This window comes from Aquila chrysaetos, chromosome 16 (genome assembly GCF_900496995.4).
Source record: "Aquila chrysaetos chrysaetos chromosome 16, bAquChr1.4, whole genome shotgun sequence".
Classification (NCBI taxonomy): Eukaryota; Metazoa; Chordata; class Aves; order Accipitriformes; family Accipitridae; genus Aquila; species Aquila chrysaetos.
Window position 1 is genome coordinate 8,568,097 of NC_044019.1, and position 72,089 is coordinate 8,640,185.

At 40.8% G+C, this 72,089-nt stretch overlaps 1 protein-coding gene and 1 long non-coding RNA gene across 4 annotated transcripts; one reads left to right on the forward strand and one right to left on the reverse strand.

The window, feature by feature from the left end:
- Window positions 1-1,002: 1,002 nt before the first annotated feature.
- RLF (RLF zinc finger) lies at window positions 1,003-53,983 on the reverse strand. Of its 3 annotated transcripts, XM_030040063.2 has the most exons (8): window positions 53,756-53,983; window positions 48,218-48,372; window positions 41,292-41,373; window positions 28,098-28,230; window positions 21,347-21,549; window positions 15,191-15,327; window positions 8,659-8,800; window positions 1,003-6,162 (listed from the first exon to the last, which is right to left on the reverse strand). In XM_030040063.2, exons 1-8 carry the CDS (start codon window positions 53,966-53,968, stop codon window positions 1,417-1,419), a joined length of 5,811 nt encoding a protein of 1,936 aa, XP_029895923.1. In that variant the 5' UTR covers window positions 53,969-53,983; the 3' UTR covers window positions 1,003-1,416. The 3 variants fall into 3 exon arrangements, with proteins under 3 accessions (XP_029895923.1, XP_040984933.1, XP_029895925.1); XM_041128999.1 differs by lacking the exons at window positions 41,292-41,373; window positions 53,756-53,983 and having other exon boundaries at window positions 48,218-48,286; XM_030040065.2 differs by lacking the exons at window positions 21,347-21,549; window positions 28,098-28,230; window positions 41,292-41,373; window positions 48,218-48,372; window positions 53,756-53,983 and adding an exon at window positions 15,481-16,231.
- Window positions 53,984-62,186: 8,203 nt separating this feature from the next.
- LOC115352233 lies at window positions 62,187-63,151 on the forward strand. The gene is made up of 3 exons (XR_003927034.2): window positions 62,187-62,385; window positions 62,647-62,652; window positions 63,115-63,151. It is a non-coding gene; the product is annotated as an uncharacterized LOC115352233 (long non-coding RNA).
- Window positions 63,152-72,089: the final 8,938 nt, after the last annotated feature.

The window sequence follows — 72,089 nt, forward strand, 5'->3', positions numbered from 1 at the left end:
TTTGACCCTAACTAACTTCCATTTTTAAAAGCTAGTGAGAAGATTCATGCACCATATTCCTTTCATTACAAGAAGCTTATAGTTTAGAGAAAGGAAATGACAGGAATAGATATGCAATAAACTACACTTCTCCTGCTTGGTGTACAACTTGTAATCTAACTTTTATTTTAAGGATGCCCAAATAACTTTTGTAAACATAGTATGAAGATGCCATTTCTGCCTAGTTTTAGTCATAACACAGTTCTCCAGATAGTTTTTTAGATAGCCTTCTTCATTCCTGCAGCCAGCCAATATTCATGGTCTTTTTTAAACAACATTTCCCAAAGTTTTCTCCATTTCCTTTCCACTGCTACTTTTCAGATCACAGTATAAACCCCAAACCACCCCAACAAAACCCAAGCTCTCAATCAATAAGCAGCTGTGAATGCTGCTTGCTCATTAGCATCCTCACAGAGATTGGGAAGTGCCACTCACAGGGGAAACAGATTCTGGGCCTCATGATGTGTCCAGAAGCATGGCAAGAAATGACACAGAGGAACAAGAAACAGATCTTAAAATACTAGATTATTCTTCTGGTAAATCTTCCAGCTAGGTTTTATTCATTATCCAAAAAGCTAACCAGGGAACCCAAAATGTGCACTGATACTTTCACATAACACAACTCTCTTGGAAGTCTGGCAACACTCTACAAACATTTATGTTGTACCATACCCTCTCAGAAGCATCTTGTTCCTTTAAAGGGAAAGATTACTAGGACTTTCTCATCTCTTAAGTGGCAAGTGCTTTCTGCCTCTACTAATTATAATTCTTTCAAGTCTGAAAAAAGCACAGAGAATATTATAAAGTGTAATACTTTACTTTTCTGTATCTGTACTGTTTCACCAGTCTGATAAATTACCTACAAATGCATAAAACTTAAGCAACATTGTCCAATGCACTCAGAATGGTCCCAAATTCAATTACAAGTAAACCACATTAAAGACTTACTGTACAGTAAACAAATGGGTGAAAAACTGTAATTTATTGAAACTCATAACTCAAAAAATATAAGATGCTGTAGTGTACAATATGTTACACAAAGCACCCTAGGGTGCACATTCAAGTCAAGTAATAACTCCATCGCCCCCCAAACCCTGGTACCCTAGTACTTGTTCCATATACAATCATGCACATTTACTTTTCAAGAGGAAGCCCCCAGTATTCTGATGTATTAAATAGCACCAAAATCAGCATAGTCCATTGAAAAAAAATGGGGAGCTAAATTAACTTGGCCAATACTTTTGACAGATATTATACATTCATGGAATTAAACAGTCTAAACTAACCTAAACAGTGTGTACTGTAACAATTACTGTTCTAATTTGAAGTTCTCCCCATATAGCAGTAGTGGAGGCAATATGCTCTAAGCAAACCTACTTACGTACTTCCTACACAAAGCTCATCTCCCTTTTTTGTTGGAAATAAGTCTATGAGGGGTGTGGAAAACTTGGATCTTTCAAGAACAACTACTGGTCTTAAATAATGAAGCTGTTTTAAGGCAAGGTCTCCACAGTCCGTTAGTGCCTTGTCCAAGATCGCCCTCAAATTTTCTAAAGAAGGGGCAGATGACGATTCTGACAACAAGGGCTGGATTTCTGTTAGCTGCCCATGATTATTTTGGGTTATGATTACATTTTTGTCATTTACAAAGTTGTTTACTGGTGTATCCCCTTGACCATCTCCCTCTTTTTGCAAGGTTTTATCTACTGACAACTGCTCAGGCGACTCCCATTCTACTACCTCATCAAAATCATCATCGTCGTCGTCATCTTTTCCCTCACTTTCCTGAATAAATTTTAAAAATGAAGACTCAAATCCCATTGGTTTATATGTCTTTAAATCAAATGGTTTGGACACTGGAAGCTTCTGAAATTTGTCTTTTGTAGCACAAAGTACATTTCTTTTTGCATTTTGATTAACTGCACTATGTTGACATCCTTCTGGGTCTTTCTCTCTTGGCAACTCTAGTTGTAAACTGGAGAAATAAGAGCTATTCTCTCTTTCACTATTTTCAGAAAAATCTTCAGTTTTACATGTAACTGTCTCCCTGATGTTATGCTCTTCAAAACAGGTGTTCTTTGAACTGTGGTTATATTTTAAAGTGCCTGAATACATAAAGGCACTGGCATCAAAACTCGCACTACTTGTTGGATATCTTTTTTGGTCTTCATTGCTTACATCTTGAGGATCACAGTCAGTATTTGGAACAAGAGGTTTTTCACTTTCTTGCACATAGTCAGGATTAGCTGATTTATCCTCTTTAACTTTTACACCTTTTTTATCCAAGTCTAAAGCTGTTTCAGAGCAGGACTGTTTTTCAATCATTATGCCACATTTAACACAAACAACAAGTTTCTGAATCCGTTGCTCTATATACATATTGGTCATCTGATGTGTGCGCTTATAGTGCCTCACTATACTGCTTTCCAATTTGACAACAGACAAACATCCCTGAACCATGCAAGGGTACTGGGTCTGGTTAGACTTCTCTTTGCACATTTGTAGGGCTTCCTCTTTTGTTTTGAAATTCATCAAATGCTTTTCTCTACTTCTGCTAATTCTTTTAGATTTTTCTTTTAACTGCTTCCCATTCTGCTTGCTCATGTCAAAACTGTCTTTCAAGTAACTTTGTTCATTTTTATCTTTACCTTGATTATCTTCCTCCTCTTTCTGATTTCCAAAAAGACTATCATAATATTCACTATGTCGGAAATACACATGTTGAGAGTAGTGACTGTAATTTGTGAAAATTCGATCACAGCCATTAAGGTCACAATGGATTTCAAAATCTTTGTTTAATTTTTCTTCATTGGCATGTTCTTCTATTAGGTGCTGTTTAAGCTTATTAAAGGTATAAAATACAGCAGGGCACTGGGCTTGGTTACAAGCAAATCTTGCAGATTCAGCTTCAGAAAGCAGTTTTTGATCCTCTAAGTGTTCATTGTGGAAGTCACTACAATGCTTAGCAAGAGCTTTGGAACATAAAAAACGCTTACCACACTCTTTGTATTTGCATGCAAATATTTTTTTACATTTGACAATTTCCCTTTTTGTTCTTGCTTTGTCTTTTTCTAAGCAGAGCTGTTCCTTATTATACTGGTGAACAGTTCTATAATGGCGAATCAAACCTTTCTGGTTGGTAAATGCAGAGTTGCAGCTTTTATGTATACAGTGAAATGGTTTGTGGTACTTATGCAATATATAACATAAGTTTCCTTTAGCAACTGTTCTTTTGCTTCCTCTTCCCTGTCTTGCTTCCAGTTCTTCTCTATGACTGTCCAGAGAAGCCATGTTAGATGTTTTTCTTGTTACATTATTGTCTGTCTCTTCACTGGACTCCAAATCTGTCTCAGAACTACAGTCTTCCTTTTTAGGATGACACAGCTGTTCAGAGTGGTCTGAATGTTCAATGAATTCAATGTTGGTTGCACAGACAGGTGTTGGAACAGTGCTATTTTTATGCATGTCATCTGTACGTAAACCTACATGATCAATTTTTTCATTAGAACATACCTTGTGAGATACCCTCTCACAGCCAATTTGATGTTTGTTTCTATAGTGAATTCTAAGGTGTGTTTTTCTTGTAAATGATCTTTGGCAAATATGGCACTTAAATGGTGAGTACCGATGCTGGAACATATTTAACTGAAGAACCATTTCCTTTGAATAGTTATGCTTTTTAACATAATGCATTAAGAGAGCTTCTCTGGTCACAAACTCACACGTACATCCTTGACATTCACAGAAAAATGGTTTCGCTGCCAGCTGAGTAAGATACTGGCTAGGTAAATTATCTTGTTGCTCTTGAAGCTGAAATTTTGAGGTAGTTTCATCTACTAACTCAGGGCACTTGGCATCCCTAGATGAATAGGATTGTAAAGAGCCCAAAAGAGGCTTGTGTCTTGAAGAATTCTGAATGTTAGAATTTTTTAAGCTTAGATGTTTCAAGCCTAACATTAGTTCCAGCATGTTATCTTCAATATTTGATTCTTTAGAACTGTCATAAAAAGATGTTTCTGGGGAAGAAGGACAAGTTTCTTCCTTCAGGCCATTGCTTCCTTTAGCATCTATAGTACAAGACGAGCTTTCTGGAGAGTCAGCATTTGTATCTGAATTATGACCTAACTCTGTACTAATGTCTGTAGGGGATTTACTGTCCTGAGTGTCACTCAACAGATCGAGAAAGTCTTTAGTTTTCATCTCCGTATTTTTTTTACCTTTGAAGTTATATGGATGGGCCCTGCGAAGGTTTTTTTGCATACTTCTGGAATTTTTGTGTGTGGAACAGCAGCCTTCAAAACCACAGGAAAGTTTTTTTTCATCAAAGCAAACTGCCACATTGGAACACTGTTGTTTTACATCTGCTGGATGGAAGACTCCTTCCTGGGACATGAGAAAACCTGGAACTGATTGATTGTGAGCCATTGTTTCAATCAGTAGAGGAGACGCCTGGCCTTGGTTTACTGCAGCATCTGTGCTGTGGTCCCCACAATGAAGGCTGCAATTACTTTCACTGTCTAGATCTTCACTGTCAGAGAGTGCTTCTTCCTTAATCTGTGGAATTTCCTGAGAGCCTGAAGGATCCAAGTTATCATTCAGACTGGAATTTTCAGATTGTTCAAGCAGCTGAGACTCTGGAAGATAACTACATTTGTCTTTTGAAACCGACTCTTCAAGTTTTAGTGTTTGCTTCACTTCCCTATTTGACACTTCAATATTATGCACTGCAAGGTGATTCTGAAATTCAGTTTTTGAATAATAAAACTTTTTGCAACCAAAGAAGTTGCAGGTATATGATGCATCTCTGAAGTGCTGTGCCTCGTGATGGTAAAGTTGCCCTAAGTCACTGAAAACAATATTACAGCCATTTAGCTCACATTTATAACGAAGATCATCATGTGTTTGTTTGTGATTGAGAAGCTCATTAACTGACCCAAATCTAGCATAACAATCCATTGACACACACATATACGGTTGAGGTCCACAGTGCACACGTTCATGCTCCCGCAAATGAAAGGATGTCATGAAATGTCGGCGGCAGAAAGCACACTTCTCTCTCCTGTTTTTCATATCCAAGTAGTGTTTTGCATTCTCATCATTGTTTTGATGTTCAGCTTTCAGATGTACACTTAAGTATTTAAACTGTTTAAATACTCTAGAACAATCTGTTCCGGGACATGGATAGATGTCTCTGTCTTGTAGCTGGCAATTTTCCAGTTGGCTAAATGTGACATATTCATGTGTGTCATTTTCAAAGTTTTCGGGCAGCTGTGGCTGATGTGACTTTTCCTGAAACACTGGGGGCGGGCTGCTGGAAGCTGTTGTCTTTTGTGGTGATCTTTCTTTTTTCAGTATTATCTTCTTTTTGGGTCTGTGTGTTCTACTAGGTGGCATTTTAACATGTTCCATTACATGTGGTACAAAAAATTCCTTTCTCTTGAACTTTTTTGTACACACTGGACACGTATAAACACCATCTTCCATATGCATCTTAGAATGATGCAGTATTCTAGCCTCTATACACTCCCTTTTGCAGAGCACACAAAAAAATTTGTACTGAAGCCATCTCTGGTATCTTTCTGAAGAACCAATTGGTTTTTTTACTCTTGCTTTTTCTTTAGGGTGGTTCATTGTGTCTTTTCCATCATAATATTTATGTTCTTTTGTCTCATCATAGTCACTAAAGAAAGTTTCTAACATGTCAGTTTCATTGATTGACATATTACAACTTGCATCGTCCTCGGAATCAGAAGCTACTTTCCCTAACAGTTTAAGGCAATGTCGCTTTAAAGTCTTCCAGTCCCAAAATTCAGGATCAAATGGCCAATATGCTTTTAAAGCTAACAGCAGCTCGCAACGGAGTGAATTTGGAACCAGTGCATTTTCTTCATCAAATTTTTGATCTGGTTGCATATAGAGCTCTTCCAACACATTAAATCCACTCAGAGTTGGCTCAAGTAAAAATTCTGTGAGCTGACAAGCTCTTCTAACTTCAAGGTCTTCTGGTAAAAGGCATGCAATTGTTTTACATACTGATGTCTTCATTTCATCGCTTCCGTTTGATCTGATCTGAAGGGCTCTCACACATAACAAAACAGACACAGCAAGTCCTGCTTCTTCTGCCTGTTTAAAACAAACAAACAAAAACCAAACAAAAAACAGCCACAAAACAAATGTTACTTTTCTTTGATAAGCACATTCTCTCTAGAACTGTTCTAGGAAAAAAACCATGCAATGAGAGCATCTGATAGACTACAGCCCATTCAGAATGTATTCAGGCTTCTGAGTGTTAAGTGCCCGAGTCATTGAGCATACTCTAAAAAGTTGTAGTTTATTTTATGCGAGGAACCTCTTCTACTTTTCAAGTGAGGGCAGCCACTTCACATTTAGTGCACTCTGCGGAGGAGTCACACAAACTAGTTTAGGCATTAGATATTGCAAAACATCTTTCTAACTCCTCTCTCTCTTCATTGAGTGACTCTCAATCATAAATAAGTCAGACATCTAAAACAGAATGGTGTAAATCTTCCATATACACTCCTCCGGCAGCATCCACACAGGATATTAATTCAGAACATGTGGTACTGTGTAATAAGGAAATTAATGTAAATTCACACCCTGAAACAAAATAACCTTCAACAGCATAAGCAGTACAGTAGCAGAAATGATTCCTGATGAAGATAACTGTCATTTCACTTTCAAACATTTTCTGAGGAGTCTATGCAACTTTGAGGTGCTGCTCAATAGTGTCAGGAAGATACCTACAAATATTACTCACATGCTGATTTTAAAAAGTAATATATTCCAAATTCTACATGGACAAAATTGAAAGTTACCTTGTTCCAAAAGCATACTTTCCAGCATAAAGAATCTGAATGCATGAAGTAACTATTTAGTCATTATTAGTAAAGATAAGTAACAGTTAAGATATTTATGAATAGTGCAGAGAGATGACACGTGGCTAACGCAACCAAATCCACACCAGCTCAGATGGTAAAAATCCAAAAGAACTAAAAACAAGTTAAAAGAATTAGCGAGCTCTTACACTCACTGTGCACTGCCTATTGGAAGTCATGCAATTTGCTAGAGAGCAACAAAAAAGCTATTTCCCCAGGAGAAGAAATTTTAATATGTTTTAGCAGGAAACACAGAAAGAACTGGTACACAGCTAACAATGTATTATGCTTTATATATAAAGTGCACATTTGCACATGTTTTAAAAGTAGAAATAGGCCAACTTTAGAGAAACTAGGAGCAAACATTACTCTGTGCAATCACTACCGGAATTCATCTTTGCCAAATCAGAGTTCCGGACTCTCCTCTATGATCTGTCAAAAGGACAATCATGTAACCTTTCTGATCTCTACTTTGACTCTAAAACAGGGCTCTGATACTTGCTCTTCTCTTATCAAATCACACTTGATAACTCACTTGGTTCACAGGATTAACTCTGGTCAGTGAAAGAGAGTCCCAGACAAACAAACCTGAAGCTGTAGAGAAATGTAATTGAAAAAAGGAACCTTGTCTGTTTTATCCATAATCCATTTGATGCCTTAACTCTGAATTAACTCATATCCATATAAGAATGCAAAAAGATGGGCAAATTTGGGAGGGTACTGTTAATTGAAACATTCATAAAACTGAAGTTCATGTGGCAAATTCTATTCTACATGTGCAAAACTATGCTGTTCTTCAGGAAGAGATGTCTGAACTCTTTTGGAAGTAGTGACATTCCTAAGGGAAAATCCCATATCTAATTTAAGGTCCATGATCCATGTAATACTGTTACTGAAACAGTTAAAATCCTGTTATTATCAGCTAGCTTACTTTTCCTCCATTGAAGCGTGCCTGATTCACTTTCATTCATAACTGCCCTCCACAAATCTACTCTCATGTAGTGACAAGACACAGGAAATTTCAGTCTAACCAATTCCAAGAGTCAGAGTAGCCATCAAAGGAAGACAAAAACATCCTATTGAGCAACTACCCAGATTAAACATAGCTATCCCTTCTGCTCTGCTTAAGAACAGCATGCTATATTTGCCTGCTGGGTAGATGGATCAGTTAAAGTCTTTCCATTACGCCTCAAACAGAGATTATGAGTTTATAAAAATTGCTGTTAGGCATCTCTTGAACCTTTCTGTAACTTTCTAAAGATAGGCATCAGAATAGAAGGTAGAATTCCACATGTGACTGTATCACACATTTTGAAGAAAACCCATTTTCTCAGAATACAAAAATACGAGACATTTCAGCCAAGTCACCATCTCTTAGAGATGCTGCAGAAGATTTTTGCTGTGCCTCACTTCTAAACAGGCATCAGATTAAAACACAGCTATGCTTTGTTTGCAAAATACTGTCATAGTGTATTTTCAGAGTAACAAACAAACCATTCCACACTGATTGAAGGTAACTTCAATGTGTCAAGCTGACACAAAACTACAATGGCAGGCATTTTTCAGAGATTTTTATTAGTAAGTTATTAGGCACTTAATCAGAAAGTATGAATAATGAAATAAGCTATATTTCATATCAGTTCAGTAGAATTATTAAGTAAATAATAAATTCATGTAAACAGTTCTGGCTGCATCCAAGGACTCTGGACTGCAGCTTACTTACTTCAGATTGTATGACTCTTATCAAGAAAAATAAATGCTGTAGTGTCTTGGCAATGATGCCAAACTGACGACATCTCTCCAAAAAGGAATCTAAAGAAGGATCTATTCTTCTCTGCAGTTTACTCCAGAAAAGTGTCAGTTCCCTGCAAACAGTTGAAAGCAAAATGTAAGAACATTACAGATATGCAGAATTTGTCCAGTCTACACACTTCAGTTCAGAGTTGATGCCACAACAATTTGTTATTAAAAACCAGCACACACTTCAATCAGGTCTCCGTCTCTGAGAGATGCTGAAGAGAACTTTTACTTTGCCTTACTCCTAAACAAGCATCACATCAAAACACAGTATATCTCCTGTTATCTAATGGGGAAAAACACTGGCAATGGGATTCATCTCACTTAATGCAGGCATCTATAGCTGCACAGACTTCCTTTCTAGACAAGAACCACCCCCCTGCCACGCTTGCAGAGCCTTAACTTTTCACATAGAAATTTAAAATAGGTAAGATGAATCATAATGTAAAGTAGCTGCTTCCCTCCCACTAGGCAAGTAGCTTAGATGTTGACACCTGCATTCAAATGATGTAACTGTCACTCAGTGCTTTAAAAGATACCTCTAACAGAACAAGCTTTGTAAAGTGTTACATAAGGGATACGTAAGCTGAGGGCTTTGTATACTGTCTTTGAACAGTTATATGCTTTACTGTTTGTAGCATTTGAGCACAGAGCTGTTCTGTTAAGCAATTTATTATAACCAAGGCAACACAGCCATTGAATGATGCAATCTGTCACTTCGTGTTGCTTTGCCATCTCAGTGAGTGCCACAGAAATGGAAAAACACCAGAGTGATAGGATCTGTGTCTTTTATATCACTTGAAAAGTTTTTCTTACGTTCCTTTAGCAGAGCAAATGTCACCTTTGCTAATTTAACCACTCTGTGCATCAAATTATACATAAGTTTCTAGAAGCAAGGCCAGTTGTAGCCTCTAGAACCAAAAAACCAAGAACATACCTAGGCAAACTTTACACTGAATATTGGCAAGGTTCTTCCTTTGAATTATTGCAATCCTGCTCTTGAACCCTAAGCCAAGTGAAAGGGAGTGAGGCCTTGTTAAGGATTTGACATGGGATACATTTATTGAACAAAAATGGACAATATTTACTGGTAACAGTTTTGGGGTTTTTTTTTGTTTGTTTGGGGTTTTGTTTTGTTTTCTTTGTTTGTTTTCTTTAAAAGCCTAGAAATGCAGTTAACAGCCTTTCATAGTCAGGAAGAGACCGCTGAGAAGCTAGATAGGTCTACAAGAAACTAACATACAAGCAGTACAATTCAAGTTGTTTTAATTTTAAATCCTAAAACAGAACTAGAGAGGAAAAAAAAGGTATACACCCAGAATATTAGCAACTTTTTCTACTGCCCTTTTAGCCCCAAGAAGCTGACAAAATTAAAATTTAATTGAACATTAGGATGACTAACATGGAAGAATTGTATGAAGGGAAGCTTACGCAAGGAAGGCATAAAATATATACATATATATAGAAGTGTTACAAAAAAATTTAACTCAGGATTACCACAACAGAAACAAAACAAACTTGAAAAATAGCTTATCAAGACATCAGTCATTTTGTATATCTATTCAGTACATTTACACAGTTGGGAGTTGGAAGAATAGTGAGAGAAGGGCTTCACTCTGGATAATTCCTTATTCCTAAGAGTTTTTGGGAGACCAAAAAGTTTTCAGTGTTTGCCCTGTTCTCTTTCTCATTCCATCCCTTCTTTCTGCAAAGCTGAAGTATGCTGTTGGAAGGGGTCCTCAAGGATGGTGATGTGTAAGTGTTCCTCAAATAATCTTCATACATATAAAAAGGCAAGAAAGGACAACTCTCAGTATTTGGGCAATTTTCCATTTCAAAAGTGATGTGAGGCAGTGCAGAGAACAGAAAGAACTCCAGACAGACATATCTACTAATACTTAGGAAAAAAAAACCTCTTACTACCATATCAGACCAGAGAGAAGTTTTTTTAAGTTGTTCTTAGCTACAGTTCATACTTAATGCCACTTGTGTAATGCTAAGGATTACATTATTTTATGGATTGATGAACTGCCTGACTCCTTGGAGACCAAGGCAATCAGCTAGCTCAGAACTACTGCCCACAGCAGCACTACTTCTTAGATAAAGTTCCAAACACAGCAGATACCTCCACTCTTAAAAGTAGCGTTACACATTATTTTATGACTATCAGCAACAATCATTGCAAAATCTTCCAATTTTGGTGAAGAATAACATATACAAACCTAAGTTTGCTTTCACCTTCAGCTGTGAAATGAAGCTTCACACCAACAGCGCTAATTCACATACATCTATGGTTTACTAATCTTCTCTTGGAGGTACAGACTTGAGGCTACAGGATGAGCTGAGCTAGGCTAATCAAATAGCTTAACCTCTCTAATATGCAAGAATAATAATTGGAGGTTTGTGCTGGGTTAGAGAGTTAGCACTGTGCCATCAGGCAGATGCTAGAGCAGTGAAGACAGGAGGGAAGGGAAGTTAAGTTTTCCCTTTCTAGACTGAGAATAATGTTACAGCTTAACAGATTTAACAGCTTACAACTTCCAGAAGCACCAGTGTTGCACTTCTTTGCTGGAACTTGCCTGACCACATGGTAAAACTAATCAAGCATTAACCTGTAGAAAGCTATACACAGTTTTGGCTGGGTTAGATTAATGTGCTCGCTACAGCTCGCTACAGATGGGCCCAGAGCCAGAACAACAGACGAGACAGACTTGTGCAGCTAGCACAATATGACAAGAATTTATCTTCCACTTTGTGGTAGCAGCAAACTGTTAGGACTAGCTCAAGTATTATGGCACCAAAGCTCCATCTTCATCCACTATGTAAGACATTCATCCACACTAATAAGAATCTCAAAAGCATCCTCACTTTCACATGCTGTTCACAGCTGTCAACTGGTCTTTTCCTCTGTCTAAACCAGAACACTTTCAATCTGGATCACTTATGCTGGTTCACTCTGACACTGCATAAAGCAAGATACAGAGCAGAATAATGGGAATGGGTGACTGGCAGCAAGCAGGATAGCACTGGACAGCATTGCTTGCTCACAGCGTCTGTTAAAGGGCAGTCAGGGGCTAGCAGAAAATGTTTCATCAATGTACTGCTACTCTAAAAATCAAGAAGGACGTGATCCAGAAAATCCTGCAGGAAACAGTTTTATTTAAGGATCCTACAGGTGAGTGGAACATTTCCAAGTACATATGCTAGGGCTTGTCTGTTGCACCAAATCCGTAACAGCACAAAGAGAAGCTGACCTGCAAACGACACTGTACCAGGGGGTCTCTGTTCTTCTTACTCCCTGCTCTCCTCTCAAAGATTTTCAGCAAATGTTTTAGTCACCACTCAGTTCTGGTCTATCAAATTACGTAATGCATCAGAAGTACACTATGAAAACTGATTAAAGCTTAAATCATTTATTGACTTGAAACACCATTATGCAGGCTTATGATTAAATACAGACAACAAAAAGCTACATTTTATTATTAACAATCAAAATGCAAAAGGTGTCAATGACATTGCTAGAAAAATTGTAAGAGTCCAAATCATCAGTAGATCAAGCATCACAGAGTAAAATAACCTCTCAACTACAATCCTGTCTTTTTGAACCAGACAGGACCTTCTTTGAAGTGAATTAAGCAATTGCTGCCCCTTAAAACCAGCAGCTGGTCACAGAAAGGAGTATGTCTCCGTTTATGTATCCAATTTAACTAAGTATTTTAAGTATATATTTATGCTGTACTTAAGCCTATATAATGGCTAGCAAGCAACCTCTAGCATGTGATTCCTCCACATGAATTTTAGCTGTAGGATAAGGTTAAATATGCATATTACACCATCTTAACATTTCCTGTCCTTCCAGTCAGCTCTGACATTTGTCACGCTTTTGACTGACCTCAATTTACTAATGCAGAGAAAGCAACATTACCTTATGCCTTTTCTAGGGTACTGATTCAAATCAGCTCTGCAATGATTTCAGTGATCACCACAGTTTGTATGGGGCAGAAGCCTCCTCATTTTTGTAAGTCATAATATCCACTACATCTGTAATGTGTAATCTCATGCCTCATCAGTTAAGCTGGCTGATCTGACAAAAGTAATCCTCCAAATTAAAAGTTTTATGTCATATCAACCACTTGAATTCATCTACCTTGTGGCTAAACAATCACTAGATCTGTGTCTGCCACAAGGAAAGTCAGTGGAGGTCAATAAAAAAGGCCACTCCATCAAACAGCAGTTCACCATTAGACCAGCAAGGCATCCTTATCTTCAAGCAACAGTACTTTTTAAACAGACTTAGAGGTACAGTCTCAAAGTGAGAAAGTAATCTGATGGTCAAGAAGTATTACACCAGTTTCACAAGACAGGAATCCATCAGAAGGTCAACTTCTTCAATCTGGGCTCCAGCATCCTGGAAGCTTTGCTTTTCAGTGGGTCCAGACCGCATCAGTTGTGTGGAATTCTGTTGTACAAGGAGTGCTATGTACGGTACTAGAATTTGAATTTATGCACCTATACAATTTCAGGGTTAGACAGAAGACTTAATTCTCTTGTCTTGTCCCTGGGGGAAGGCAGCTGGAAATTGAGGAGTTTGTCCAGACAGCAGCAGAGGGGGCAACTGTGGCATGCATGGACATAGCAGCACAGTTTGAGCCAGCACCTTTCATTTGAATGACCACTAACAACAGTGTGGACATAATGACATGACTTCAGCATGAGTGACACAAGCCTGCTAACACCTTCTCTAAGCAGGAACATACTTGTGTTCTAGACTGTGCTAACATTTGTATCTTCAAGCCTTCACTGCTTGTCACCTAGGCTAGCCAATTTTAAAGCTGACGTGGAAGTACCTACTCATGTTACAGTTGCACCATGTTTTGTGTAGACTTAGCCTTAGGCAGGCCCCATCATGGGCCAGACTAGGATGGAGATGAGAAATCTACAGCTCTAATTGGTATCTCCAGACTCAGTCAGGAGAAAATGTAGATTGGAGTTACAGGACCTGAAAGTTTCATTCAAATTCTAATTCATTGCAGTTCAGACTTCATACTGCAAGTGAAAAATCTACCCACAGTTGTTGTCAGAAAAAAGAGATGTTATTCTGTAACAATAAATGCTACATCAGTGAAGTCTGTTCTCCAGTCCCAATAGTTTCAAAGTCTCAGCTACACATAAAGTCCAACTCTCTTCATTTTCACCCTAGGGATACAGCTTTTAGAACTGCTTAACAAGTCTCCTTGGACAACAGCAAATTATTTAGTTCACCCTGAAAGAATGTTAGCTGTTGGGTTTTGTTTGGTTGGTTAGTTGGTTTTGTTTTTTTCTTTAAAAAGAGACCAAGGGATGGACTTCAGCCTTGTATCTCTTTGGACATGGCTCTAATGACACATTTTGGTAGTGAAAAACAGTCAGCCTCTAGAACTTCCAAGCATGGTGGACTCTCCCCTTTGACTCTTCCACAAGTTCATTTCTCTCTACAAGGTATGCTTTTGCTCAAAAAGACATTTCTGGCCTGAAACAGAAGCAATATGTAAATACTTCTGGCCTTTTTTGTACAGATGATTGGACCAGGCTAATCATCCTGCTGACACTTAAGTGCTATGAAAACTTTTCTTAATGGCATTAAAATGTGGAGTGAGTAAATGAACAACGCCACAGCTGACAGAATCCAAATTCCCAAGATATACTTGAGATGTCTGGTAATGTAAAACTTTATCCAGACCAGTGTTTAAACAGGAGAAAACTACACATTTAGCCATGTCTTGAAAGCCAAAATTACAAACCCATTTTGTAAGGGGCAGAAAACAGCTTCCCTACTTTGGCTCTAACAGTTTGCCACTGCTGAAACAGAGATGCAAAAAGTTTTGTATCTCCAGCCAGTTAAGACGACAGACAAGTTTTATAGTCACAATTTGGCCAAGATCTAGTACTGCAATTCTCAGAGTTATAGAAAATACAAAAATATAAAAAGGCTTTCAGGGGGTGGTGGTGAAGTTAAAGGGTGCTGCCTCTGCACATTCCTACTACTTACATCTCTGTGGAAGAAGTGAAAAAAGGCAAACTCTCAGGGGTCTAAGAATTCTAGAGGGAAGAACTGAATTACAACACACTTTGTGGAACCACAAAGCTTAGGGGTTTAATATAAACCCAGACAGCACTGATCCAGCACTACTTACAGAGCTACCATATTGCTGAAGCATTACTGTTAATGCCAACAATGTAAGTGCTGTTTCATTTTTAAATGATTTAAACATTACTTTTGTCTAACTGCTCTATTACTGTAGCAAGATGAGGCCTTTTTTATTTTGTCACAAGTTATCTAGAAGGTACTTCAGTCTGATGTACTTCTCAAGTTAAAGATATATCCACATTCTCTACATATTTTTGTACAATATTAGCTCAGTTCTCTTGCACTGAAGCCAGTGAGGAAGTTAGGAGTAGCAGTAATACTTATTACTTACCAAGAGCAATACACATTTGCCGTTTGAAGCTGATGAGTAAGGTATGTTGTACAAAGAATAAATGCAGTGTTTTCTTGTCCCTCAGATTCCAGATTACATATGATGTCCAGTACTTCTTTGCAATCCACCTTTGCAATCTTAAAGAAAAAAAAAGAAAATTAAAAGAAAAGGCACTTTATTCTCAGCATGTTTACAAAAGAAATGCATGTTTACTGTATCAAAGGAAATGGTCTCAAAACACATGAACAAAACACTATGTCTGCTTTTAATACCCAGAGTTCATACCACACCTTTCAGCTACAGAATGGCATGAGAAGTTCACATATGTTAGTTCTGATCCTTTCTTGGTATTAGTTTTCTTTGGGACCACCTTCCATTTTGGGCAGCTTAGCAAAATACTTATATACAGGCAACAGTCTCTCTAAAACTTCCCATTCCATCTCTGCAGTTGCAGGCATCCCTGTTCTCCTCTTGAAAATTGAAACCCATGTCCAAAAAAGTCAAGAGATGTGAAAAAGCCAGTTTCTTGTCCTCTTTGTCCTAAGTGCTGATTCTGAACAATCACGCTCCAAAGCATGATGTTAAAAATAGAAGTGTTTAGAGTAGAGACAAATCCCATGGAAGTTCTGGAAAGCATACTTAAAGGTAGTACCATGTATCAAAACAGGGCATTAGCTTGGTTATAAGCCAATTATTTTAGACCACAAACAGTAAATATGAAGTGCTTTTACTATTAAGACACTATTTTTAATACATTTTTTCCACCAGATCTATTCCATTTCACAGAATAGGCTGTATTCAAGCAACATCTACTTTAATCAGCTGTTGCTACTATAAACAATTCAAACCTCTTGTTAATCATGAAAAATAATGATAAATTTTAACTTCCCATTGTTCTTTCTATACCAAACTAATTTTCACAGACATCTCATTCAGCAGGAAGAGCAGAAGCTGGATATTACCCCGGTTTTCCATACACACTTGACAATGGAGTTCATTGAGCAATGTCAGCATTTTCTAGGGTCCACTGACTTTTGATGTTCAACTTGAGACCCATGACTGACCTTTTCCAGCAGACATTTTTAGAGCAATTCAAAGCTGAAAGTTCTTGCAGATGTGTCAGTTCTGCATTTGAAGAAGACTAAAATGTAGCAGATCATTTTGGTCAGGGGTTTTGTTACTGACTCACCTCTGGCAAGACAGAAACCTCAAGAACTGATTTAAGTGACAATGCTTTGCTAACTAAGGGGACAGACATCATTCCTCCTTGCATGCCAGAGATCATAAGCACTTACAATGTCTGCAAATCAAGTGCCACCTCCATCAGGTTGCGGAAGATGGAAAAGCAAGCCCATACCAATGGCCACATGAAAGAATTTTGAAGGTGTTCATCACTGCACAGGAGAGAACAGTGCTGTTCTAGCTTACAGATAAAAAAAAAAAAAACCAACAAAAAAGGATACTGCTGCATATCACCTCCCTCCAACACCCTTTGCCAGCAGTACCTTTCTTATGTTCTCATCTACCTTCAGTACTTACAGGCACACAGGCTTTCAGCTTATGTGGGAAGTCTAGCTGAATACATGTCTGATAGCTCCAGTCTTTTCACAGTATTCTACCACCTCTCTCCACTCATTTATTCCTATTCTTTATAGATTACAATTTCCATCAGCACATTTTATAAAGCAAATTAGGAAAACAAAGCTAAGTGACCCAAACATTTGTCTTTGATAATTTCCACAATTACACACTACCATCTCCTCAATACTGCAGCAAATATTCTTAAGTAACACAAGAGGCTGCCTGCAATGGTTTGATACAAGCCTGATCTTCCAGGTCTTGGTTTTTAGAAAACCAAAAATTGTCAGTGCATGTAAATATGGGATGTGTTTCCTCCACAGATCTAAAGACAACACGGCAGCCTGTGATCTACTTGGCCAGGCATCACCTGACAGAGACCATGCTCAGCTTCCCAGTTCCATTAAAGGAACAATCACTGAACAACACTATCACTGTTTCAAAAACTACAAACTTAAAACCTACTTACCAGGGTTTCTTAGGCTACAGAATGAAAAAAACCCACATTTTTAATAGCCATCAGTTACTCCTCACTCAGACTTACACTGTAACAAGACCTTGAACTTCTGCTGTGCTGGACCAGCAGGAACAGCACAAACATCAGCTCCAGCAACAGGCATGTCTGTGGTGCTGTGTGACAACAGGCTGCTCGAAGCACATTGGATTCACTCTCCTTCTCACATAGAAATCTGATTCTTTTTGGCCGAACTCACTCATATTCAGGACATTAACTACTGTGTAAGCAACAAGGCAATTTGTTTTCAAGTCCTGTTTATTTCAAACTTTGTCAATGAATCCATCTCATTTCAGACCTTGGGTTTTTTTTTTTGTCATTTGGTTTCTTGTTGTTGTTTTTTTTGTTTGTTTTAAATAATATTTAGGACAAAAAGTCCAAATGCACAGCTTGAAATCACCCAACAATATCCAGTCAGTCACTTAAGTGACAAACCTGACACTTAGTAAATTAAAGTGTCTTTACTAAACCTGGAATGCTGACCAGTGCTTCTGTTATTGTTAGAAACCCAACAAGACCAACAGCTGAATGAAATTTCAGAGACTACAAAATGAACAGTACTAAGATATTTTAAATCAGAATTATTGAGAAATGCTGCCATCCTCCCCACATTCTGTTAACAAGAAGGATGCCAGTTTACTCCTCAAAATTATTTCATGGAACATATAAGCATGTAAGATTTATCTTGTCTTTGTCTTCCATGTCATTGTAGTTTGAAGAAAACCATGTCATTGTAGTTTGAAGAAAAAGTTTTAACATTACAAAGATATTTAATTTCTTGTGTCGTCATAAAAATTGCCTACCACTAACCTAAGCCTTCTACCAGTTTTTTAGTAGGACATCATGTTAATACTCCTTAAAGAAGGGGCACCCAACCTGTTTATCTACGGAGACTTACCCTCCTTTCAGGAGCTAGATATACCATGAACCAACTAAAGGCAATTTACTTTCAGCTCAGAGACTGTAAATTCTCCCTAGCTGAGTTGGGACAACATACTCTTGAGTCTGTAAATGCAGGCTACTCTTCTGCAGCATATTACCCTATTTACATTAAATAATGCTGCTACAGCTGCAAGAATTTGGGAGCTGCTGCCTCAAAATTTAATAAAAGAACATGTTTTATATCAAAAGTATTTCACGAAGCATAGACAGTTTGCAGGGCAAGGAAGACTTAGGTTAAGTTCTTGTAATCTTCCAATCAAATTAGAAATTACAGAGGGAAGAGAACACTTGGTTTAACTTAACAATGGAAACAACACAGTAACTAAGAATATTTTTGCAAGCAAACTCATGACAAGCAACTATCCTTTCCCAGTGTTTTAACAAGCTTCATTGTCTTTTCCTCTTGCTCTTTTAAGCATACAACCCAGGAACAATTCCTTATTCTGCAGACAGTGTCTAGAGAGGGCCTCCAAAAGATGACTATTCTTAAGCTTCCCAGTTGAATTTTTTATGAATGGGATAATGAATGGCATTTGCTTAAATTCATACCTCCTCAAGTGCTCTAGTCTCAGATTTTTGAATGGCCTTTCACAAAGAAAGTCCAGACTCAAAAACCCCTACTTTGATGACAAGAGATGGCTATATGGAGCTCAAATGCAACCTAGAAAACAATCACACTGACACTGTACAGAGGTGACCAGTTACGATTAAACCAATCAATCTGGCTTTGATTTTAACTGGTTGGTTCATTTTAAAACCCTGTTTTATTGCTACATGTGGCTAGCACTTGCCTTGCAGAGAAAGCCATCTTAGATTATGGAACATTTGGGGCTTCATGCTTTTTGCAATAGTAAAGAGTGTTATTAACTACTTGTTAACTACTGTGTAGGAGAACCTCCTTCCTTAGCATTTTAATTGATTCAATAAAATTGACAAATTCAAGCCAATCATTGGAATCAGTAAGCCAGACAGCAATTCTTAGTTCTGTTACTTTCTATGTTTCTCACTGAGCAGCATGAGATTCGTGTGAACAAATAATTACATAATCACATTATTTGTTATATGTGTGCTTTAGGATCAATTCAAGGTACCAGAAGGTACCAGAAATGCAAGGGACAACTTTATATATATAGTGTATACACACACACAGAGTTACAACCATATATACACACATGCATATATGTAGGTACATACATATATATACACATGTATATATGTGTGTTATTGCCTATAATAGAGATAGAAGTAGTTCAGCAGCTTTAACTTTTAGGAGCTCAGCAATTTAACTTCCAAGCCTGACCTAGCCATTCCAATCACTTCCAGTTCCTGGAAAGGGATAACCATATATTGTCTAATCTTCCAAAACAAATTCTTCCTCTTCAATCCCCCGCAAGCTACCTTCACTCATATTCACCCTTTTTGTAACATTTATTTTCTTAGCTAAGCCCTGTTCCTCCATCTACCCCATCCTACTCTGAACTTCAACTTTCACTTAAACCTTGTGTCTTTTATTACAGTTAATACCCTCTTCCCCCTGCTGAGTTTTCGGTCATTGCCATCTCTTGTTCTCAAACAGTGCCATTCTTTGAGCTCTTCATCTTTCTTTTTTTTTTTTCCCCACCTCTTTTCCCCCCTTGACATAGACCTCATAACCTTCTCCCTGAGGAAGACGATAGGTAATATGATGATATAACACAATTCTTGCCTTCTGAAAACAAAGCTGGAAACAAACATGTTTTAGAAGTCTCAGATTTCAGCAATTCTGTAAAGAGTGCCAACTACACAATACCTGTGACCAATCATGCAAAGAAACATTACATGGAAATCCTTGTATTGATAATTATTTACGTCAACTTTCTGGGACTGTAACACCACTGACTTCACACTTTTCACAGTGTGGGCTACAGGTTCAGTTAAGTCAATAAACCATGCTGTCTTAAGATACTGCTTTGATGCTTAGTAGCTTCATTTTCCCATAAAAGGTTTAATTAAGTGATTACCATAATTTGATTCAATTCATCAATCTGTGTTGTAGCTTGCATACTTGACTGGCAAGTAAAGTTCTCTGAGTATCTAGGTAAAACAGACACCACAACTCTTAAATGAAACTAAGAAGTGAACACAATTTAATGTGGTTTCTATGCCATTCATCATTAGTAGCCAAACCAATCAAAGAACATGTTGCAAGTTACCCATATAACCCCAACGCCTCCAGTAAGCAGATTGTGTCTGCAGTGAGCTGTTAAATGCATTCATTGCTCCTAGAGTACAGCAAACTGAGGGGAATCTGGCTCAAACTGAAAGAGACTGTCTGAGGGTACACTTATCCAAATACATATTTTTCAAAATAAGTATTTTTAAAGGAGTGCTTTTTAAATAGTTTACATGTATCACAAGAACACTCCAAACAAGTCTGCTACTCACTCAGGAAGTCCAGACATCAGAGATGCATTTTTCTTTTTGTATGTGAAGCTTCCCCCAGTTTCACAGAGGCTTACTGAAAATGTGCCAAGTCTCACATTTAAGACTACACCAAAACCATATAACTCTAACAAGAACAGCAAGATTCATAAAATAACAGATGTGTGAGATCAAGATGCAACAGGAGCAAGAGTTGTATGATCGCTGTTATGATTGCAATGTGTTAACACATATCATTACTATGACTGATACTGTAAGAGGAAGACTAACTGCTAAAAATTAATTTAGAGTTCTGGAGCAACAACCCTAAAGGGGTTTTTGTTTGGTTGGTTATGTTTTTGTTTTGTTTTTTTAAACCCTTCTTTCCTAGGTCAGAATGACTAGAAGAGAAGTAACTGCACTAGTACTAGTATTTGAATCAGAAAAGACAGCTTTCCAATTATATTTTGCTTACAAGGGGAACTGAAGTTACAAGTTTTATTTTAAACTTTCAAACACATCTAACTTCAAATGCAAGCATATAATACATACTTATCTACATCAGCAGTTAATACTTTCCTACTGCAGTCTGCAATAGGTCATTTATCTTTTGGAACTCCACTGCAATAGTTTCACTCTTCAGCTTCAGTTCTTAGTATTGCAGAAATAAATTCTAAAATGCTTGATAAATATACATTAAAAAGGGACTATAGATTACTAACCTCCTTAATGGAGTCTTCATTAGGCAGCATAGAACACACACATGTGATGTAGGCTTGGCGAAAAGATGAAACATTTGCAATTTCTGGAGAATCTGCACACAATTTTGACAAGAAAGTAGCTTGTGGGATGCAGTTGGACTTCATCAAATGTTTTATTCGCATCTGCAGAAAGGAAGGCCCTTCTCGTGTAATCAATTTATTAGCTAGGAAAAGAAAAAAGCCTTTGAGAATACACGAATTTACAGCTGACACTTAACTCAAATTGTCTCACTGCATTCACACTTTATTTTATTACAAACTTATGTAAGTATGGTCAGCTTTCTTAGAAACTCTAGGTGTGATAAAAAGTGACAGCAATAAATGGAATATTTTATCCCAAACAAATTCAGACCAACTGTGTAGGGAGAGAATGCTGGGCTATAGAAAACAGATACCCCTCCACAACCAAAAGATAGCACCCACTGACATAATAGGGAAGTATGCCACAGCAGTGGCTAAAGGACACTGATTAGACCATATAGTTTTTTGAACAAGATACCAGTAGTTTAGCTGAGATTTGAAATCTTCAGCTTTTAATTGTAGCTTCATATTTCAAAGAAACCAAAATATTTCAAACAAAGCATTATGTACTTTTCAACCAGAGATTTTTCCACCCAAGTTGTTAAAGACCCACATAATGCCAAAATATACAAAATGAAGTTGAGGGTGAAAATGCTATCTTTGTGGCACTTTGGAAGAATTGTGTTTAAGACATGCTAGGCTTATGCTCTAGATCAACCAAATGCAACTAATCATTATGAGACTTGATGAACTAATTCCATAGTAAAAATGTAACTTCAAATTATTTTTTGCAATAGTCAGCAAAATTTACTTAATCTGATTAAAAACCTCACAGATTTAGTTTGATTCTCTTCCCAAGTACTTATCACAGAACCACAGAATATCTCAAGTTGGAAGGGACCCATAAGGATCATCGAATCCAACTCCCTGCTCCTTGCAGGACTACCTAAAACTAAACCATATGACTAAAACCATCGTCCAGATGCTCCTTGAACTCTCACAGGCTTGGTGATGTGACCACTTCCCTGGGGAGCCTGTTCCAGGGACCGACCACCCTCTCAATGAAGAATCTTTTCTTAATGTCCAATTCTGAACTTCCCCTGATGCAGCTTCATTCCATTTCCTTGGGTCCTATCACTGGTCATCAGAGATCAGCACCTCGCCCTTCACTGCCCTCCTTGAGAAAGTTGTAGACTGTGATGAGGCCACCCCTCAGTCTTCTCTTCTCCAAGCTGAATAAACCAGTGACCTCAGCTACTCCTTGTAAGTCTTGCCCTTGACGCCTTTCATGATATTTGTTGCCCTCCTCTGGACACACTCTAGCAGTTTGATGCCCTCCTTATATTGAAGTGCCCAAAACTGCACACAGTACTCGAGGCAGGGCCGCACCAGGGCAGTGTAGACTGGGACCATCAGCTCCCTCGACCGACTAGTTATGCTGTGCTTGATGCACCCCAGGGCATGGTTGGCCCCTTTGGCTGCCAGCACACACTGTTTACTCATATTCAACTTGCCATCAACCCAAACCCCTAGATCTCTTTCTGCAGGACTGCTCTCCAGCCTCTTGTCCCCCAATTTGTACATATAACCAGGATTACCCCATTCCAGGTGGAGAATCCAGCACTTGCTCTTGTTAAATTTCATACGGTTGGTGACTACCCAGCAGCGCTTGCTCTTGTTAAATTTCATACGGTTGGTGACTACCCAGCTCTCTAGTCTATCCAGATCTCTCTATATGGCCTCTCTACCCTTGAGGGAGTCCACAGCTCCTCCTAATGCAGTATCATCAGCAAACTTACTTAATTTACATTCCACTCCTGCACCCAGATCATTTATAAAAACAGTAAAGAGCACTGGCCCTAGAATTGAGCCCTGGGAACTCCACTGGTGACTGGCTACCAGCCTGATGTAAGCTCCTTTACTGTAACACTTTGAGCCCAACCCATCATTTAGTTGCTCACCCAACGTATTATGGGCTTGTCTAGCTGTATGCTGGATATTTTATCCAGAGGGATACTGTGAAAGACAGCATCAAAAACTTTGCTAAAGTACATGTACTTTGCCTTAGCTGACAAAATAGTATGCTTCAAGATAGTTATGGTGCTACTTCTAGCTTAACATAAACATCTACAGAAAGGGTTGGTGCTAGTCTCCAGATTTGTTCATATTTCAAACAACCCTTGAGAATTAAGAGGAATCAATACGTTCTTATACTGCATGTAATAATACATATCAACCAAGGAACAAACTGTCTGATGATTTGTAGAAGAAATTATGGTAACGCCTGAAATGTTCTGATAAAACACATATTAGAACTGGTGTTCTGCAGCAGCTGTAGTCAACCAGCTACCAGTAAAGCCTGCAAGAGACTCTGGATTAGTCAGAAAAGTTTGCTTTAGAGAAACAAGTTTGTGGAAGAGCCATTGCATAAAAATATTCTTGCTATGTTAGTATCTTATTATTACTATGTGAGATGGGTACCTAAGAAACCAATAGTATATAAATTTCTGAAAGAGAGGATTGTACGTAATACAAAACAAGAAAATTATCTCATGCTTTCTGCACTTTAAATTATTGTCCAGACAGAAAAAGAACATGTTCTAACAGACACTACACTAGTTGGCAGAGGGCTTACAATGTGCACCTAAACAGAAAACTCATTTCAGAGGCCAAGTACATACTATGTGCTTGTAGTGAGACTTACTAGTATCCTGCAGAAGTTTGCTTAGAGGCCCATTAGAGGTCATTTTAAGATTCAAGTCTATGGTACTGGTTTCCATTTTTCACAGCAAAAACCTCTGAGCAATAAACTCTTGACACAGCTATGAGTGCTATGAAACTTTTGCTGGAACAAATCTGCTCAGCCATATTTACAGTTGATGTCAGTTCCTTTTTAGGGCCAGTGCATTTAAAAAAAAAAAAAAAAAAAAAATTAACAACTCTAATCAAGAGAGACAAGAACATGTCACATTTTCAGGATCTTTGATTCAAGTAAGCACTGATGATCATTAACATGAACTACCAGTTCACAAAACAAAGCTCTGGCTGGGCACATTGAGCTACTCTCACATCTGTCTTACCAGTGGTCCCCAACAGCAAAAACTAGGAATGCTTTTCAGACATGCACCTCAAAAAGCCAAAAAGCACAAAATACAAGCTATTCAAAGAAATTAAGTTTTAGATGACTGAAATAGCATCCATTTACAATAACACCTCAGAAGATATTCTGTGAAACTGTTGTTGTACTAAAGGATAAAATGGCAGCTTGACTAAAACAACTGAAAAACCATTGTGCTAGAGCTCTTTCTGCAGCCCTTAGTCAACATGCCTAACAGCAGAACTGTCATCCCTGCTGTGACCTGTAGAAAGCGCATTCTGATTCCTGCTATTTCTATCAAATGGAGGCTGGTAGTCAGAAGAGAACATCACACAAATCAAAGAATTGGCACAAGTAAAAGAAGGAAGACAAACCTGATAACTAATCAGTGACTTATGATCTCCTATTACAGCTACAAGCATTTACTTGATGATTCTGAAGGTAAAAAAGGATTAAGTTAATCCAGTAGACATCTAGAGATGGTTGCTTAATTCCGGCTCCAACCACATCCTACACAAGGCCAAAAGAGTAATTCCAGCTACCCAGTGCAAGCCAAACTATATTAGAGCAGCATCTGTCTTCCCAGCACAGAGAAAAGAAGGGATGGAATAAAGAAATGGAAGTAAAACACAACCAGCAAGATTTTACTAATCATAACACCTGCTATAACATGGCTTCATGGATCAGTTGGTATTTCAGCAATAACTTCTGCAGTCACTGAATTACACTTGTCTGATGACGTCAAGAAGATAAACCAGTTACATTAGCAGCACAATTTAGGAGTCAAAAGATTTTCCATGCCATAATTTGTTGGCATAGAGAGCAGGATTTCTTTAAGTTTTCACTTTGCCTTTCACCAGAGTGTAGGGTATACAAATCTGGCACATTCATCTTGCCTTCTGAGAAAAGAATAAACTTTATGTATGCCCTCAATCTACTTCTCTCTTCCTGTAACATTTTAGAGTTTTATGACTCACGACATGCATTATTTTGATTTCTTTGAAATGTTATTGAATAGCCGGCAACAATTACAGGAGACTGAATCCTATACCCTGCATTGTCTTTCCCAGCCTTATGTTCTCTCCTACAACACTCTGCAAATCTTCAATACCTCTTCAACATGCTCTTAGTCTCCCAAGAGGCTAACAAGAACAAACCCAACCAAATAAAACCCCTTCTATCCTCTGTAATGTAAGGGCACAGGATTATTTAACTACTAAAGCATTACTTCATAGTATTTGTAGCTATTAAATATCCCCATTACCCATCTCACTATTTTCCCATTTCCATTACTAATAACACTACTACTATGATCTCCCACTTTCACAGTATTTGCTGCAAACCAGAACAGCACTCTCACGTGGTACTCTCACTGTCTTTCTACATGTTGACAGATTCCACAAGAGCTCTACTACTACTTAATGTTCCTGCATTGTCAGTTGAAAGCACTCAACCAATATCTAAAACATCTTGCTTGGGTGCTAAGACAACACATTCAGATAGCTTGGAAAGCTCGTAGAAAGATCTTTTAGATATGTCTAAGCAGCTATGTTGCATGTCAACAGGCCACAAGAATGACACTTTTCTCTGTTTATCTGCTCTTCGATGCCCTGAAAGCAAGCAAAAAACCAAACCAAACCAAGGTTTCCAAGATTGCCACAAAAGCAAGACACTCGGTAAGAAGTGACATTTTAGGCAGATATTTGGCTTCTTAGAACTGCCCTTTATTTAAAATGTCTAACTCTTTACCTTATGATTTACTTGAGAAACCTTCCTTTGACAAACTGGTCTAACAAGGGATTCCAAACTACTCTAGACTATACGAGAATGCACTTGTGCTGTTACAAAATTCCCAGAAGAGTTCCAACGAGTGTCCTGTTGCCTCTGCTTGCATCGCACGAAAGAAACACCAGTGAGGACAACTCTTCTGGGCGTATATTCAGATCTAGCTCAACAGACAAATATGTACTAAATAAAGAACACTAAGAAATCAATAGTTTCAAGGTTGTCAAGTGACCTCAGAAACAGGAACCTACACTAAGCCCAATTCAACATGGTCAGAGGTATGTCAATCAGTTTGTCAGCAGAAACTTCAACCCAAATTAAAAGCCAAAGGACTGAACAAACTAGTTCTATCCTATTACTGCGAAGTCAAGAGGTAGTCTGAACCATGTCAAGGTCCTCCTGCACAGGAACGAAGAAGTGTAGTAGCATTTAGTAATATAGCCATTGATAAAACCAGTCACGTGTGTAAGACACAAATTCATCTATAATGGAGTCCACACAGATACATATGAGGAAATCACTCCTACTGGAATTCACATCAGTCCTCCAGAACAGCTCTTGGCTTGCCACAGATAAAGGGAGTTGGCAAAGCTAGCTAACCATTAGCTCTCACTGGTATACCACTCACAGCTCAAGGTTTTCAGTAATACGGACCAATTCTGAAATGCAAGTCCTTTTGAGTAGAAATACACTAAGAGCAGCAACCATGCAACTGGATACCTAACAATACTATAAATGAAAGACTCCAAGACAGGATGTTAGTAGGGAATGTAATTCTTTTCAAGACATGTTGGAGATGGGACTAAATGCTGTTTGCAGTTCAAATGTTTCTGAAGTGAATGCTAGCAAAGACTGTAGTCCACCCTTGGCTGCCTTTTGTTTTTTTTAAGGATTTCTAGCACAGGGAAGCAACATATCCTCTCAATAACCTTAACGTGTTTGTCATTTATTTATTAAAAAATACTAACTTACACAACTCAAAGAGAGGCTACCCAAAGCCAGAAAGAAGGATTCTGCTATGGAAGTAACCTTGACTTAAAATACCTTTTTGTGCTCCTTTAATTTTTTAAAAAATATTTTAAGCTTTTTTCCTCCTCTATATTATTTTTAACTTTAGATCACCACTGAGGTTAACTGCGGTCTCGTGTACTGTTAACAGAACAGTCAAAAGGAATACCTGCAAGTACGTAATGGTATGACTAATAGATATGAAAAAAATTCAGTGAGTAAAAGAAGAGACTTTAAGAGAAGACATTCAAAAATTATATAAAGTGATGATAAAAGCTCCTTCTCCCTCACCTCCCAACATTTTCTGATTCAAGATCTTATTTCCGTAGTCTAAACACAATGACATTCCCAGCCCAGAGCTTAATAAAGGGAAACCTCCACACTCATGTCACCACTCCACATGCATCTTTTATGCCTCTGAAAGGTGTGGACACACACAATTCCTCCCTGTGAAGCACTCAAGAAAACATTTAAAAGCACAGAATTATGAAGAACAAACCTCCTCAGGAAGCAATTTCCATATTTTTATGATGGAAAAATAAATAATTCTTTTTAAAAATGGAGTTTCAAAATATGCAAACTGATGGGATAGTATAGTCCAAGCAGAGATGCATTAGCAAGGACACATTATTCAGAGTGCCAGTGAGACAGTTTCATCATAAATACCATTTAGCAACATACAAATACTACTGCACAATGCAATTTAAAATACAACTCTCTTCTGGCTTCAAATCACTGGTTCCCCACCAAAACTGCACCAAGTAATTTAATAACCACATATCTCTAAAATCACATTCTTACCTTCCTCAGTTTCTACTGGTTGCTGGGATAGAATTTTAAGAAGAACTGGATTTTTCCATACTCCTTCCCTTGTGATATCCACCAATATTTGGAGGTTGTTATTCCCAAATTCCAGTAAAGCATCATGTGAATCCTACAAAATGAAAAAAAAAAAAAAAAAAAAAAAAGTCATTAAAAGTCTTTCCTAAAAATTAAACCAATGTAATTTTACGTTATCTGTCCTAATATTTGACTGTATTCTAATAGTTTCACACCATTCTTCTAAGTTATTACTGTTTTGACACATTTGCATTGGGATTTTAACAGTACAACGTCCTTTCACTTCTCTAATCCTACAGCAAAACTTCCCAATTTCTGAGTACTGAAAGTTAACTGAAATGGCTTAACTCAAAAAGCCCATTCTGCAGTTGTAACTCTTCTGCAACTTTTGTTTCACTGTGTACACACATACATATAAATAAAATCACAAAATTATTTTATAAAAGACAAAGGATGATTTTGTATCAAAGCATTTAGTGTCATTTAAGAAACCAGAATGAAGACTAAATAGATTTCAAAATGAGTAACAAAATGCCAAGAGTGTAAAATTTTACATTTAGTGTTAACACCAGTGAGATGAGCCAGTCAATTCACTTCTCACTGAGAATTATCAAAGCCATCGCTCACTAGTCTGAGGAAAGTTGTGTATGGGAACACCCTTAAGCTACATAGAAAGCAGTACAATGGGAGAGGCTCAGAAAGGACTCTCAACTACCAAAAGGGTGAGGTTGGGGTCATATGAAGATGCAGGTTTCCTGGTGCTTAGAGATGCAACAAGTGTCAGGAAACTTAAGAAAGAAAAAGCAGAGCACAACATACACAGCAGAGACTGCTGTACAACACTCACAATCCACACCAAACTGGATAATGAATAATTTCCTTTAATAAGATTAAAGCATCCTTCTACTGGATACAGATACACCATTTCCTTAGAAACTAATCCATGTCCAGTGCATTTACACTAAGATCCAGGGATTTCCAATCCTGACAGTTTTGATGTTGTGAAGGCTGACCCAGAGACCCTCCACACTGAACAGGTCTCCAGCAGAAGTTCATCGACCAAACCTGTATACATAGCACAACACTCAGAGTGATCAAGGCCCTACCACTTTTAATTCTGGAAATCTGGGGAGTGAAGGAGAAAAGAAAAAAAAAGAGGTGTTACACACGGAAAGAAGGTGAGAGTCTAACGCAGAAGAAAAAGCAACTGGAATCAGATTCCAGCACTTGATGTCCCCAGCAGGAAAATCAATCTAGGGTGACTTGCACTGAAAAAAATTAAAGTATCACCACGCAGGATTCCCTAACGCTGACAAATTGAAGCCAACTAACTGTAGGCAATTTGTGGCTACATGTTCAGTAAAAATGATTCTCATATCAGTCACAACACATTTTAAGTTTAAGAATTAGTTTGCTATGTTACAACATCCCCTAGTTCTAATGAGCTGTGTTTTAAGTTGGCAGTACTTCTAACATGATTATTAACCCCAGGTTTGCTTTCGATAGCCTCTGTTGTATCCTCTATATATATCGTTATCAATTCCATGTTCTGAATTACCAGAATTAAATGGGGCTAATGCTATGACCACTGGGAATACCAGAGTAACCAAAGAGCCTTGTATCATGGGCTGTCAAAAGACAGCAGTAAACTGCATTCCACATTGCAACACATGTGTTTTTCGAGTTCCTGAGTTACCTTCTATAACCAAGTGAATCTACTATGAAAATACCCAAGACTTTCCCATTAACCATTCATAGTAAAAGGCATCTTTGCATTTAATGATTAGATGCCCTTTAATAAATTAGATATCGATGTTCAGCATCAGGTATCAGATACTAATTTCAGACCAACTTCAGTGTTCTGATGTAACTATCTATGTCCTTTCTAATACTGCAGCAAACTGCACTTCATAAATCTCTGCACAAGAGAACCTGGATTTAACTCTTGGGCGAAGCATCTACCCACTAAGGAGTGAAGCTTTATTCCCAGCAAAAGATTCACAAGGGTAAAATTATATTCTTGCAGTGAAGGTTTCATTTACATTGATCCATAGCTGTCATAAGTAATAGTATCAGAAGTTTCTTGAAGGACTCCTCTTGAATAACTATGAAACTATACTATCAGACATGCTACTTAGTAAATCCCAAATTAAAGTGAGGTATAGCTAACACAGGGTTCCTCCCTCCTCACTCCCTGATTACGCGTATCAGCTCCAAGTATACCATAGCATACTTGTGTACTATACAGAATAAACTTGAGTATTACTTCACCACTGAAGTCTGTCTAGTGGCAAGTTTATATGGATCCATTCATCCCCTGGATAGTCTTGTCAGTCTCTAGCATATGAAATTAAGCGTTAAGGGGCTCTTCTAGGAGTTCATGCATCTGGGTGACTTTGGGGCATTCTTTCACTAAACTGAGAACACAGGCAAGTTTAGAAGAAAATAATTCCCAACAAGTACCAAGTAAAAATTTCAGCAATCAAAAGGGGACCACAGAAAGATGCATATACTCCTACAAAGCTCATTATAGCAACCACCTTCCTGCTTGCTCATCTAGCACACAATGAATTGTGAAATTTTAAAGGATGAGCAAGAACACCAAGTGGTGTTCTGCAACACAGGTGTTAAGTATCTGTAGGAGGTCTTGTTGTCACAAGAAGCACAGGGAAGTCAAGGAAAAGTAAAGCATATTTTGTATGTTTCTGTGTAAGCTGGTAAGACAGCACAAAATGTATTCCTGATTCCAGAAACTGGTATTACTGTGCTCCATAGCTAGGCTAATCTTCTTCCTACACTACTCATGACATTGAAGTAACATGATGTCCTGACTAACCTTTAAATAACAGACTTTAATGTAATAGGCAAGATGGGAAAGGTGGAAGGAAACAAAGCAGTTGTCATTGTTAAAATCCTATGTAACCATTTGCCACTTTCAGCTGCTAATCAGACTTCATGTCTCACAAGGTTTGGTGCTTGACAGGGACTTGGATCTGGGATATTGTTAGAATCTGCCAAGGCTTGTCCTCAGACCATCACCACTTGCTGCTCACATGCCTGGACACCAATCACACTGCACATCCAGAATAAATATAAGGCTCTAGGGGCCAAGCTGAAGGACAGGACCACTCATCTGCTCTTCTTTACTTTGCTGAGGAAAATATAACACTGAAAGCAAAAGGAAGGCCAAGGAAAGTGTGAGAACAGCCCACTAGTACAGGACATCAAGTAACACAGGACACTGAAGAAGCTAAGGTACATTGAGAACTTTGTGTCAAGTTTTACTGTTAAGGTCTGCACTCTGGCCTTGATGGTCCCTATGACTAGTGGCAGAGTTGGGGGCAGTGAAGGGGCATGAAGCAGCACAACAGATGAAATGTTAAGACAATCATGTTAGCATCCATGGTACCAAACAGAAACCGAGGGCGTCAATGGAGACCATGGATGTCACTGCAAGACCTATACTAGCTCTGAAAGGTCATGGCCACTGGGGGAAGGATCCTGGTGACTGGAAGAAACCACCACGCCCATTTTCAAGACCAAGGGGAGGAGACCTAGGGGAACTACAGGCCAGTCAGCATAACCTGTCCCCAGAAAGACTACAGGGCAAATTCTCCTGGAAACCACATCCAGGCACCTGAAGAACAAAAATGTGACTGTAGACAGCCAGGATTTGCCAAGCACAAGTCACATTTTATCAACCTGACTACCTTCTGTGATAACAGGCTACAGATGATATTAGAGTAGTCAGACTTAGCAAGGCTTCTGACGGTCTCCCATAGTATCTTTAAAACCAAATTGTTAAAAATATGGAAAAGTGGACCATAATGCAGGTGGAAAAATCAGCTCAACTGCCAGGCTCAGAAGGCTTGTAACCAATTGTACAAAAACCAACTGGCAGCTGTCTCCTAGTAGCACTTCTCAGGGGTCAACACTGAGCTGATACTTTTAACATCTTTATTAATTGTCTGAATAATGGGACAAAGCATGCCCTCTGCTAGTCCACAGCTCATACAGAACTTGGAGAGCAGCTGACACTGGAGTGCAGGGCTGCCATTCAGAAAGACATTCAAAAGGCCATGCAACATCACTGACAGGGACTCATTTACGTTCAACACAGGCAAATGCAAAGTGCTGCACCTGGCAGAACCCCAGCTATCAGTAGTGGCTTGGTGACCAGCTGGCGACGCTCCAGTTTGGCACAACAGGCCTCTAGGGTCTGTAATTCAAGTGTAGGTCAGCAGTGAGCCCTTACTGCAAACAAGGCAAACTATGCTGAACAGTTTCAAACTGAGCATAACCAGGAGGCTGGTGAAGTGTTTATTCCCCTCTGTCTGGTACTTTTGAGACTCCACTGGAGTACAACACTCAGTTTGTAGCTGTCCTGTACAACTCCTTTGCCACAGTGGAGCAAGTCCAGCAAAGGCCACCAGAGGGCCTATACAACCTTAGGAAGAGAGGGTGAAGAGGGAAATTTTAGAGCTGTCTATCTTCACTATACTCCCCAGCAGGTAGTTGGAGCTGGACTCTTCTTCCTGTCTAGTGAGTTAGTCAATAGACAAGTCACAAAGGGAAATTCTGTAAAGTGTGTGTGTGGGAAGTGTATCAATGTTTAAATACTCCCTCTTCGAAAAGGCTACCCAAAGTTTGTGCAATCTCCTTTCTTAGAGACACTTAAAGCTTGGTGGGGCAGGACCCTAAGCAACCTGATTCAAGATAGCCCTTATTCTGAGTGAAGAGGTGGATCAGATAACTTGAGCTACCTTCCAGCTCCAGCTACCTGATGACTCTTTCAAAATACACACTTTGAGGGCTGCATATTCAATGCATTTACTACACATACTGAAAGCACACTTAGTGGGAGCCAGTGCTTCTGCCCTACACTAGTTCTTCTCCAACTGCAAGAACAAAACCAAACTAACATCAGAAGTAAGTGAAAAAGTACACATTAGGAGTTATTTCCAAACACAGAACTATAGTACAGACTTCCACCTTCTAAGGAGCACAGAAGTTAAGAATGCAACAGTCAAGCAGTTTTGATAACTTTACCATCTCATCTTCCTTAGGAATACCCAAGATTTTCTGTAAATAGTGGCAATGTTGATTTTATTTTTATTTTTTATTTTATTTTTAGATAAAAATCAATTATTAAAGACTAAGCTACTTCTAAAAATGATTATAAAGTAAAACTAGCAAGTGAGCTATCGCTGAGACCACCTCAAAATCAGTTGTTGGTATCAGTAGAAGAGTTGGTGCTAATTTGCAGATGCAAAGATAGCCAAGTATGACGTTTATGATTTCTGGCCTTGAGCCTGAAATATTACTCACAAAGTCAAAGCAAAAAAAAAAAAAAAAATGGGAGTGTCACAGCTGTACCCTGAAGATGCAAGTGACTTTGTATTTTCTTATCCAGAGCTCAAACTGCTCTTAACTAACAGCATTAAGAGACTAATACATGAGCTACAACACACAAAGGTTTCAGGCTGTATTTAAGCATTTGAAAACATCACTTAAGCAATCCTTATGGCTCACACAGCTCTTCCTCCTCTCAAGTCTTTCCTTCCTGTGCAAGCTGGATCAGGAAACCAAATTCAGCAGAGCGAGCCTCAGGGGAGGAGTGGTCTTTTTTTTGTTTTGTTTTTAAAAATTAAAGCATGATCAATTCCCCACTTTACACACAGCTAAATGGCATGCCAGTAGAATCAGGCAGGTGAATGACAGACTCAGTGCTGCTGCCAAAAGATGCTCAAGTTATAGCCTCAGGACAGCTTTAAAGCTGTCAGTGGAAAACAACAAACTGATCTAAATTTATATCTATGAAGTATGCAACCACAGTCCAGAGTTTCCATAAGTGGCAGTTATGATCATATAGGAAGTCTATGTATATAATTTTATCCTCTGACTTGGGTGATTAAGAAAACAATTATGGGTGTGCAGGTAGAAGGGATACTGTATCTTATCCACAAAATAAATGCAAGCCCATTTTGACAACCTCTACTTTTGACCTCTCTCAACTGTACAGCACCATGCATTAAGTCTTTTCAATACAATAAGTTGCTAGAGCATCTGTTGTGCATTCCCCTCCCATATATTAACATTACAGCTTTAACCTGTATCAGTCTCAAGTGTAGGTCATAGGTCACGTCAAAGACTAAGTCCAAAAAACCATCAGCATTTAACAACCTATGACTTTGCGTTTCACCTGGAAGACCGAACTCAATGAGCTTTACTGAGCTACAGCACTTTTTGAAGGCATTCAGCACGTGTTATGCCTTGTAAAAAGGTGGAGCAGAATAGCAAGGCCCTTCCAATCAGTTTGTATCAAATAGAGGCAAGAAGTGCCAGGTTCCTCACAGTTATAAGAGGAGAAAGAATACCACATCTTTTAAACAGCAGGTTTTCTTGAAGAAAAACAACAGCAGAATCAGAAGAGTTCTTATTATCAGAAGAGCTTTGGTAATTGGCCTACATTTCCTTTGACGGTATCATTTGTATGTTCAGATTCTTCACAAAGAGCTTCAACAAAGCATTAATAATCAATAAAAACTTATCAATTTTACTGCAAGTCTTGAGAATTTATGCCATTTCCTGGCATCATTTGAATAAAAGCATACAACTCGGACATTCCCAGCTCTTAGCGTTGAGAAATAGTTTAACAAACATGAGACAAAGAATCACCTCTTAAATTACCAATGCTTTACTGAAGCGTACCACAAGAGACACAGCTTTAGGAAGCCACAGAGAGCTCTCAGCACATATTACATATAGTGGTGTCACCCAAATATCTGTTCCAGCAACTCAAGAGATATTTATCATGAAGAAGAATGAACTACAAACAGGATTTTCAGCTCTGAAAGGCAAAGAAAGGGAAACACCAACTCCTGGTTGTATGAACTCACCCTCTCTATGTGTTATACCCATCCTAGTCCCAGCAAGCACTCGCCAACCAGCAAGTGCCAAAGACCATACAAGCAGATTTTGTAATGGCACATTACACTAGCTAAGATTTGTTCCCTCTTAGTGATACTTATCCCAAGTCCCTCTGCTACTGAGTTGCAAGTTCTGAGGAGCCAGAAGCCACTGCCTCAGAGAAAGACAGAACAGACCATTTATCTGCTGCCAATGCCGTAATGACGTAGCTGACAAAAAATCATACAACTTGGACAAGGGTGAGGTACTACTGCTGAAAAGACTGCTATCCCTCAGATTATGACATTCTGCAATCCAGATATCCAGTGTAAACAATGTTTTCCCAACAGCAACTCTTCCCTAATCTGAGGGCTTCAGGATGCAGTACAGAGCTAGCAGAGCCCAGTTCAGTTATGAGGATCATTCACATTTCAGCACCTTTGCATTAAGGGCTGGAAAGAAGAACCTTAGAAGGTGAGAAAGAAGGGGCCTATTATACAAGCCAACCAATTTGCTGAGTCAGCACTGTGTTTGAGATCCAGGGTATCAATATTGAAATACCAAATATTAAACTCACCAATGTATGTAGCATAAATAACTAACTACTGTAAACACACTCCAATTCTATTCTAGATGCTTAGCTGAACCTTTCCTTATTGGACCTACTGAAGAATATAAGGCTAATATTAAAGGAAATATTTATGAAAATCTGCTATGAATACTTCAAAAGTCTTTGAAGACATCTAATGCAAAATTTAACTGTATCATAGAATCATTTAGGTTGGAAAAGATCTTTAAGATCAAGTCCAACCATAAACCTAGCACTGCCAAGCGCACCACTAAACCATGTCCCTAAGTACCACATCCACACATCTTTGAAATACCTCCAGGAATGGTGATACAACCACTTCCCTGGGCAGCCTGTTCCAATGCTTGACAACCCTTTTGGTGAAGAAATTTTTCCTAGTATCCAACGTAAACCTCCCCTGGCACAACTTGAGGCCATTGCCTCTCGTCCTATCACTTGTTGCTTTGGAGAAGAGACTGACACCCACCTCACTACAACCTCCTTTCAAGTAGTTGTAGAGCACGATAAGGTCTACCCTCAGCCTCCTTCTCTCCAGGCTAAACAACCCCAGTTCCCTCAGCCGCTCCTCATAGGACTTGTTCTCCAGACCCTTCACCAGCTTCGCTGCCCTTCTTTGGACACACTCCAGCATCTCAATGTCTGTCTTGTAGTGAGGGGCCCAAAACTGAACACAGTATTCAAGGTACAGCCTCACCAGTTCTGAGTACATGGGGACAAACGCTTTCCTAGTCCTGCTGGCCACACAACTTCTGATACAAGCCAGGATGCTATTGGCCTTCTTGGCCACCTGGGCACACTCCTGGTTCATATTCAGCTGGCTGTCGACCAACACCCCCAGGCCCTTTTCCACCAGTCAGCCTTCCAGCCACTCTTACCCAAGCCTGTAGTGTTGCATGGGGTTGTTGTGACCCAAGTGCAGGACCCAGTGCTGAGCCTTGTTGAACCTCATACAATTGGCCTTGGCCCATTGATCCAGCCTCTCCAGATCCCTCTGTAGAGCCTTCCTATCCTAAAGCAGATCAACACTCCTGCCCAACTTGGTGTTGTCTACAAACTTACTGATCCCCTCATCCAGATCATTGACAGATATTAAACAGAACTGGCCCCAATACTGAGCCCTGGGGAACACCACTTAAATCCAGTTGGTGGCTGGTCACAACTCAATTCAAAACCACTTTTTGGCCCCGGCCATCCAGCCAGTTTTTTACCCAGCAAAGAGTACGCCCGTCTAAGCCATGAGCAGCCAGTTTCTCCAGGAGAAGTTAGGATAACACCACAAACAGGTCCTGAGTAGAGGTACACAAAGGACTTCATTCTAAACAAAGTCAGGAAAGGGTAATATAGTAAGAGCCTATGGACAAAGTTAAGGAGAAAATACAATCCCTGGAACAGTTTACTAAAGATACCAGGATTTTTCAGTCCTGACAATTTAAAGCGATCAGCAACTACTACAGTGTCACAAAAGTTGTCGTTTTTATGCCCACCCTCAATACACAACTCTTCTAAAGAAAGCATTCATGCTCTTTGTAAGGCTTGAAGGGAACCCTGTTCTGCAATCCATATTCAATTCCTGTGACAATACATCTTTACTCCCACTAAAACCATCTTTGAATGCACCGTTTTACCTTCCTCAACTGGTCAGATTACATCTATCCCCACAGTACCTCGCCAATGAGTTCCTCCCCCAGATTAATTGAGTTTACCTGTACCAAGGGCCCTGTTGTAATTCTGCCGCAATCCTTTCACTCATATTTTACAGCATTTCCCCACCTGTGTCCACATCCTTTCGCCTGCTGCCACTGTATAAAATCCATGCTGAGACTCCTGCCATACAATCTCGCATCTTGTTTTCATTTTGCACAGGCTGCCTCTGGTCTTGCTTAGAGATAAGGAAAACTGGACACATGGGGGACTGAAAGGCATAACTACTGTTATTTAAGATGAAAGAACAAACAGGTTCAGACACCAAAGAAAGCTTTTGATAGCATTTTGTATCTGGACATCAGTGACACTGCATTTTCAGCTTTAGAACAGTCCCTACACCTTGCTTCTCTGAAATGCAAGCCCTTACTTTTTTCAGTCCTGGGATGAAAATTTATTTGAAGTTTCACTGACTCTCACTGCCTGTGCAGACTGTTACAGAGCAACAACTACTGTAGGTAGATCTGAAAGAATACCTCTGTCCCACATTTGCTGCAACCACTAGTTACATTTGGAGTTATATTCCTCATCAGCCACACTCACCCCTTTTGTTAGGAAAGGAATAAGCACATTCACATCTGTCAATCTGGGGCATGTGCTAAAATATAATTTTGCGGTACTTTTCTACGGGATTTGCCTGGAGATCGGCACATTAACATGGTCACAGGCTTTAAACCTACAAGCCCTCTCATGAGAGCCTATGAATGATTCCTGTCTCAAAGTCTATATTGCCCTCTGTATGACTGCATACTCCTCCTCTGATGACAAGTAGGTTCCTACTGTATTCCAGGGCAGGGTACAAATGTTCTCATTCTCTTATTTCTGCAAGAGTGCTACTTCAAAATCTCATTAGAAGCACCTGTTTGTAGAAGTCCACAAACAGTAAGGTTTCAGAGTACTACCATGTTTAATAAGCTTTGCCCAAATCTTTTACTATCTGAACTACAGGGAGCATTAGATGAGTGCTAAACTTGGAAGCCAGTTTCAAAAAGTTAGTACAAAAGCCAAGTATATTACTATACCTGGCAACAGCACATCTTGAATTTTCCCTTAGTTCTAAAAGTTGACATGAGAGATCTGGGCTTGTGTCACCCTTCTACCCCTCGTATTTAATGGTTTCCTTCCAACATATTCAGCCTGAATAAAGGCATCTCATCTGACTAAAAACTTGCTCTCTACGGACAGAGGTATCAAAGCTCGATCGCTTGCTTCAAAACCTAGAAACACACGTGCTTGTTACTGATTCTCCTTGGTAACAAGAATTCTTGTTGCAGATCCCTCCAGTTAAATGCTAGTAATTCTTAGAGCTGCTTTATATCTCTGCTATAATGGGAAAAAGCCTGTATATGCCCTCCCATACTCTGAATATGAGAACATCTTGTTTCAGGTCTAGGCCATCTCAGTTACAAACTTATTATATGCCTTTTAAGCATATGATAAGCTCATAAGGCTTAGGGGAGACCTTATCACCATGTTCCAGTATTTAAAGGGTGGCTACAAAGACTGAGACTCCCTTTTTATAAGGAGTCACAAAGAAAAGATGAGGGGTAATGGGTACGAGTTACCCCTGGGGAGATTCCAATTGGACACAAGGGGAAAAATTTTCACAATGAGAACAATCAGCCACTGGAATAATCTCCCCAGGGAAGCGATGGATTACCCAACTGTCCTGGTTTCAGCTGGGATAGAGTTAATTGTCTTCCTAGTAGCTGGTACAGTGCTATGTTTTTGAGTTCGGTATGAGAAGAATGTTGATAACACACTGATGTTTTCAGTTGTTGCTAAGAAACGTTTAGTCTCAAGTCAAGGATTTTTCAGCTTCTCATGCCCAGCCAGCAAGAAAGCTGGAGGGGCACAAGGAGTTGGGAGGGAACACAGCCAGGGCAGCTGACCCAAAGTGGCCAACGGGGTATTCCATACTGTGTGACGTCACATCTAGTATATAAAATGGGGGGAGTGGGGGCAGGGGGGATCACCCCTTGGGGACTAACTGGGCGTCAATCAGCAGGTAGTGAGCAATTGCATTGTGCATAATTTGTATATTCCAATCCTTTTATTATTACTATTGCCATTTTATTAGTGTTATCATTATCAGTTTCTTCTTTTCTGTTCTATTAAACCATTCTCATCTCAATCCATGAGTTTTACTTCTTTTCCTGATTTTCTCCCCCATCCCACTGGGTGGGGGGGGAAGTGAGTGAGCAGCTGCGTGGTGCTTAGTTGCTGGCTGGGTCGGTGGCCATGACACCAACGTTGGACACTTCTAAGATTCAGCTGGACAGGGTGCTTGGCCATCTTGTCTAGACCGTGTTTTTGCCGAGAAAGGTTGGACCAGATGATCCTTGAGGTCCTTTCCAACCTGGTATTCTACAATTCACTCCTCCTTGTCCAAGGATGACCGGATTAGTGAATTTAAGGGCTACCTTGTAAACAGTAAGTTTCAACTTCTTCCATCAGCTCTAACACAAAAGATGAACCTATGGCTGACCACCCTTATTTGTGGCATCCCCAAAAATGAATGGGTTGAGAGCACAGATCTAGCATCTGCAACACCATGGCTAATAGTTAAAGACTGTGTGTAATAGACAGCATAGCTGGGTATTGTCAAAATAAACTGATATACCTTCAAACTTGGTTCTGGGGTGCTGCAATGGCCGCTATGATCTGCTGTAGTCACTAAGGGAGTCACAGGACTTAGGCACCAGCACTCAAAATAAAGGACACATCTTTGACACCAGTAAGACCATAGGATCTAAACTGTATCTACTGCGCTTCTTTCTACTACCAAGTACATGCCACACCCAACTGTTTTTAGGGTTGCTATGATAGTAAGTATTCCATGATATTTCAGGAAAAAGAGGTCTGTCCACACCTGAAGTCACCAGCCACAGACCACCTCTGTCCCTACCACTACTAGCAGGACTACAAAGCTCTACTAGTCTGTTTCTCTCAGTATAAAGTGCCAGGTTTATTCACCTTCAGTCTACTGAAGAGTTTCCACACCTGCAATTTCCCTGACTGTGGGTGAAACAAAAGTAGAAGCTCCTTCAGAACCTCTACACCTGCATCTTCAGAGCTACTGCAGCAGCAGCGGCCAAGCCTCACAGACTGAGGAAATCCTCAGTCACAGAGGTATAAGGACTTGTGGCAAGGTCTGCACAAGGACAGCTGCAAGGTCTAAGTTCACTTACTTCCAACTACATCCAGCCAAAGTCTTTACTTCAGTAACTTATAACTGATACTAGCTTCCAACTTCATCAGTCACAGTTAAAGCCAGAACAGGCAATAGCAACAGATCAGTCCCTGGTCCTGGAAGGGTCTATTAGGATAAACACAGCAAGACTACCACTGCTGTCTTTCAGCTCCACAAAGAACACAAGTCCTTGCAGTAAGCTGGGTACTACCTCCAGACTAAAACCTTGAAAACATCTCTTCCTCCTACATAGCCTACAAGAGCCATCTTCATTTGAGTGTAGGAGTAGTAAGTATTATGAGCTTGTTTCAGCACCACCTCAGAAGAAACACTTCTAGGAACCACCTGGACTAAAGACCTGTCCTACTATTTTCATCCCTCTCAAATCAGGAATCGACACTAACTTACCACTCAGATCTCCACAAAAGCTTTTTAGTCACCTTCAAAGTAATACTTCAGAGCTGTTACATCACTCCATCTATCTCAGTCTTACTCTCACACAAACCATTAGATAGATCAAGATTTGCTACAGTTCTCTTGCTGCAGTTGCCATTGATTGTGTAGTCATAAATCTGCTGTTGGGCCTAAGGCTGCCAATACCACTCCTGCAGTTAGTCTTTTGCTGCTCAGAAATTCTTGCTGCCTAGATAACAGCAATACAGGACAGGTGGAATTCAGGGCAAGGGTAGAAGAAAAGGAGCACAACAGCTGCCTTTTTTTTTTTTAATATGCAAATCGGAAAAAAGAAATTCAGAACACTTACCTGTATGGACTGATGGAATCCTAACCACACCTCATGCGGCAATTCACTTTCAGGAATTGAAAGCAGTAGCTCAAAACAACTCCTGGAAAAGTAAGAGGCAAGTAAGCAAGCTACCTGAACACATTCTGTCGTTACGTTAAATAACATCTGTGGCACATTTTACTTAGCATTCAGATAAGAAATGACAGTAACATTGAAACATGTTTGACTGCACAAATCAGTTAAAGGCCAGAAACAGCCCTAGAATCAGGAATGAGTCATCATATGGAAAGAGTGCTTTTTACTATGCACAGTCTTGCTAGTATAAGATTGCAGCTACTCTTATAATCCAAGATAGTCTGTTTAACATGGCTCAGGAATGTTGCATTACAGAATTTCTGCTTTTTCCTCTCACAAAGGAATCCTAATATCCATTCTGAATAAAACTCATTTGATCCCAGCATGGTATCTTTGCCTAGAGTGAGAATGAAAGCCAGCTTTACCTAACTTAAAGTTTCAGATCTGACATATATAAGAAAATAAAACTGAAGAACAGCTTGACAGAAGACCCATGCATCAGCACAGAAATGGACCTAGAGAACAGATCCCTAGCAGTATCCTAAAAGCAACAGACTGAGAAGCGATGTCAAGAAGAGCATCAGTACAGAAACAGACCCGCAGAATAGATTCCTAGAAACAGCTTATGAGTCTTTGATAGCATGGGGGGAGGGGAAGCATTCAAATACCTATGGTGCGAACAGCAACAAGCTCAAGAGCTTACCAAAGCAAAAAAACCCCACCCACATTGATATGCATACAAAAGATGTTCAGATTAAAGTCAGACTTAAACAGATCAGATTGTAAAATTCCCAGTTCATTAATTCAGGGAGCTGCTGTATTTGTGTAGCTCAGCTATCTACAAAACACAGGTGGAGAACCTCCCCTTATTTCTTCATTAAGCCAAGGTCCTGCTTAAAAATAGGACACTAGTCACCCAGTCTTGATTTCACACCCAGGAAAGTTTGTTGACAGTTGAAAATGGGATGTAACAATTAATGTTAGTATGAGTCAGCCCCATCACAGTGGCATGTGAACTTCTGCTGTGTATCAGGTTTTCCAAATGAAAATTCAGGAAAGTGGGAAGGGTTCAGAAAGTTTTAACATCTCTGAAATATCCAGCAAATTTGAGACCTATATATTCCATACATAAGTTCATATTCCAAAAACAGAAGCAGAGGAAAGCAAGACCTACTTGATATTCCCTCATTTAGACCATCAGGTGAATGCTATCCCTCTTCAAAAACAAAAAGGAAACAACTGTATGTATTTAGCATATCCACCTCATTTCAGGGAAAAGTCTTGGAGAACAAGAATCACTGTTTTCTAGGAGACAAAGCAATGGCAGGACTACTGCCTATATTGTTCTCAAACAGGGGCTATCTAACCTTGTACGGGACATACGGATTACCTAAACCCCAGCTGCTGCACAGAACAATTTGACCTAATCAAACTAAACATGTTAACTATGACACTGTCTAGAGATTCACAAGATTTACACACAGCAAAAATGTTCTCATAAGTCACGGCAATATAAGGAAAGAAAACTAGTCTAAGACTCTGCATGTAATAAATGCACTGAATAATTGCTATAAGCTACATCTACATTGTTAGTTCCAACTCATGCTATTTTTTTCTTCAAAACCTCCACTCTCAAATACTAAATAGAAGAATGACAGGACAACACATTCAGTCTTACCATAGACAGAAGAGCTGAGCTTGGGGAAGGGGAAGAGATGACCATAAAGCAAACATGAGTTTCAAAACTGCTTAGTACCCAAAAAGAATCGCTTTCCTTTCCCCCTTCCTCCTGACTCTTGATAAATAAATACATTGAACAGTTACCTGCAAAATGCTATGCCTAATCAGTTTTTAGCCAGATTCAGCAGTCATATACATAAACAAGATCAAATGGACAAATAATGAATTAACATCTGGCCACCTTTTTCACATTTCAGAAGTTTGCCTTCACTGCCCAATCCTGTTCCTTTAAATAGAGGTTTAGACCTGCAAAAGCTCTAAACACTATTATGCAGAAAATATGATAGCCTTCATCACTGTCATCCAGTAATTAGTCACATCACCAGACACTAGAATCTCAATCATTACTACGTCCATGAAAAAGCGGGCAACAGGATCACCAGATATTCCAACTGTCATAGGTCTCAATATTATAAAATAATCAGGACTTACTCCTCCCTTGTATTGTACACAAGCTTGGCAATACAAGTTAAGTTAGTTCACCAGTCTAGATGTCTAGACCCAGGTGGTTGCTACTAGACTATCAAAACCAACTTTACACCGTCTCACAGCAGCTGAACTCTATTTTAACATAAGAAAAAAAAACCAAACCCAACAAAAAAACCCACTAGGTACGTGTCTAATTTTCATGCATGTCATACAGAGACTCTTTTCATCAAATAAAACATTTTCAAACTTCACGGTTAATGTGCTTTTGAAAAGTCTTTTGATGCACACCTCTTTTTCAGTCAACCAATCCCATCTACTTCCACACTCTTAATTCCCACAAATACTTCTTCTAGAATATTACTTTTTCATATATATATATATGATATTGATTATATAAAATACCAGGTTTAAACAAAATGGCAAAGCAAGGTTTTACAAATCACTTTTCTGTACTTAACCCTTAAGGTGCTACTTGGATGGTGAAAAAGATCTGAAAGTAGATTTTCAAACCATTGTGTATACAGAGTGAGATGACAGTCTATGAAGACAAGAGGCTGAATTTATGCTTCAAGAGTTATCACCTGTTGTGGTACCACAGGTCTAAGCTGAACCAAAAACCGCAAATTCTTTTGTTGTGAGTCCTTAAGTCTTCCTCAGGATCGCAACACCAAGCACTCTACCTTGAAATTACTCCATGAGAAATCTGGAGCTCTGGGTGCATAGCCACCACATAAAACAACTTACGGCACAACTGCAAAAGTAATATCCAGATATTCCAATTACAATTTCCTTGGCAGAAAAAGTTAGAATTCTAAGTCAATTGCCTAAGTTTTTCTGTAAGAATTGACTCAAACACACAGCTCCATAAAGACTAGCCAGACTTCTCTACTGGCAAGGGGGAGAAATGGCCATTTAGCTTAATTCTTCCTTTTGGTCCTTATTATACAGTACTTCAAAATGTACCTCTATCCCTGAAAGCCCATTTCTTTACTGTAATGCAACTAAATGGAATTTAGGTATCATGGCTAAGACCACAAATCAAAATACCAGGACCACTTCATAAAGTCAAGGCTTTCTACTCAACTCTACCAGTACTACCACAATTCTTACTTACACAAAAGCCAGTTCCAAACTTTAATCACAATTTCTGCAAATAAACTGTAACCAGTGCTCGAATGCTTCCATTATTAAAAAAATCATTGATCTGAAACACTCAACTTCAAAATATCTTTTAGGAGAAGGTCTCCTAGATTTTAATTTCTTCATTTTGGAATGAATAACTCTAGGCCAAAATCAACAGATTATTTGCATACAATTATTCTGTAATCACTTTACACCTCATTCACTATTATTTGAAGAAAGAAATTTTTAAAAGTAAATTTTAAAAGCTTTCAGAATTGTGCTCATCTTTAGATTGTATTAGAAAACTTATCTTATCCTAAGCTTCTTAGAATTAAAAAGATTACTAATTATACATCGGATGATCAGCAGGAATAGTTCACTTGTTGCCAGGACTTATCCTGCATTTGTTAAGATTTGAGTTAGCTCTTAAAGATAGACAGCAGAGTGGTAAATGCAAATTAGCGAAACAAATTACAACAGTTTATTAGGTTGAGAAATGCTTTGTTAGATAGACAAACTGCCCCATGTGCCTCCTCACAGAGGTGTTACGGAAAGCAAGCACACTGTTCCTGGAAGCAATATGTGTTAGACTCAGTAGGTACAACCAGTAGGTGAGATACAGCTCAAGAAGTTTGAGGTAGACTAGTCTTATCAGATGAATCCAGTTTTGCTACTTAGACCAGATGACATTCAGATCTCCTTTCTCTTTTTATGGTTGAAAAAGCATATAAACACCTTCTTGAAGATGTAGAAATGGTAAACTTCCTTTCAGACCAGTGCTGCCACAGCAAATGGGAAAAGGTAGAAAGTGGTCAAATATTAGCTACTAGCAAACACAATGTGAACTAGAAACAATTCTTTCTACTTTTAAAACTTTAATCTATTAATCTTAGGACCATATAAACTATTTTCAGATGAAAGTAAAATTTTCATACCGATAGTAACAGGAATGACACACCACACCCCCCCCCCCCCCCCCCCAGTATCCTCAGAAAAAAAGCACCTGCAGAAGCTCAAGTGAACAATCAGCTTCAAGGGCTTCCTAAGATTTGCAAGGATAGCCAGCTAACCAAATCTCAGTGAAAGACACCATTGATATGGCTAATTCTTTATTAATTCTTCTATAGAGGCAATATGTTTGGTATAGTAATATTGGGGGGTGAGGGGAATGTGTTGTGCTTTGTGGCTGTGGAAACGAGCAGTCTGAGTTCCAACTTGACCAAAGCAGGTTATGTCCCTTCATGGCCATGGCCAAGAACATTCCTGTTTCTCCACAATCATTTGCCAAATCTGTAACCTACAAGAGCAACCACTCCAAGCTTTCCTTTTATATCCTAAGGTTAGACAGTGGACCAACAAGGTCTCGCACTGCATCAGCATCATGTTTCTTACGGAGGGCACAGTCTCTACATCATGTCAGATTTACTGTGAACACAAAATTGACCTAGTCAGGAGGCAGAGAAAACCATAGTATATTGAGTTTTGCTCTTACTGGCTCACCCTGCTGAGAAGGATGTCAGGAGGAGGAAGTTCTTTCCCCCCTCTCCAGAAGGGATGTTGGAAGGCAAGGAGGATTTCAATAGTAAGTAGAGCACTTTTGCTTTAAAAGAGGAAGCTTGTTCTTTTCATTTCTCATCAGGGTTCAAGTCTGAAAATACATAGCATGTACGACAGCTGTGGGTAACCCAGTTGTCTCCCCAAAAATCACAGTTACAGGGGAACAATACACTTTCACATCCCTAACCAGGTAATAGTCTTCCTCTCTCATGGAACTTAATTTTTATCTTTAATTCCCTGCTCTAACTTCTTTCTCCCTCCCTTGGAAACTCTTATGTAGAAGAAAAACATGGGAGAGTTGAGTTAGGTATGCCATTTACCTCACCCTATCTGCAACCTCACTCGTCTTTCTCATTCTTTAGATTCCTCTCAAATGTAATCATAACAAGAACAGGGGAGATTCCAGCAAGTCAGCCTCGCTACTGTCCTCCACCACAAAGTTTTCTCAATATACAAGCAACAGCAAACAAACTCCTTACACTGAAAGATGGAAGAAACCATATCAGCAGAAGCAGAATATTCTAATTTTTCCCAAGAGAAAAGCAATTTTGATAAGCGATTCTGACACAGAATTGGGATTCCTGCCCCAAAGTATGTAACAGTGGCAAAATATACAGAAAGTACTCCAGGTATGGATGACCTGCATAGAAAGACAGTGAAAGACAAACTTTTTAAGTGACATGAGTAAGAAACAGCAGAATACACAAGCTAATTAATGATAATACGATGAACATGAGAATACTGTATCCATAAAGAGACAGTCCGCCAAAGCAATTAAGATAGTTTGTCAAAAATATATGTATCATATACCAGGTAAATGATTTAGCAGTTTAAGTCTTCAGTTTCCATGTTAAGAAGTTAAGACTTCCTGATTTCACATTTTCCCTTCTTGACAGAAGGTTTAAAAAAACCAACCAAACAAACAAAAAACCCCACTCCTAGTTCACATATTTCTCTAACTCTAAGGAAAAAAAAAAAAAAGAAAAATTGAAGGCATCATATGGAGATACCTGGTTCCGAGCTGTTGATTTGTATTGCAAGTTAGTACATTACAAAAAAACCATTTGACAGAGGAGTTCATTGCAAAATCCTTCTCAAAAAGAACACCTGAATTCAGCCCACACAGCAAGTAAGCTACTAATAACAAAGAAAAAATAGCCCACTGAAAAACTGTCACAGAATTGCTATTATTCTATAATGATCTTTACATTCAAGGTTCTAGATCTTCACCCTCCCCCCTAGAATGAAACCTTACCAGCAAGGAATGACCAAGGCATCAAGTTATCCTTCTCAGGCTCTGCCTAGTAACTGATTATACTCCGGTGTATGTGAAAGGCCTCAGGCTACACTCTTCAATTACAAATAGCTGCTTTGCACTTAAAACACTCTTTGAGGAACTACTATTCCAACTTAGCTGATGGACTGTAAAATAGTTCTCTCTTTTGTTTGAAGAATTGCTGTGCTTAAGTCATGTCTACAAACACTTGTCAAAGAGCTCAGGTTGAATTACTCCACTCTGTTTTGCTATCCTATTGCAACAGCCCACATGCACAACTTAGATTGCCATAAATACAAACCAGCGTATCCTTTTCAGAAAGGGACATGTTCGGAACTACCTTGGGAAAGGACACACAAAAGCAGCAACCGCAGAGCAAGTGATACAGGTTTATTAATCCATGCATGGTCTAATATTAAAGCTTCTGTTTAATGAGGACCACACTAAGCTTTTTCTACAGAAAATAATAATAATTTTCAGAGTGTTTAAGAAAGAACAGAACCTTCCCAATACCTGCACGATTATCCAAATACAGAAGAACAAAGCCTTGTTCACATTACTTAACAAAATGCTCAAGTATATTTTCGTGGTATGATTAAAAAAAGTACTAAAGACATTTACTAGATAATAAATCAAACACAGTTGTCAAATTAAGCATTACACTATTTCAACAGCTTGCCCTTTCATTTATAAAGTACAGTTCCTTTTTTTTTTTTAAATATTAATGTACCAACTTAAAACTTACAGCACTAGCCTGCCAAGTACCAAAAGAACATCTTCACATTCTGTAGTCAAGTAAGGTCGTGCATTAGCAAAGCTTTGGATGGAGATTCGATATACTTCCAAAAAAGGTAAAATATGTTCCGATGCACCCCGACTGCCAGCATACTGAAGTAGTGTCTGAAAGAAAATGAGTTATCATTAGAAGTTCTCATAACGTACTTGTGTCTAAAAAACAAGTATCAATATGCAATATCAAGCATATACAGTGGAAGAATACTGGAAGTGAGAAGTTTTTACTCAGAAGGAAATTTTAAAATGGTAGCTTTTCTCGTCAACAGAAGTTCTCCCTTGATAAAGTTATCAGAATTTCTACGGGGGAGCAAGCTAGATGCAATCGGCAGAAATGTGAACTGTTAAAAATCCAGGGAGAAGTTCTGCACTCAGCTTCTTCTGTACAACTGCCACAGAGACAGAACCACATATGTAACACTGGAATCTTTATTACTAGTGAGAATGTAGAAAAATAGGTAAGATGTTCAAGGTTAAGAACATTATTCCAGCTATAGTATTTTAAAGATATATGCATTACCCATACAACAAACATGAAGAGGACACAAAACCCAGATCAGACCGTTATGTAGTCATTTTTCAAATGCAAAATTACCTTAGATTTTACTACTTGACCATAGCAATCCTACATTATCCCGGCACCGTACTGAAGAAGCAATGTAAAACCTAGCCAGTTTTAAGAGAAATCAAAATAAGTTTCAAAAATCAGCATAGGGATGACAGTAGTATCTCCCAACCTTTTTAAAACTTCACTACACTACCATGTTATTTTCCCACAGGTTATAAAGTAATATTGAGAGCAAGGCAGGGCACTGAGCTAAGGACACCTTAGCTCTACTAACAGCTTGCTTCACAAGTACCATCCCTTCTCCATATGCACACCCTCCTACAACTCCAGACCAGTTATGCTTGTGTTCTTACCAGTTACAATCCCTCTCTCATGTTGCACCCTCCCTAGACCAAACAAGGTACCAATCTTGATTAAGGCCAGCTGCGAAGAAAACAAAAAACAATGAAAAAGACTATACTTTGTGGAACCCTTAGGGCCAAGACTGTATGAAAAAAAAAACCTCAGAGCGCCCCACCCTATAATTCAATACAAGCCAAATTGTCCTAAGAGTATGATCAGGTCATACCAGGCTTCAAATTACTTCACTTCAAGTTGGGACTCTGACACAACCAATTTATTTTAACAACTTAAACAAACACATGATCATATCAGATTATGACTGGAAGGAGGACACTACTGAACAGACCCTACAATGAGCTTACAAAGCCAAGTGCAGTCATTACAATGGCCAGAAGCTTCTAACACGAAGCCTAACTTCCAACACAGCAAGAAATAAGTAGCCAGCTACACACTATTTTGTGGACTATCTGGTGTTATGTCAGTGATCTAACTATACAATATAAGTCCTAGGGTAAAAAAAAAAATACGCAGATATCCACTAGACTGGCACAACCATGTGCGATATTTAAGAAAAAAAAAATCTATTAAAAATACCATCTAAGAATCAGTAAAAATCAAGACCGTTTTGTAAATTATTCTCTCAGAACTCAGTATCAGTAATATAACGCCTAGGTGAATGAAAGTTACAAACTTTCCAAAAACCCCCACAATATTAACAAAGACATAAGGAGCGTGTGGGAAGGGAAGACTGGAAGTTTACAGAAGTCATCCTCAAACACAGCACAAAGATCATTAACAGAAGCTATGAATGACTAGTAATTAACTGGTCTAAGTGCTTCTCTAACAGATTAATGAAGGATTTGATAATATAACTCAAATTATATATGGCATTAGAAGCATTAAGGTTGTCAAGCTGTAATGCCTAGAGATACTCAACTGATGACTATCATAAAATCATCTGTTTAGTAAACCCAGTAGTAATGCTATCATTATAGTGACTACAGAAATAGAAGATCAAACATACAAAGCTCTGCACTTTTATAAAAATACATCCATTAAAACCAATCTATTTAAAAAGGCAAATTTAGTACTCAATTATTTTGACACAGACTTAGATCATAAACTATCAAGTCTGTGTAAACATGGTAGAATATTTCCTAAGATTAAATAAACTTACTAGAAAACACTGTACCCTTGCTTGAGTGCAATCCTAGCATTGAGATTGAAGTCCTACAGCTGCATTAGCAATTTGTTGAGCAGCCATTTATCAGAAACTTCTCCCCAAATAGATGAGCAATGATGGTTTTGGCGTATAAGACAGATTCAAGGCAAGAGACTTATTAAGAGCTTGAACTTCAAAGATATGTAGTTTTGAACATTATTATGCTATTAGTATTAGCATACTGACAAATAAGCAAAACACAGTAACTGTTATTACAATGGCTTTTGTTTTGTTTTGTTTACAATGGCTATTACAATGTTATTACAAAGCCCTTCTGCTATTTCACAAGCAATATAAGTTTTAATAGTCCACTACAGACTTTTCCTGGCAGTCTATATGCAAGATAAAATTAGATAATTTTTAACTTGTCAGAAATAAATAATCTACATGCTTAACAAACGGTCAAGTAACAATTTTATAAGCAAATACTACCTTACAGTCTAATTACCTGAAGAGCGTATTCAAACATTTTAAGTCTGGTTAACACACATCCACTTACACTTTATTCTATCCTCTTTCCTTTGACTACAGTAATACATCTAATTGCCAAGTGGGGGGAAAAGAGCAGAGGCCACACACGTCCACCTACTGTGTAATCTACAGACCAGCCTAGGTTCTCAACACTGCATAGATTCTCATGTCCTGCAATGCTGGAATACCTGCTTAGCTGCATTTCTTCTGAAGCATCAATTTTTTGCTCAGAACCAATTTAAACATGTCCAAGTTGCCTGACCTGTTACTAAAGCTTTAAGTTTCCTTTAAAGAAAAAAAAACAACTTCCACCTCTTCTTAAACATACCTGATTGCAACTGACAGTCCTCAACTGTGTCACCTTCAATAATTTCAGCAAGCCAACAGGTTCTGGGTATTGGCAGATGGGATGCTCTGATGTCCTACAACCCCTGCTTCATTGATAACTGTTCTTCATATTTATGATAGCACACCCTCAAACACACATACACTGTTCATTCTAGTTGGCTGTTTGGGTACATATTGAGGTCCCCAACAGACATGTTCTTCCTAAGGTGAATATGCAAAGCATGCACACTTGTATAATATAAAGCTGCAGAATCAACCCACTATTTAGGCTTCATGAGTTTCTTTGCTGTGTTATCCTGGACAGTAATCTTACTCCCCTGCTCAAAAATAGGGATCTTCAAGGAAATTGTGCCATCCAACATCACTCCCAAGAAGAGCTACTGGAAAGCTGCATGTGGCAGCACAAGTTTACATGTAGTAAAATGTAGCATCCAGACAGCTCAAAGCATAGGAAAGCTACTGATTTGGTTCACAGTTTGTTGTGTCCCAACAGCCTTGGTAACTTCCACAGCAAAACAGAGCACCTTTCAGGACCATGCCACACATGTACACACAGGATGGCAAATCCATCGCTACCCCAAAACATTTCAGCTACCCTCATTGCAACTGCTTCCCAAGATCTTATTTAAGCCCAGTTAAATTTAGCTTCTCTCTAGGCATGCTCTGCTGTAGTTTAATAAGCTTATGACAAGACACCAGTGGTTCCCTCCAAGTCATTAATATAAAATTAAGTTGAGCTCCTTAAATTTCACTTAGGGGCAGACCTTAAGTTATTTTTAAGTTTTATCACTCAAACTCTGTGCAACTTTCACAAACATGCCAAGTCAGAAGGAGAAACCAAGATGTAAAATTACATCCTAACCACAGTGGTTTGACTGCACAGTGACATCACAAATTCATACTCCACTGAAGTTGCTGCATAACAGATTAGCAATTTCATGTTTTCCACTGTATCTCTTGGTGTACAGTCATAACAATCAGAAACGTCCCAAACTGATGGCAACACAAGATAGATCTTTTTCATTTTTATCTGTACTATCTATCACAGTGTTCTAAAACGAGACGACCAAAGACAGCACAAAGACCTAAAGAGATCTACATTTTTTGTGGGACAGGATTTAGGGTTTGTTTGGTTTTTTAGGTAACAGAACTGCCTTCCATCAAACTCCACTGATCAAGTACCTCTAAAACTTTATCTGTACCAATCTAATCCAGGTGACTGGACATCTACTTATATTGATCATCTTGACAACCTCTACTAAGTGTTAGCTGAATATTTGTTTCAATGTGCTGATGCAATGAATGCCAGTGGAAACAGTTTTAGGAAAACCTGAAACATGGAGAAAGTCACAGACATTACAAAGACCTTGTGTAAAGGTGAGGTCACAGATCTTAACAGTACGCTTAACTTGGGACATACATAGCAGTATGAAAGAGCAGCAGCATCCTACAGTTTGAGAAGCAGGAGTTTTGAAACCTAACAAATAAACTCCTCCTTTTGTTTCGGTAAGCAATGAGCTAAACATTGTCCCAGAACGATATGGCAAAGTACACAACCTGTGGATGTAAAATGGAATACTGTGAAGGGTAATATCACTTAACTGTAACGCAGCAGCAGGACTTTTTGTCTCATTTGGCATCCAGTTTTGCCACTCACCATTCAAACGCAGTGGCTGTATCAGCTGAGGTGTGGTTAAATTAGCTTGTAAAACAGATTTTTTTATTTTTTTATTTTAGAAACCATAATCTCTTCAGATTCAACAGGGATGGTTCTCCAACCCAGTGACCTAACAATTATTCAACCTTAGAGCTCACAGTAAATGATGCTGCGGGGGAAGCAAACACTAATTAACCACTGAAAGAGTTTGAGAATAAGTTATCTCCATCACTGTGACTTTAATCAAGTTCAGCTCTTCTTCTGGTGGCTCGATACAGAAATTGCTGGTCCTTAGCCTAATTTGCATTAAGCAAGTATTCAAGCAAGATCACCGGACCACAGCAGCTCATTCATGACTTATGTGAACTGCAGGCCTTCGCAAACCAGCAAGCATTGTTTATGCCACAGCAGATCTCAATCCAGGCAGAACACATAGTTTTGATCCCGAGGCAGGTAAAGAACAGAACGGCAGAGGGTTAGGAACCAAGCCAAGACCGCACAGAGAAAACGCGGGGTGGCCCGCCTGCCCCAGGAACCTCCCAGGGGCCACCAGCTGTCCAGGCCCGAGGCGCTGCCGTGGCCCAAAGGCGATCGGCTCCCTCGGTGCAACGGGCCCGGCCCCAGGCTGGCAGCGGAGCGCCCGCGGGGCACCCCGTCGGGCAGGGTGCGCACGTCCCCGCTCGGCAGCGGCTCACGCCGCTGCAAGCCCCGGGCCGCGCCGCGGCAGCTCCGGAGGAGCGAGCGGAGGCCCGCGGAATGGCAACCCTTCGCCGCCGGCAGCGCTGGGCGCGCACCGCGGCGGAGGTAGGCCCGCCGGGCCCGCCCCAGCCCCGGTAACCTGGCCTGCAGCCCGCGCCGCGGCCCACCCCTGCCCGGCCCCTACCTGGCAGAAGCCCCGGCAGTAGGCGCGGGACGAAGCCTCCGACACCTCCTGCTCACGCAGCTCCGTCTGCAGCTGCCAGAGGCGGGCTCGGAGCGCCGCCACCAGCCGCTGCATCTCGGGCCGCGGAGCCGCCTCGGCCTCAGCGTCCGCCATCTGCACCCGGCCCCACTGCGCGTAGGCAAGGATCACGTGACCGGCAGCCACTGACATCATCGTCCTGGGACGGCGTCACGTGACGTACACGTGACAGGCGCGCGTGTCGCTGTCCACGCGACCCGCCTTCTGGGGCAGCGAGCGGACCCCTCCCGTCGAGCGGCGTCACATGACGCGACGGCAGCCCAGAGCAGGCGCGCAGACGCGCGGGTCTCCTGCGGGGAGGGGGAGGGGGAGGGGGAGGGGGGGAGGGGGGGAGGAGGAGGAGGGGCGGGAGGGGGAGGGGCCGGGGCCAGGGGGCGGGACCGTCCGTCTCCCGCCGGCAGCGGCCGCGGGCTCCGCCCGCCTCAGCGGTCCTGCACCAGGGGCTGGGGCTGGCAGCACAGCGCGGGTGGTCCCGGCTCCGGGGCACCGGCCCCGGCCCCGGTCCCGGCGAGGGGCGTCCTGCGCGGGAGCGCAGGGGAGGAGCGTGGCGGCAGCGCGGGCCGGGGGCGGGCCAGCCCCGCTGTCGCTTGAGCCTGGCTGTCCGCGCGGTCTGTGGAGTGGGGTTGCGCGGGGCGTCTCCCCGGGAGCTTCTTCCCTCGCTACCACGCAGAAACGCGACACCACCCCCGTAGATGTTGGTACCGGTGTTCCTCCGGGCCTTTAGGAGAAGGTCACGGGGAGGGGCTGGAAGTTTTCAGCCTGCTGCTGGTCCCAGAACTAAGCACCGGTAGGTACCCGTGTGTTATAAAGGTAATTGCAGAGCAAGAATCCCCAGAAGATAATGACGGACACTGGGGAGAGTCAACTTTTTTAACTTAGGCTGTGTTTATTTTAATCTCTTGTTTAAAAGCACGTTGTTGAAAGCAGAATATTCCTGATTTGAGGAAAGCCCTGGAGGGTCTGATGCCCAGCCAAACATGGGAACCGGGAGAACAGTAAATAGCTTCTACCAAGAACTTGCAACTTGCAGCATGTCCCATGAAATAACATGGTACGCCCATGGGTCAGGAAGCCCTGCAGTGCATTGACACAGAGCCCTCTGGTTGACAAGTTGACCTGCCAAGGTAAAAAAACAGGAGGGCAAGCCTAGCAGCAGCAGTTGTGAAGTCTTGCAGGAAGTAATCAGTGCCAGTAAGGCTTGCTTTTACCACATCTGACTGCGAAGGGAATCCATGAAGTCCACTCCAAAGTGGAGGCTGAAATGGTACGCAGTTGCATGGAGCTCCCAGGCCAGAAATACGCTGGCAGGCATTTTGGCTTCCTTCATTTGTGTGGCTTAGGAAGGAAGGGAGGTGAAGTCCTAGCTGTTTCTGCAGGGGAAAAAAACCAAACCCACAACCAAAACCCAACAAACAAAACATTTTCCTTTGGTTTTAGTCTGGGTAGCTCAAAGGTGTGCTGTCTCCTTTTTTGATTTGAGAATTTATGTCAGGAGGTCCTTTGGCTTGCTTATGAGCATATGGTTGGGGTTTCTACCCTCCAGTGAGACAGGAACTCTCTTTTTCCTTGTCATACTCTACCTAATTGGGCATGAACAGTGGGAAGGAAACATGTCTCTGTCCATCTGGTAAGAATTACCTGCCTTTTTTCCACCTCAGCCTCTGCAAGGCAAATGAGAAAGGGAGAGGAGTGAAGTCAGGAAGACCTGGGGTGAATTGACATGGAACCATTTGGGATGCTTTCCCTACCTACAAGCAAGTTGTGTGATTTCAGCTCATAGCTTTGTGGTACGAAGCAAGTGGAATGCTTAATGTTTGGAGAGGTGGGTGAAAACTAAGAGATGAGTTAGGAATGGTAAAACTATACCCCTGCAGATTTAAAGCCAAAGCGGGGGGGCCTTAAGAGGTGTCCTGGGAAGGAGAGATGTAAAACAAGAGCCTGGAGCTCCCAGGCCACAGATCTGCCCATGAGCTTTTGCACATCCCCATTATTGTCCTACAAGTTAAATGGTTCTGTAGTTTTCTTGTTGGGAGAGGGTGTCTCCTAGATACCAGTCTGGATTGCATGGTAGGGTGAACAACAGTCTTTAAGTACGAGAAGTCTGTTGCTGGGGGGGAGGGTTATTGTTCCACCTTCATAATGCACCCTTCACCCTTTCCAAAATCTGGGAAAGTCCCTTCCTTGCACAAGACATTATATGGGTCCATATAAGGAAAAACTTTTTAACTCTGAGGACAGTCAAGCAGTGGAATAGGGTGCTGAAAAACCTTGTGCAGTCTCTCCTCTTAGAGGTGTCCAAGACAAGACTGAGTAAAGCTCTCACCTGACCTCATAGCTGACCCTGGTTTGAGTAGGAAGTTGGACTAGAAACCTCCTGGGATCTTTTCCAATCAGAATTATTCTGTCATTCTACTGCCATTTTTTTAGTTTGGTACAGAATCTGGGGCCAGGAGCACAAGAAAGTGAGCGCATGGCCAGAGAGGTTGTCATCCTCTCCTCTGAGCTTGCTTATGTCCTGCTGTCCTTCCTCTCAGCTGGAAGGGGCAAGGGACATCTATCAGGCCTGCACTGTCAATGCCAACACCTCTTCTGGCAGTGGGAGGAGGCCAGAATGGACCCCTCATGGCAGATACACAGTCGACAAAGAGCAACCAGGGCATCAAATCAGTTGGTAGAGCTGGCAGGCTTGTGATAGCCCCTGGGGAGTGTTAGTCCTTGGTTTCTCTCTCACACCGTGCTCAGGAGAGAACCACAGCAGCCTGCCAGGCACACCTGACCTAGCACATCTGACTCTCTGTTAACTGTAGGCCACCATAGCCTGCTGTCAGGCCCTCTGCATGCTGGCAGCTCCCCTACCCATCACCGCCAGGCACTGGGGAAGAGCGGCCAACTGTGTGATCCTGCAGGACATCCATTACATGGAGCAGCTGCAGGGGAGAGCCAACCTGAGAGCCAGTACGTACGACTTTGAACCTTGTATGTCTCCCAGCAGCTATTAGGAAAGGAGGGAGGAGGAAAGATCCTTGTAGAAAGGCCTCTTTTCCATCGCTCCTCTCTGATGGTTTTAACCTTCTCCCCTCATCCCGTGTGTTGGTTCTGCACTCCTGTTGATGTGAGGCTGGCGCAGAGGGAAGTCTCTGCATTTCATCCTCCAGCAGCGTGATGGAGCACTGGAGACACGCAGAGGGAAAAAATAGGGTTCTGAGTACACCTGGAGGCGAACGGTAGACATTGCACAGAGGGCGGTGGAGGATCAGTGGAATGCTTACATGTACATCCGTATATATAACAGGGATAAATGCATTTTATATGTGTTTGTACAACTTTGTACATATATGTTAGTTATACATGTTTAAATGCATACATATGTATGGATAGATAAAATACGTGCTTATACTTACATACGTGTATGAGAGCCATTGAAGTAGCTGGAAAATAAGCCTTTCCCTTTACCCTGGAGAAACATTAAAGGCCCTTAGGGCCAGGACATTGTCATCAGCCATGTCTGTCCCACAGGGGTACCTGGGATTTAACAACTCCTTGCCACTGGTTACCATCTGAAGCCCAATCTTTTTGTTTACATGCACTTTTTATAATGTAGTTATATATATATATATATATATATATACACATAAAAAGGTATAAAAGGTTTCATTGGTTGGATTTTTTTAATGAGAGATAATGGAACTAATTGTAAATTTTAAAATTATATAAAAATAAAATGTGGCTTCAGTGGCCACGTTTTCTACAAGTCTGCCACAGAAGCTTTAACAGGTCTGGGGTAGGTGTGTACCGAAGAGGGAGCAGAGCAAAGGGCCAGTCCTGTGAGTCAAATCAAGGCACCCCCACTCAACTCTTGCTTATCCAAAGGACAGACCCATCTGTGAGTCTAACCAAGAGACCCAACCAACTTCCCTCCCTACTTCTGCTCTGCTAAAAGCAGTCTTTGTCCTAGCTAGTCATATGTGTTTCACTGGCATGAGGTGGTGGCAAGAAAAACCTGTATGAATTTACAGACTTTTTAGAATTATGCTCACTTTAACTTCAGGCTGTTATGCCACAACTAGTATTTCAGTTCTCTGCTTCTGTCATCAGTCATGGATATTTAGCTTCAAAAAGATTTTAGAGAAGAAAACGTGTGGTCACATGAGGAGAAAAACACACATTCACTTATGCAGAGTACCACAACCATTAAGAAAGTCTGTCAAAATCAGGACTGTGCATTGCCAGAGGAGTACAGCTGAAGAGTCAGGAATCTGTATGCAATGCAGGGAACTACCATCAGGGTTGGACATTCCAGTAGGTATCCAGTAACACCAGTGGCCCACTGCTGGAAAGTCACCTAACTCATCTCTTACAGGCAGGAAAAGCCAAAGTATGAAATACCATTTGTTTGAAAGATGTTTCCATTTTAGATTGCTTTCTGCCTCTGCCATTTCTTTCTTTCATCCATTCCTTTCTTCTGTATATCTGCAGCCACAGAAGCGCAGTTTCTTTGCTGGTCCTGCCAGCAATGGTGACACATTCCCTGGAGAGCCACAGAAATGCAACAGCATGCAGTATGAGTCTCAGCTCTTTTTTTTTTCTTTTTTCCTGAGGGGTGACTAGTTCTCATTCTGTCTTTGCCCCTCTCTTTGAGTCTTTCTGTCAGCAATGTTTTGCCCTCCAGGCACAACTGAAAGGCCCTTCTACTTTGACCAGTGAGCTGAACGATCAGTGGTCTAAAAAGCCATTGCACTTTTTCTACCCCATAAAAACCTGCAGATAACATTTCTAGTATAAACAATGCCCAAAGAAAGTGTTCTAATGTGTTTCATGGACCACAGGCATGAAGGTTGTACTCTGTACTCGTGTCCTCCCTCTGGACCCACTCTGACAGGTCCATGTCTGTCTTGTACTAGACACCCCAGAGCTGGACACAGTACTCCAGGTGGGGTCTCATGAGAGCAGAGTAGACGGGGGAGAGTCACTTCCCTCCACCTGCTGGCCATGCTTCTTGTGATGTAGCACAGGATACAGTTGGCTTTCTGGGCTGCAAGCGCACATTGCCAGCTCATACCCATTTTTTTGTCAACCAGTATCCCCAAGTCCTGCTCTGCAGGGCTGCTAGCGCACATTGCCAGCTCATACCCATTTTTTTGTCAACCAGTATCCCCAAGTCCTGCTCTGCAGGGCTGCTCTCAATTCATCCCCCAGTCTGTACTGATACTGGGGACTGCCCAGACCCAGGTGCAGGATCTTGCACTTGGCCTTGCTGAACTTCATGAGATTTGCACGGGCCCACTCCTCAAGCCTGTCAAAGTCGCCCTGGATGGCATCCCTTCCCTCTTGTGTATCAACTGCACCACTGAGCTTGGTGTCATCTGCAAACTTGCTGAGTGTGCACTCAATCCCACTATCTGTGTCACTGATGAAGATATTAAATAATATTTGTCCCAGTACAGATCCTTGAGGGACACCACTCCTTACTACTGTAACTCTTTGGACATGGCCATTCAGCCAGTTCCTTATCCACCTAACAATTTATCCATCAAACCCATATCTCTCCAATTTAGTGGCAAGAATGTTGTGTGGGACCATATCAAAGGCCTTACAGAAGTCCAGGTAGCTGACATCCATAGCTCTTCCTTTGTCCACTGATGCAGTCACTCTGTTGTAGAAAGCCACTAGATTAGTCAGGCACAATTTGCCCTTGGTGAAGCCACGTTGGCTGTCTTCAGTCACCTCCCTATCTTCCATATGTTTCGACGTGTCTTCTAGGAGGATCTGTTCCATGATCTTAGTGGATGTGGAGGTGAGGCTGCCTGGTCAGTAGTTCCCAGGGTCCTCCTTTCTACCCTTTCTAAAAATGGGTGTGATGTTTCCCTTTTTCCAGTTGCTGGGGACTTCATTTCACTGCCACAGCTTTTCAAATATGATGGAGAGTGGCCTGGCAACTACATCAGCCAATTCCCTCAGGACTCTGGGATGCATCTTGTTAGGTCCCATGGACTTATGTATGTTCAGATTCCTCAGGTGGTCTTGAACCTGATCTTCACTTACAAAAAATGTTATTCCCCTAGTCCCTGCCTTAAGGTTCAGTGGCTTGATAGATGTGGGAACAGACATTACCATTGAAAACTGAGGCCAAAACATTGTTGAGTACCTCAGCCTGCGGAGGCTCAGGACATCACACACAGACCAATGTGATCAAGTGAAGCCCCTTTATTGTACAAATAGCTTGGTTTATATATTATTTCTAGTTCCTGCTCATGTGTAAGCCATCTGTTGATTGGTTAGCATGTGCCATCCACGTGCTTAGTTACACTTAATGATTGGTTATATCAACACTGTACACATGCATAAACATAAAACATAATTGGTTATACTAAAACATGCGAGACTTGTCTCAGTCTAATTGGTCAAGATAAACTGCCGAATTGAGGTTGTTTGTGCCAAGTTCTCTTTATCGTGGACTGCGCACCTGTGTTTTTCTAATTGGTTTCTTTCTTTTTTTGTCTTCTTGATTATTCTGTTCAAGACCTTCTAAAGGCGTCTGGAATGCTCTTGCGACCATTAGCTAAATATGTCCCCACAACAATTCCCCCTTTTTTGTTTTTTGTCAATCAACACAGCCTTACTTGATCCATCAATTAATTCCTAAACACATTGCAACATACAAGGCACACAAATTAAAATACAAAAAACCCACTACAAGATAAATCAAAACTATCTTAACTAATGATTTAAGAGCAGCTCTATTTTGCAAGGTTGTGTGTCTAATACTATCTACATCTAACAGTAAATCAGATAATACTACACCAATCTGTATTCAGGGATCCCAGAATTTGTGATTCCTGGGGTGGCAGTGAGGGTGAATGCCCAATCCGTGGAAACCAGGCATTCCCATCCATTGAGTCCATGACCTGCTGCACAGGGGTCTCCATCAATAAGTTCTTAAACTTTGTTGATGCCAGTGGAACCCCCTGTGAAAAAGGGATTGCTTGGTGTTGCTGTACGGAGGCATAAGCAATCTTGTCCGGTCACGTCAGCCAGGGTCATCCAGATGTTTTCTTTGGCTTGCGGCGGTATCCATGACTACGTCCATCTGAGGTCTGTGAGGAAGATGGACCATCCGTACATTCTTGTGCCGTCTTGCTCCGTGAACTCAGCCCAGCAATCGGTAGGTGCCAGCTTTACATGGGCATCCCCACGGAGGCAGCAATGGCCTTGCCGTACACCAGCCCGATGCTCTTTGGAAAATCCTGATATTTATACATTTCCAGAGGAACGGATTTCAGCACACATCGCCAGCAGGTGCCAAAATCCGCCTCGGTTGCAACATGGGGAGCCTATGATGCATACGCTCACTGGCCAGGCACGCTGCACGAGTCATAGCCATCCTGTCTATTGGTTCATGGGCTTCCTGATGCGGTTGCAATGCACAGAGAATCTTGACCTGTTATGTTGGCCAAGGTGACCTACAAGATCTATGAACACAATTAATTAAACACAGTAAAAGCAACATTATACCTAATAAAATACACAAGAATAAAAGAAACCCTGATTTTTAACGAAGATACAAACCAACTCCTAAGTCCCCATCCCGCAGCTAAATGCTCTAAGCCAAAATGACAGCTTGCTTAATTGCATTAAAGCTCTTGCAGCTCCTTCTTGCCTCTGCAGTTCTGTTATCTTGTTTATTAATTGCTCCAGTGTCCAAGTTCCTCATGTCCGTTGTTTTTCTGGTGGTTCAAAAGTCCGTTCATACTGCAGCTGTCACGTACTCTGGCCCACTCATGCTAACTGCGGCCTACTTATGCTAACTCTAAATAATCAGGCTCAAAGAAATGTTCCCCATTTTCCATGAAATCTCCCACAATTCCCCCTTTTTGGTTTTTTTTTTTGCAAGCCAAGTTACAAGAAATGCTTTTGCAATCATACGTTCAACTATTTTTATGATACATGGTACAATCATTACAACTGCTAATATTACAATTAAAATAACTAAGCCATGCATAAGCAAATCTTTCAACCATCCTGTAGTTCCAAAACTTGCTAGCCATCCACTTAACCCTGTGTCAGTTATCGTGAGCCTTTTACTGTGAATCATATTGATATAGGGTGTTAGTAACGTAAGTTGTCCGAGGCTACGTGGCCTCCCGTTAAGTTTTGATGGAATTCCTCTCCCACGCTCTATTCCCACAAATTAAAAAAAAACATCACCGCAGGTAAAGCAGCTGGAATAGAAAAAAGAGTGTGATATTCTGGAAAAGATATAGTTACACCAAGCTGTAGCATTTCTATATACAGGCAAAATAGCATTTGCATTCTGACCCTTTCGACTGGTGTTATAGATGTAATTAAACATCACACAGGCATTCGTGATGACTGATCCTAACAACTCTAACTCTTGACGTTCTTGCATTACTTGAGGCAGGTGTGCATACACACCGTCCCAATTATCGATACAGGATTGTGGGTTAGTACAAAGGGAAAATTCAGGCATTGGATCTGGCCAGGTGTCTAGAGGTAACCCCACCAAACAGGTAGAAAAAGGGTTTTCAGGGGTAGTGACAGAAAGACATATAGCTTCTTGATGCATCATGTTTGTCAAAGTTACCCATACATTCCGTTCTGGTTTTTGGATCATCCATTCTTCACCTATGTGTGTTATTCATAACAGGTTAAATGTAGCGAGAAGGAGATACAGGCAGTGTAGTAAAGTCAGGTTCCGTTTTAAGTTCTGCAAACCCTGGAGAGGGAGTACCAGGCGATTGAGGTGGGGGGGTGGGGGACGGCGGCGGCACGGCAGCGGCGGCGGGCCGCGGCAGGCAGCAGTGGAGGTAATGAGGGATATAAATCCGGCTCTTTTTCAGAGTCCACCCTGCCTGATGCAAAAGAATTATTATTGGAATCAGAATCCTGCTCATTAGCGGCCTCCTTACAAACTGCCTCCTCAAAAGCAGTATCAGGTTGTATTGATATGATTTTCTCTGCTGGCTGTAAATGCACCAGCGTAGTATAAATAAATTTCCATGTCGACAACAAGGTTTTAGCAAGCATTCGTGAGTTATGTGGAGTTAAAGTTGACCCAGAAAATATATGGGACAAAACTGCCTGCGTAAAAGGAGGTTTTAAACCATACTGAGCAATTGCAACCTTTGCTTCTTTTATGATTTTCCAATCAAATGGAACCCATTGATTAGGTCCACCCCCAGCCCCAGCAATAACCAGAAATGCTGTGGGAGCTGCTATGATTTCTCCCTCAATTAAGGCATCGCGAATAATTCCCTGTGCAGGTGTCATGGTTTAACCCCAGCCAGCAACTAAGCACCACGCAGCCGCTCACTCACTCCCCCCCCACCCAGTGGGATGGGGGAGAAAATCGGGAAAAATAAGCAAAACCCACGGGTTGAGATAAGAACAGTTTAATAGAACAGAAAAGAAGAAACTAATAATGATAATGATAACACTAATAAAATTACAACAGCAATAATGAAAGGATTGGAATGTACAAATGATGCGCAGTGCAATTGCTCACCACCCGCCAACGGGCACCCAGCTAGTCCCCCAGCGGCGATTCCCTGCCCCCACTTCCCAGTTCCTATACTAGATGGGACGCCCCATGGTATGGAATACCTCGTTGGCCACTTTGGGTCAGGTGCCCTGGCTGTGTCCTGTGCCGACTTCTTGTGCCCCTCCAGCTTTCTCGCTGGCTGGGCATGAGAAGCTGAAAAATCCTTGACATTAGTCTAAACACTACTAGCAACAACTGAAAACATCAGTGTTATCAACATTCTTCACATACTGAACTCGAAACATAGCACCGTACCAGCTACTAGGAAGACAGTTAACTCTATCCCAGCTGAAATTAGTACAGCAGGTAAAAGGGGTGCATCAAAGGATACGGCTGGCGGTTTTTCTCGCTTCACAGCAGCCTCCAGCTGTGCCAGCTTTTCTATTACTGACTGCAACTGCTGCGAAGTGAGCTCCGGCCCCTCTTCGTGCTCTTGAGGCAACTCGGGTGTAGACGAAGGCAACGGAGGGTATATATGCTAGGTATAATTTGTTCATGTTGAGCGGTGATATCTGGGGGCTGTTTTTTCCTAGGCAGATGTTTACTCGCTTCCTGATTCTGTAGGGTTTCCTTTAAGCGTATGGTTAGGGAGGCTTGGGAACTGTCAGATGGCTGATTAATATCGGCAGTCCCCGGGAGTGGAGCAGAAGTCAAGGGCACAGGAGCAGGCGGACAAGTTCCAGAGAAGCCAAAAGTTTCTCTTGTTGCATTATGTTTTTCTCCCTGCGTTTCCCCTTTGCTTGCAGTTGGAGAGAGAGCAGCAAAAGCAGACACAGATGCTTTACAATCTGCTTTCATTTCTTGTAGAGTTGTCTTAATTAATTTCCATAAAGTTGCAAGACCTTTAACTTCTTTAGACCCGTCACTAATTTCATCCCATAGGGAGGTTCCGATAGCTTCCCGGGTACTAAGATCAAAAGTTGTACCCACACTAATTAAAAAGTTTCTGTCCTTGTTCCATTGTAAAAGCCACTTTAAACAAGCTTCATCATATTTTATGCCTCTCTTAGAGAGAATATGTTGAAGGAGATTTAGGACCACTTCTTGCTCTTTGTCCAACCCCATCTCCTTCTCTGACCGCTCACCTGATTAGGGCGAGATTCCATTTTTCTATTCACTTGCGCGCACTTCCTTGTCTTCCCAGCTCAGCTAAGGCTCGTGTCATCCTGCCGGGGCAGCAGGGATTGTTTCAGCCGGCTTCTCCACTCCCTCTCTCTGTTGGCTCCTGTCGTAGAATTCAACACCGATCCGAGGGTCCCTGTTTCAGGCGCCAATTGTGGAGGCTCAGGACATCACACACAGACCAATGTGATCAAGTGAAGCCCCTTTATTGTACAAATAGCTTGGTTTATATATTATTTCTAGTTCCTGCTCATGTGTAAGCCATCTGTTGATTGGTTAGCATGTGCCATCCACGCGCTTAGTTACACTTAATGATTGGTTATATCAACACTGTACACACGCATAAACATAAAACATAATTGGTTATACTAACTAAAACATGCGAGACTTGTCTCAGTCTAATTGGTCAAGATAAACTGCCGAATTGAGGTTGTTTGTGCCAAGTTCTCTTTATCGTGGACTGCGCACCTGTGTTTTTCTAATTGGTATCTTTCTTTTTTTGTCTTCTTGATTATTCTGTTCAAGGCCTTCTAAAGGCGTCTGGAATGCTCTTGCGACCGTTAGCTAAATATGTGTCCACAACACTCAGCCTTCTCCAAGTCAGTTAATTTTCTTTAATCTTCCTTTTCTGACCAATGTACCTGTAGAAGCCCTTCTGATTATTCTTCACATCCCTTGCCAAATACAGCTCCAACTGTGCCTTAGCGTTCCTGGTCCCCTCCCTACACATCTGGACAGCATCCCTATATTCTTGCCAGGATACATGTCCCTGGTTCCACTGCCTCTGCATTTCCTTCTTTCACTATCAGTTGACCAGGAGGTCCTTACTCAGCAATGCTGATCTCCTGCCTTCCTTTCCTGATTTCATACACGTGGGAATTGAGAAGTCTTGCACTCTTAAGAAAAATGTCCTTAAAGAGCTGCAGCTCTGTTTAGCTTCTTTATCCCTGAGGGCAGTTTCTCAGCAGTCCCATCCCCACTTAAACAACTGAAAGTTTGCTCTCCTAAAATTCAGGATCCTGACTCTACTCTTCACCTGGCCCTTATCCCTCAAGATTGTGAATGCCACTAGGGCATGATCACTGCAGCGCAGGCTGACACTGATCTTGACATGTCTAATTAGTTCATCCATGTTGGTAAGCAACAGGTCTAATAATGCTTCTGCTCTGGTCAGGTGTCTATCACCTGGTTTAAATTATCCTCGACACACTCCAAGAGTCTCCTGGACTGCTTACAGCTTGCTGTGCTGCTTTTCCAGCAGATGTCAGGGTGATTGAAGTCCCCCAGCAGGATCAGAGGCTGCAAGCGTGATGCCTCCTGTAGTTGAAGTAAGAATGCTTTGTCAGCAGGCTCACCCTGATGGGGTGGCCTGGAGTAAACACCAGCCACGAGGTTTCCTTTGTTGGCTTGGAATGTACCTGTACAATGTACCTGTCCAGCTCTCAGATATCCTTCACAAACAGGGTATCCCAACTGGAGTCAGTCTTCAGGTGTTTTCCTGCCTGTTTTGGGTTTGTGTGGCAGAGGGTTGGTATCAGTGGAGGGGCTGCAGGGGTGGCTCCTGTGAGAAGGGGCTAGAAGCTTCCCCAGCTCCAAGTGGGAACCAGCCTCTGACCAAGGCTGACTCAGTCAGTGACAGTGGTAGCACCTCTGCGATAACATAAATTTAAGAGGGAAAACATGCAGCGGAGAGGGGAGTGGAATGTGAGAGAAACACCTATGCAGATTCGGAGGTGGGTGAAGGAGGAGGGGGAGGAAGGTCGCTGGAGGAGGGGATGCCCCTGCAGCTAGTGGTGAGATGCCAGGCTGTCCCCCCGCCAGCCCATGGAGATGACTGAGGGAGCAAATGCCCACTGCCCGTGGAGGAGCCCACTCCAGAGCAGGGGGATGCCCCCGAAGATGGCCATGACTCTCTGGGAAAGCCCGCACTGGAGCAGTCTGTGACTGAAGATCGGCCCATGGAAAGGACCCACACTGGAGCAGTTTGTGAAGAACTGCAGCTTGTGGGAAAGACTTGTGTTGGAGAAGCTCGTGAAGGACTGTCTCCCGTGCGAGGGAACCCACGCTGCAGCAGGGGATGAGTGAGGAGTCCTCCCCCTAAGGAGGAAGGAGCGGCAGAGACAACGTGTGATGAACTGACCCCAATCCCCATTGCCTGTCCCCCCGTGCCGTGGGGAGGGAGGAGGTAGAGAGAATCGGGAGTGGAGTTGAGCCGGGAAGGAGGGAGGGGTGGGGGAAGGTGTTTTAAGATTTGGTTTTACTTCTCATTATCCTTGTTTTGATTTGATTGGTAGTCAATTAAATTGATTTTGTTTTTTTTCCCAAGTTGAGTCTGTCTTTTGCCCATGACCGTAAGTGGTGAGTGATCCCCCCCTGTCCTTGTCTCAACCCACGAATGTTTCTTTTTATTTTCTCCTCATCCTGTTATTGATTTGTCATTGATTTGTTATTAGTTAGAATTAATCATATTTAATTTTAATATTTTAGCAAAATCATATGTATGTTGTATTTTATACATTTAACCACCAACCAGTACCTGCTGTGAAATCCCCTGTATAGCCCCGTACCAAGGCTGGAGAAATTGGCTAAAATCATCTAGTAGGAACATTTAGAACTTAGATAACAAGATAAAGAAATTAAAATCTGATTATAAAAGAGTTTGGTTTGACTAAAAAGTAGAAAATTGTGAAGCATAAGTATGGGAGTGTTAAGTTTGAAACGTAGCCTTAGGAGCTTAGGAGCTTAGAAAATGTATAATGTGTAACCATAAGAATTTAAGTATTGTTCAAAATCATTTAACCACAGAAGTTTTGACAAAGATTGGTAGTCTTGTAGTGTTTGTTTTAAAAACTAAGGAAACCGTTATGGACACCAGTTTGCTGCTTGGAGACACCTGAGAGGTCAAGAAGTGGACGAGTGAGGAAGACTATGAAAGACCACCAGAGGACTCCTGAGGACCATCAGAGACCTCCACTGCGCCTGCGTAAAGGACATTTACATATGCTAATGATTTCCCAGAAGTCCCAGAATATGTATAACTTTTCTTGGAAATCTAATGAATATGTATCAATAAGTCTTAATATAAGGTGTATTGTTTTGGTGACAGGTGTGCGTGGTTTGTGAGAGGACTTGCCCGCGCACCCGGCCGTTAATAAAGAAGTGTCTGCTTATCTACACTAAATTGGTGTTGATAAGTTCTTCATTCCGAGCTTTTCGGTAACAGTTTTTGGTGACCCAGATGGGACCTCGCTGAGAGAGACCGGAGGAGTCGGGGACCCGATCGGTTCCTGCCGGCACTGAGGATTTCTCAGGGATACCCATCGATCCCCAACCCATAAGGCTCTTTGCGATGTCCCCTGGATTTTGGTAAGACGCTTCTTTTAAATATTAAGGATAGTGGGTTAGAGTCCCACCAGTATTGTTTGGGGTTAGAGTCCCCCCGAGTGGGTTAGAGTCCCACCGGTATCGTCTGCCTGTCAGATGCGGCGAAAGCTGCGCAAGGTTGGACTAAAGGATCCTGAAGGAAGTGGAAGCCTAGGCGTCTGCCCGTAAGACATAAGCGAAAGCTATTGCTGGGTTGGACAATTTGGGAGTGGGTTAGAGTTCCACAACTTTTGAGGATTCTGGGTTAGAGTCCCAGCTTCAAAAGCATTTTGGAAATTTTGGGTTTGAGTCCCAAATTCTAAAAAAAAAAAAATAATAATAAAAAAAAAAATTGGTGAGATATATTGTGTACTTGGAAGTATCGTGAGTGTTGTAAGTGTGGGATGTGCAATTGAGCATGAAGTGAGTCTTGGCAACGATTGTAGTGTCTCTTACTGAGGTTGGAAGTTATAAAGTGTGACTACATTTGCTGGTTAATAATCTTGCCAGGGGATATTGGTTATGACTCTTGCTTAGGGAAGTCGGCTTTGTCCGTGCCCTAGGCAAGTAGGTGGACTCCATTACCTGGCAACAATTGTTATTTGTATTCATTTCATATCTGGTGTTTGATATATGTATTTGGTATTTGAAACTTTGTATTTGATATTTGGCATTTGATATTTGGTTTGGTATTTAACATCTGATAATTGATTATTGATTTCTGATATTTGTTATATATTTAATAGATATTTGGTATTGGGTATAAACATAATGGCATTTGCCAAATTATTTAAGAGTAAGAGTATGGGAAATTTGTCCACTGATGGAAAGATACCGAAAACATCTCCGTTGGGATGTTTGTTGGCACATTGGGGTGAATTGCATGATGATTTACGTAAAAATCAAATGATTGAATACTGTAATCATTGGTGGCCTCTGTAGACATTGGAGGATCAGGAAAGGTGGCCCGTGAATGGGACACTGAATTATAACACCATTCTGCAGTTCATGTTGTTTTGTAGAAGAGAAGGGAAATGGAGTGAAGTACCTTATGTGGATTTATTCTTTTACTTAAGGCAGAGACGAGATTGGCAGAATGAGTGCAAGCTAGTTAGTAGGGACAGTTTGATAATGGCTATAACTTCTGATAATAAGAAAGAGAAGAAATGTTGTCTGGCATGTGATATTGCCCCCAAAGAGGATGAAGGGCCAGAGTTGGATATATCCCCTCCCAGGAGAGGAAGGAATTGGGGGCGAGAGCATAGGGAACAGATGGAAGAACCAGAAAGCAGTGGAATAGAGGATGCAGGGGAAGGACCGTCTGAAGTTGTGATTCATACCCCCATTTCTCGAAGGACCCGACAGCAGGCACAAACAATAGCTCCCTTGCAGCAGGGAGTTGGTAACGATGGACCAGTGTGTGTAAAGGTGCCCTTTTCGGTTGTGGACTTGATGGCTTGGAAGCAGGCAGCTGGAGTATATAGAGAAGATCCTGAGAGAGTTGGCAGAGTAGTGGATACTATAATTAGAACGCAGAATCCAGACTGGAGTGATTTACAGGTGATCTTGGATAATTTGTTGGATGATACAGAAAAGCAGATGGTACTAAAAACTGGCAAAGCACAGGCAGAAGTGGCAGTATTGAGTGGGACATTAGAGCAGAATTTTCCGTCTGGGGATCCGCAGTGGGATCCAAATAACGCGGAACATAGAGAAAGGCTGAGTCGGTATCAGAAATGGATTTTTATATGGAGTTAAACATGCTATGCCTAAATCTTTGAATTGGTCTAAATTATATGAGGTAAGGCAAGATAAGACTGAATCTCCCTCAGCGTTTCTGGAAAGATTGAAGGAAGTTGCCAGAAAATATACTGATTTAAGAGTAGAAACAGAGGCGGCTCAGATACAGTTGGCTTTGATTTTTATGGGACAGTCGGCACCAGACATAAGAAAGAAACTTCAGAAGCTGGAGGGAGAGGATTTAAGGAGCTTGAATAAAATGTTGGAGGCAGCATGGAAAGTATATAATAACAGGGAAAAAGAGGAAAGGAAAATCAGAGAAAATAGATTACTGGCCGTAATGACAGGAACAGCAGACAGAGGACGAGGTAGAGGAAGAGGACGAGGTGGCAGTGGACGGAGAGGATTTATGAATTTTAGCAATCAGAATTCTAACACCCCCTTAGGAGTGAATCAGTGTGCTTTGTGTCGGGAGGAAGGACATTGGAGAAAAGATTGTCCTAAAAAATGTGCAGTGTTCAGGAGGAAATATTCAGAAGGAGGTAGCCAGAATGATGGTTTTGGATGAATGAAGGGGACCGGAGGGGAACCCAGCTGAGCCTCTGGTTATAATTAAGCTGGGAGAAAAAGAAGTTAAATTTCTAGTGGATACAGGAGCGACATTTTCGGTATTAAATACTTGTAAAGGAAAAATTGGAACAAAAGCAGCAGACATAGTAGGAGCAACAGGGAAAGAAGAAAACAGACCATTCCTGCAACCTCTGGATTTGAAATTTGGAAATAAAATAATTACACATGAATTTTTGTATGTACCAGAATGCCCGATACCCTTGTTAGGAAGGGATTTGTTATCTAAATTAAATGCACGAATTGTTTTTGAGGAAGGAGAACTCTTTTTGAAGACACCCGAGTCAAAAACAGGAGAAATCCTAATGATACAAGAAAAAGTGGAGGAGCAGGAAATTCCACCAGAGGTGGATTTTGCAGTGATCCCTACAGTGTGGGAAACAGATATTCCTGGTAAATCAAAATTAGCAGCACCTGTAAAAATCGATCTAAAAGAAGATGCAGGAACAGTAAAAATTAAACAATACCCAATTAAACCAGAAGTTAGGCAGGAGTTAAAGAAATTGATTGACAAATTTTTGAAGTATAAAATTTTGGAGGAATGTGAATCTGAATATAATACTCCTATTTTACCAGTTAGAAAACCCTCGGGAGAATACAGGTTAGTGCAAGATTTGAGAGCAGTGAATCAAATAGCCAAAGACATCTATCCTGTGGTTGCAAATCCTTATACATTGTTAACAGCGTTAAAGGAGACTCATGAGTGGTTTACAGTGCTTGATTTAAAAGATGCTTTCTTTTGCGTACCCTTGGAGAAGCAAAGCAGAAAGTTGTTTGCTTTCGAATGGGAAAATCCACAAACTGGGCGAAAGATGCAGCTGACATGGACAAGACTACCCCAAGGATTTAAAAATAGCCCGACAATTTTTGGAAACCAGCTGGCAAAAGAGCTTGAAATCTGGAAACAGGACAAACCGAGGCCAGAACATTTACTTCTACAATATGTGGATGACATACTGATTGCTACAGAAGAAAGATCTACCTGCATACAGGTAACCATTGATGTCTTGAATTTTCTGGGACTAAATGGGTACGAGGTATCCAGGAAGAAAGCCCAAATAGCATGTCAGACTGTGATATATCTGGGCTTTGAGATTTCAAAAGGGCAGAGACAATTGGGAAAAGATAGCAAAGAAACCATCTGTAGTATACCTGAGCCGAAAAATATCCATGAACTTAGAGCGTTCTTGGGAATGGCAGGGTGGTGACGTCTTTGGATCATGGACTATGGTCTAATAGCTAAACCGTTATATGAGGCCCAAAAGAACTCTTCCTTTGTGTGGGGTCCAAAACAGCAAAGGGCCTTTACAGAGTTAAAACGCGCTTTAATGTCTGCACCTGCTTTAGGCCTCCCTGATTTAACTAAAGATTTTCAGCTGTTCGTTCATGAAAGACAACACCTGGCACTTGGTGTGTTAACCCAGAAGATGGGGAGCTGGAAATGACCAGTTGGCTACTTCTCCAGACAACTGGACACAGTGAGTAAAGGGTGGCCAAATTGTCTTAGAGCAGTGGCTGCAACAGTGATGATCATACAAGAAGCTCGGAAACTGACTTTGGGAAAAACAATAACAGTCTAGATCCCACACATGGTGAAAACTGTTTTAGAACAAAAGGGGGGACACTGGCTATCTCCGAGCAGAATGATGAAGTACCAAGTAATATTAACTCAACAAGATGATGTAATTTTAAAAAACAACTAACCTGGCAAATCCAGCTGTGTTTTTAAGTTCCATACAGGAAGAAGGACAATTGGAACATGATTGCCTGGCTGCTAATGAGTATGTTTATTCCAGTCGTGAAGATTTGAAGGATGTACCTTTGGAGCGACCGGACTGGGAACTG

What these genes read in the sequence shown, in the direction of transcription:
- RLF (XM_030040063.2), bottom strand. Translation starts at nt 53,968, where the DNA reads ATGATGTCAGTGGCTGCCGGTCACGTGATCCTTGCCTACGCGCAGTGG. An exon ending in GTACTTGGCAGGCTAGTGCT is followed by an intron (nt 41,374 to 48,217) that starts GTAAGTTTTAAG and finishes TTACTTTTCCAG; the next exon opens with GAGTTGTTTTGAGCTACTGC. An exon ending in GATTCCATCAGTCCATACAG is followed by an intron (nt 28,231 to 41,291) that starts GTAAGTGTTCTG and finishes TTCATTTTGTAG; the next exon opens with GATTCACATGATGCTTTACT.